General features: G+C 53.8%; 4 protein-coding genes across 4 annotated transcripts in view; 2 read left to right on the forward strand and 2 right to left on the reverse strand.

Annotated features, from left to right (window-relative positions):
* ANXA6 (annexin A6) overlaps positions 1–7820 on the reverse strand; it is a 20936-nt gene extending 13116 nt beyond the window's left edge. Inside the window, exons 1-2 of the mRNA XM_026659356.2 lie at positions 7704–7820; positions 1352–1410 (exon numbers count right to left, since the gene is read on the reverse strand). Of these exons, the coding sequence (XP_026515141.1) occupies positions 1352–1369 (18 nt within the window). The 5' untranslated portion in view covers positions 1370–1410; positions 7704–7820. The remainder of the gene's footprint in view (positions 1–1351; positions 1411–7703) is intronic.
* A 9743-nt stretch (positions 7821–17563) lies between these two features.
* Positions 17564–23581, forward strand: LOC112118639 (platelet-derived growth factor receptor-like protein). Its single transcript, XM_024217037.2, has 6 exons — positions 17564–17862; positions 19254–19599; positions 20729–20880; positions 21094–21387; positions 22143–22282; positions 23216–23581. The coding sequence occupies exons 1-6, from the start codon at positions 17808–17810 to the stop codon at positions 23435–23437; spliced, it is 1209 nt and encodes a 402-aa protein (XP_024072805.1). The 5' UTR covers positions 17564–17807; the 3' UTR covers positions 23438–23581.
* A 6811-nt stretch (positions 23582–30392) lies between these two features.
* On the reverse strand, positions 30393–53706 carry CCDC69 (coiled-coil domain containing 69). The gene is made up of 9 exons (XM_024217059.3): positions 53582–53706; positions 42084–42156; positions 38848–39008; positions 37699–37786; positions 36182–36255; positions 34866–34967; positions 34160–34279; positions 33567–33664; positions 30393–32606 (listed from the first exon to the last, which is right to left on the reverse strand). The coding sequence occupies exons 1-9, from the start codon at positions 53627–53629 to the stop codon at positions 32438–32440; spliced, it is 933 nt and encodes a 310-aa protein (XP_024072827.2). The 5' UTR covers positions 53630–53706; the 3' UTR covers positions 30393–32437.
* Positions 53707–65671: 11965 nt separating this feature from the next.
* The window catches only part of GM2A (GM2 ganglioside activator), a 10252-nt gene continuing 6416 nt past the window's right edge, over positions 65672–69507 (forward strand). Inside the window, exon 1 of the mRNA XM_024217072.3 lies at positions 65672–66138. Within this exon, the coding sequence (XP_024072840.1) occupies positions 66025–66138 (114 nt within the window). The 5' untranslated portion in view covers positions 65672–66024. The remainder of the gene's footprint in view (positions 66139–69507) is intronic.

Raw genomic sequence — 69507 nt, forward strand, 5'->3', positions numbered from 1 at the left:
TCCACCCCTCCGCCCCCCCGGAGCTCGGCAGCGCGTGGGTGTTTGCTAATGGAGCTGCCAGATGGCAGAGGGCGAAGGGACTTGCTCTCTTAGCAGAACGGAGTTGTTCTCCTTCAGGGGAGTTGCCAGATCGGTTTCCTCTAGGCATGATGAGAGGCCAGGCTGGGACGTAGTGGGATCGTTGAAGTGCCCACTAAGGACGGGGCCGAGCAGGCAGAAGGACCCTTCCCCCAATCCGATATAAGTGCAGGATTTGTAGCAAACAGCCCCCACCTGTGGCTGTTAAAGGTCACCCCCAGATGGCTGTCCCTGCTCCAGGCTAGAGGAGTGGTGGTGACCCTTCCCTTCGCTCACACTCGCCCCCCTCCTCCCCCTGTCTACACTACAACAAAAGGTTTGGCAACAAGCTCTGGATTAGAACTTCTCGAGCTTCCAGCGCCCGCCTGGCATCCAGCCACAACCGTCACCCCCGGCATTTTAAAAACATGGGTCGCACCACTTGCTTGGAAAACCAGGGAAGGGGGGCCAGGCTGTGATCCCCATTAGACCAGTGTGAATCAGGAGTCAGTCCTTCGGTTTCTGGGAAGTTGCTCCAGATTTACACTGGGGTGGCTGAGACCAGAATCTGGGCGGAAGGCCATGAACTGGTCTGATCTATAACCTCCCCGGGGTGAATGAGAAGTTTGTGCTACACGCCACTTCTTTTGTCCCCACAGAGGCTCCTGACTCCCTCGCCCCCCCCTTTTTCTTCTATTTCTACTTTCCTTTCTTTCTTTCTTTCTTTCTTTTCCTACTAGTTCTTTTTTTCCATCTGTGTTCCTCGCTGTCTTTCTTCCCAGCCCCACTCAGATCACAATCATTTGGATCTTCCGGTGCCTCTGCTTTGTGTTTACACAGAGTGCTAGCCGAAGGACGAAAGACCGTAAACAGTGTCTGCCAGCAAGATCTCAAGCCTCATGACTCGTGGATGAAAAGCAACGCCAGCTGCCAAACTTGTGGTTGCTTTCCTGCTTCTCAGCCTTACAAAGAAACTGCCCCCACCCTGAGCAGAAATGCTGAGTTACCCAGTACCACTATGACAAGAATTATGAACTGGGTTGGTAGATTGTACCAACCTGTTAGCTTCACTAACATGGCCCCCTGGCAAAATATGGGATGGATTCTTGGTAGCCAATCCTTTAAGCCAGGACTGGCTGCTTTACATTGCCAGAGAGGCACAAAACCACTGGAGTGAATCTGTCCCAAGGACAAAATGGTGCACGGGGGATCCCTGAGCCTCTCCATTTCTGCAGAGGAGTCGGCAGGAGGTAACCAGTGCTACGACATGCTACGACTAGAGCTAGTACTGTACCTTGCCTGTGGGCGCCATGGCTTCTGGGTCAGAATCAACGGGGCAGGAGGAAAAGGAAGCTGCAGAAGAAAAGAAAAACGTCAGGCAAAATGTCCTTTCACCCAACAGCTATTATGACTTTGGTGGGGGTTGTGCTCTCAGTCACAGCAATGTAAATTCGGAGTGACGCCACTGAAGTCAGGGGATCCACTCCAGATTTACACCGGCATAACCGAGGCCAGACGTTTGGTCCGTTATGTCCTTTATTGGCCCCTATCCGAGGCTTGGCCAAGCTCACACACACAATACAGTTGCTACAGGGCACGGGTGCCTCTGTCAGGCAGAGATGCTGTGCAGATTTGCTCTGCCCTTTATCCCCTCTCTTCCCTAGAGCCATTCTGCATGTATTGATAGACCTGGAGGGCAGAAATCCTGCTGCCATGCGCTGGCACATGGAGCATCGTTCCAAGAAATCAGCATTCACCAGTGAGAGCAGCAGATGCACAGGTTCCTCTTTATCTGCAGCCAGTTTTGCTTCGCTCTCGGTCCCTGGCGTTCTGCTCCGCGCCAGGCAGCCTGGCACAGACAGACACAGGAAGGGGATGGGAGGGAAGGAAGAAACACAAAGTAGGTTGCACTTGAGTCAGCAAGGAGTAGAGCGAGGTCCCTGGGGAACATTGCCATTGACAGCCCGCTCCCCAATGGAAAGCCTGCTAGAGCAACTGGCTTTTCAGCACAGAGCACTGAAGTCTTGCGCTGAATGGCCGGAGACCTGGTTACCTAGGAGACCTCCTCTCCCTCTCTGCATCCTGAGTGGTTGAGATGCTCTTGCTGTTGCTTCGTAGGGTTGAGCTCTCCATGGCTGGCAGGAGATGATCCCGCCCCAGAGCCCATGTTTGGGCAGCATCACACAATGGCCCATGGCTGCTTTGTCCCTGGCTGATCGCTTCGGGGTGTTCTGTCTCTTGTCGGACGCTCAGTCTCCATAGCTTTGCTGGCGACAAGTTATTGTCATGGCCCCGTTCAATTTTTAAGACCTCCTTCTGCTGGCACTAATTTACGTAGGTGATGGGCCCAACCCAAAGCCCATTGAAGTCAATGGAAAGTCTCCCACTGAATTCAATGGACTTTGGATCAGGCCCTGTGTGTTTTCATCTTGCTGTAATTAAACCTCGGCACTGCTATGGCAACAGGTGTTACAATAAAACAACCAGACCCCACAGGAGCACGTCAGGAAGATTCAGCTTTTGCCACGAATACAAAAGCTCCCCTATTCCTGCGCCAGTCACCTTGTATTCTCCTCTCCCTCTGCTTTCCCAGCTGTTCTCTCTTACCTACGTCATTTACTGGAGAACGCCTCTAGGGGAGGAACAAATTGCTCTGGACAGGTACAGAGCAGGCAGCGCTGAACAAGCGTCCCCTCCAGGATTCTGCCAACGCATCTCAGGCCTGGCCTGCGCCCCCCCCTGCTATTCCAGTGCTTGGCTTCTCCCAAGAAAGCCACCCAACATCCCAGCAGACAGGTTTTATGTGGAATCTAAGCCCCGTTCAAGCCCAGGATCATCAGGAGTGGAAACCGAAGGCCAGATCCTGGCATGCTCAGCCGTTTTTACAAAGTCCTTGAAGTCAACTGGAGTTTCCCTGAGCGTGGACCTCAGAATCGGGCTCGCTATGGACAGCACTTGATATTAGGAGCCAGCGGAACGCCAACCGTCTCAGAGACATTTTCCTCTGGGACAACGTCATGCCATCTTGGCTTGGCATCGCCCTGTGGTGAGCTCAGCTCGCGTATCCTCCTCCTTTGCACTGCGATAGTGTCCAGACAGCCCAGTCGGGGTTCGGGATCCTATTTTGCAAGGGGCTGCATCCCCACGAGGAGAGGATGCTGCGCTGGCCCCAAAGATATCGCAAGGCACTCAGACACATCTTACAAAATCTTGGGGCAACCCTGCCAGCCAGGAGAGCCACCCAGGGAGACAGGGGTGGCTGGGGGAGCAGGGCAGTGGCCCCAGTTCCAATGCTGGCCCTTTCAGAACACAAGAGAGTTGGGCTCAGCCTTGCCTGGTTTGGCACAGATGAGGCAAGTGAGTCCCGGGCGACAGCGTATAGGGGGCCCGTGTGAGAGAGAGAGCAGGCTGGAGAGGGCTCTCCAGAGCTCCCAGGCAGAAGTCCCGGCAAGCACAAGCCTGCAGGGGGCAGGAGCTGGAGAGGAGAGGTTAGGGGCGAGCAGGCCCATGGGGGGAAAGCCTCATCAGGGAGGGAGCGAAGAGCCCTACACCAAAGGTTGTGACGCACAGGAGGCTGGGCGGATGGCTTGTGTGTTGAACGCTGTTAATAAGCCAAACACCCAGCAGGGGAGGGTTGTTGTGACTACGCCTGCAGTGGGATGCTTACCAGGGGGAGAAGGGAAACTGAGGCAGCAGCAGAGGTCAATGCCTGACGGAGGAACCCCCAGCTACAAGTGACGACCTCACAACCCAGACCCCCTGCAGTGGGGTGTTGTGTTCAGAGACCCGGCAGGGCGGGATGGGGCTGCGCTGCGTTCTAGAGAGCGGCTGGTTCGCTCCCTGTTCACCATTTCATCCCGCAGGCCCTCGAGAGACAGAATCCCGCCTCAGCTTCAATCAGTCCCTTATTTCTCTGGGGAGCCCGGGGCTAGAACCAAGTGCCACATTTCGAGGTCTGCAGCGCGCTGTGCAGCTCCCTCTCACGGGCCCCTCACTCCATCTAGACTAGAAATCAAGCCGGATGCCAGAGACATACAGAGACCCGAACCTAGGAAATGCACCTTGGTTTCCATGGCAGCTCACCCTACTCCTACTTTAAGATAGATTTTACACCAACGGAAACAAGCCCTCACCGCTAAAGTCACTGCCGGTCACCAGGCAACGGACACCCCGTCCCCACAAGGGGGAGATTCACCAAAGAGGGGGAGCCATTTTCATTTTCCTCGGGACTAGAGAGAAGCAGAGGATGATGGAGGGAGAGAAGCAGCTGGATAACGGAGCCTGGAAATGAATGAGTCTATTGAGTGTTATCTGACACCCATCGGGTCTCGGGACAACTCGTATCCCCCCCCGCCCCCAAATTCCTGGCGCAAACGCGCCATGTTGCAGGAAAATTCAATAGTGGCAAAGCCCCAGAGCAGCAATTCGGGCTGGGAGCACTTTTCAAAAACATACGTTGAATACATTTCACTTTCCATCCCGTTCACTTCCACAACGCCTGTGTGCGAACGGCCAAAGCGAACTGCATTCAAACAGGAGGCTCTTCTCCCGCACAGCCCCAGAAGAGCCTGTGGAGAGGTCGTCCGGCTGGATTTCGGACACCACAATCATCTCCAGGGGCAGCACGAAGGGTGGGCTTGCCTCATTGTTCCTCATGAGGCGAGGAGTCAGAAGTCCTGGGTTCTCTTCTTGACCGACTGCCACCGACTTCCTGGGTGACCCCAGGCAAGTCACTTAACCTCCTCCGGGCCTCAGTTTCCCCCTTGCTAAAATGGAGATAACAGTATTGTCTCCGGAGAGCGTTGCGGTGCTCTCCAAACATGAATTAAGTGCGTTGAGATGCTACAGAAGCATCCGGCATCGTCACAGTTTTACTTGTGATTCTGAGAATTCCTTATGATTCTTATGCTCTGCTGAGAAACTCAGCGGCCTCTTCAGCCCCCTTTGCTTTCCTAGCCTCTTTCTGAAGGCACCCTCTTGGCTGCAGCTCTGCCCAGAGAGGGTGGGAGAGAAATGTCTGGCGGGGGTGGAGAGCGCACAGCTCAGATCTCCAATGAGAGAGCCCGGCTTGCAGGAAGAGGCCTGGCTGGCTCCTGGCTGACAGCCTGTCCCTGCATTGCAGTCTGGCTGCAGGGCAGGGATCCAAAAACCAGCCGGAGTCACCCCTCAGCCTCCAGCAGCACGCGCTGCGCTGTCTGACCACGAACTGGCCAAGAGGCACGGAACTCTGCAGTTTTGCTGGTCTGCACTGGCCAGGCCCAAGGGGGTGCTGACGTGGGCTTTCACTGAGGCTCATCGCCTGCCATATTTTCTCGGGGCCAGCTCCAAAACCCGGGCTTTTATCCACAAATGCTGAAGCCAGCAAGCCCAGAGAGTGAAATACCAGGAACGTGCAGGGCTCAGGGCCCAGAGCAGCTGAACTGACAGGCTTTGCAAAGGGTGGCCAGCACCTGCAACAGCTCCACGAGGGGTAGAGCTATGCTGAAAGGGAAAGGGGGTGGCGTTGTGCGAGGGTACTTGCATAGATGGGTGGGGGAGGGGGCTGCTTGTGAATACTGCAGCGAGGAAATGAAGAGACTTGTACCCTATGAAAGCTTCCTGCCTGACTTCCTCTGATACAGATCACCTACCCCGGGTCTGGCTCCCACCTCTGCATGCAGCCCCAGAGAAATGTGCAACAGACACAGCCAAATTCATCTCACTGGGGTCTGATAACTCCCGACAGCACCTGGATCCCCTCTGGGGCAACACCACCTCACTGGAACGAGCAGGGTTGCAGCTGGCCTTCCACATTATCCCCGTTCTTGGATGGGAGCAGGCCCATGCTGGAGTCACCACATGCTCCTGGTCCTCCTGGCCCTAGGGGAGGCGCCTCTCCCATGACAACTGCCTAGGCAAGGTCCAGCTATGCAAAGACCAACGGCAAGAGCCGATCCCCACTTGGGACACTCATTGGAAGACAAAGACAGGCCGATGGGGGATGAAATAGTCAGCGCCCCGTTGTGCCGCACAGCCTCGCGCCTGCAGCACGTGAGCTGACGAGGGGCAGACGGGACCCCTACTTGGGGGGCCGGCCCCACACGACCATTCGGGCTGCCGCCTCTCCTGGCAAGCGCAGCTCGTTCCCTGATTGCTGAACACCAGGAAGAGCGACCTAGACCAAGGGAATCAACGGAAAGCCCTGATGGCCGGGGGCGGGAGGGGGGGATCTGGGAGGCGGTGTCGGTGTGTCCATGTTTGCCGGCTCTTGGGCGGACAAAAGGATTCACTGCTCATTATGCTTTAGGAGAGCTTATAGGGATTTTCTCACAGCACCTAATAAATGATTTACCAGAGCGGAGAGCTCTCTGCTGTTGCATCCAGGGTCTCTGGGCACTCAGCAGCCCCTCCCCACAACCTTTAAATCCTCGGTACAGTGGCAGGATAATTGTCCTGAGCTCCCCTTCCCCAAAAGGGCCAGTGCAAGCCGTGGTGCACAGGCCAGCCCCAGCCCCTGTGTTTTACTGACGGATTCACGGCCCCGGCCAGCCTGGCCCGCCTTTGCACGGCTCCTCTAAGCTGCAGGGCTTTGGTTTTACATTCTTCCCCGCCCTGCAGGTTCATGCCAGGGTGCAGCATGGACAGAGAGACAAGAGGCCTAGGGGTCATTCTGAAAGCTTGCAGGCTGGCAGCGGTACTGTGAGAACACACCCTGCCAGCCTCAGGAGGGGTTTACTTCTGCTTTAGACAGGAGGGGGTTTTCAGAAAGTCATTCCCGGAGCAAAAGTGAAACCACAGGCTCTACCCATCCCCCTGGAATCGGGGCGTTGGCTCAAGGACCTCCTGCACCAGCCCTTTGGGGCTCCTCACGTTAAAAGACGTGCCTTGTAGGGCGGCAAATGAAACATTGGGAGGGTTAAAAAAAGATGCACGAGCCATCTCAGAAGACAGAGACATGGGACGCTACACATCCAATGCAGTCTGGTTTTTTTAAATTCAACCTTAAGCCTTAGGACAAGTGATCCCAGCTCCCCAAGAACTGTCCCAGAGCTCAAGCATCTCCCCGCCGGGTCATGAATCTTTTAAAAATATACATTATAAAATAACTATTGCACGGGACGTTTTATGAAACAGGAGGGCAAAATTCCCTGGGAATCCGCTTTCCCCAAACCAAGTTCACGGATTTCACCCATATCCCAAGGAGTATGTCACTGGGATTTTTGTCTTTTTCTGTCGTCTGCCCAAATACTGGGACAAGCAAAGCTAAGCAAGGCTTATCCTTGTGGCTGGGTTTTGCACACACTCAGACACCCCGGGGAAGGGGCCCGGAACACACCCACCAGCTCCCAGCCATCTCTGGTTACAGAAATGCTACCCAGTTCCCCAAAACTCCCAGCGAATTGGAATGGGGCTTGCTCTCCGTCTGGAGAGTGCCAGGTAGACTTATGGTGATTTTCATTAATAATAAATAATCATTAATTTACTCTAAAGAGCAAATAACCCTGAAACTCACCAGCACGCTAAACATTTTGCAATGCACACAGGAGGGGCTATTGATTTGCCTTTAGTCCAGTGGCTTGCCAGACCCCCTTCCCCGCAATCAGCCCTGGCACTCTCCAGCTTCCCCTCTCACTAAGGATCGACCCTTTTCCCGGGCTCAGACTTACATGTCCTGCCAAGGCCTCTTCCCCTGGAGCAGCCTTTCTCAGCCTGCAGCGAGACAGCCCAGGAGCTGTGCAGAGCCGCGCTCGGTATGGCAGTGTGCAGCCTGCCCTCGTTGCAATGCAGCTGTTTCCTCTCCTCCGGTGGAGCGACGTCACACGCTCCAGAGCCTTCCAATCCGGGCTAGCCCCTGGGTGTCACCCTGGCCTCCCAGGCAGGGGCAGGGGCCACCAGGAGAGCCACTGGTTCGCCCTCAGCGGCCCTCGCCCATGGCACTGGAGAAAGAACGTGCACCAGCAAACTGCCATCTGTCACGCTCACTGAGAAAAGGCACGGGGTCAGAGAAATAATCCAGCTCCTGCCTCACCGTCTCGCTGCACTAGTGGGAGCAGAGCTCCGTAGTGTATCTCATTATACGCACCAGGACAAGAGCAATGAGAGGGATAACTTGGGTGCCTCTCCAGGCTGCAGAGATAGAACTCCAGCCCCCCCCGTGTAGGGCACAGCATGGTGGGAAAGGCTAGCCCTGGTGGTTTTCACAGCAGCCATATGCCACCGCCCTCAGTCTCGTGATGTGCATTATGTGGCACGTACTGGAGATAACGCATATTTCAGTTTTATGGCATGAGTCTTATACCCCCTTAACACAAGAGCATTTAACACAATTAAGCTCTTCATATATAGATCAAAACTGCCTGTGCCACCACTAAGCTACCTCCACCAATGACTGTAACATGATGATCCCCTCTGCCCCATCGGCTCATCCCTGACCCTAATTCAGGGGAAATCGCAGGCAAGTTAACTAAGGAAGCCGGGCTCTGACCCACCATGGAGGGAAGCAAATTTCAGGGCTTCATGGAGAATGCCCTGCCCCGTTGACCTGTGGGGGCTCCCAGCTCAAGCACCTCTGGTGGTCACTCGCCATGTCAGTATCGCACCGCATGGGCGTGAATGAGAGGAGAGAGCAGGACAGTGGAGGGGCAGAGGGATGCATCCTCCGTATAAGTGAGGAGAGATCGAGCAAGAGCCAGACCATATATGGTGCCTTTCCCTTGTGCTCTCTGAAAAGATAAAAGGCCCAATTCCTTCTCCTCTGAGAAAGAAGCAGCCTCTCGGCTCAGGCACCAAGAAGGGTTTTCAGCCATTTGCAAGCACCTACAAATTGGGCTTGATAATGGAAATACTAAGAGTCTTAACTTGAATGTGGTCCTAGCGTAACCCATGGCTGCATGGTGACGTGCCAGGCCTGGGTTACAACAGCTCCGGGGTGTGCAGCTGGAACTCGGGGGCCTCCAATTTTCAGTGCTTTGCACCTCGTGACATTTCTAAGCCCCCTGCCTGTGCGCTGTTTGCAGCAGCCATTTCCGTCTCCGGGCTGCTGCAGCCACAGCGAGAGGAGATGTAGAAAGAAACAGCAGCAGGCAGTTTCCTTGCTCAGAAATCCCCCACTCTGCCGCTCCAGCAGGCCCAAGAAGCTCCATGTGGCTCTGCTTTCTGGCTCATGCTCACAGGTTGTTCTGCCTCCAACCAACTAGCCTGCAAAGGTTGCGAACCGATCGTCTACCCTAGACTCTGCACTTGCCTCTAGGGAAACCCCTATTAATCTACCTGGGTTGGCTCTGCTCAGGCCTAGCCATGCACTTTAGTGCCTCGGGCCCTAGCCTTGGGCTCTTGGGTTCTCCCAGAGAGAGACTCAAATGAGATGGCGAGCGCCCAGCCCTCAGCCGTTGCCAGAGCTAACGCAAACAGCTGAGAGAGGGTCCCAGGCACGAAGTCTGGCCAGGCTCCCGAGAAGGGCAGGAAAAGGATTCCCATTGAAATCGCTAGGGGCCTGATTCTCATTCACACGAAGGCCCTTTTACGCCACTCGAGCAGGGTAAAGAGGCCTGCCAGCTTTGAGGCCTCTCCACTGCCTTAGTGTCAATGAGAATCAGGCCCTATATTTCTTTCCAAGAAGTGTGTTCTGGGCCTGCTGCTCTCTATTGCAGATAGCCCCTATAGCGAGTCCATTTCTGAAGTGTTTTAAAAAGGGTCCGTTGTGCGACCTCCCCCTGGCTGTTTCTTTGGCACTTCCAGACTATTTGCTGGGGGTTTCTCCTCAGTGTAGAAAGCACAAGGGATGAAACAGACGACGGTGCAAACAGTCCCTGCGTTGCACGTGCAGGGAGACGGTTTGCATGTGCAGAAGGAGGTGCACGAGTTCATGCACAAGTCTTTTGCCTGCAGATCTGTGCCCCCATTAAAGCAAATATTTGCTCCATCCTGATCATGAACGGCCAGGAAATTGGTTCAGTCTCTTGTGAAATAGTGTGAACACACTGATCATAGATAGAGGGCTTGGGGCCATTCCTATATTTGAAACTAAAATGCATCAGTTACAATAAACTCCACGGCCCAGCTGTGCCGCAACAGCTGTTTTTCTGCATATAAAAGCCAGGGCTGGTGTTAAGGGGTAGCAAGCAGGGCAATTGCTTGGAGGTCCCCATGCCAGAGGGGGCCCTGCAAAGCTAAGTTGCTCAGGCTTCGGCTTCAGCCCTGGGTGGTGGGGCTCAGGGTCCCAGGCTGCAGTCCTTTGCAGTGGGGCTTTGGCTTTCTGCCCTGGGCCCTAGAGAGGCTAACACCGGCCATGCTTGGCGGCCCCCCTGAAACTTGCTCGTGCCCCCCCAGGGGCCTGGGACACCTGGTTGAGAACCATTGGTCTAGTGGATTGAGCAGTGGGCTGGGACTCAGGAAACGGTGGTTTTATTCGCAGCACTGCCACTGCATTGCTGGGTGACCTTGGGCGAGTCACGGCTCGCTCTGTGCCTCAGTTTCCCCACCTGCAAAATGGAGATAATGATACCGACCTCCTTTGTAAAGCACTTGGAGAGCTGGGACGATGCTGGTGATCACGACTGAAGGCAACGGCAGAACTCACGCTGACGTCAGTGGGGCCAGGGGTTCACCGTTAGTGATTAACAGGATGCGCTCAGGAGTCGAGGGGCAGATCTTGTTTGCAGAGGGAGCACCCTGCCTGCTGTCGCCAGCCAGGCCTGCAAGTGGAACGACACTGCCAGAAGGAATGGCCCCAAATCCAGCTCAGCGCCTCCTGCCCCTATTTTCAGTGAAAGAGCAGAGCAAGCGCCATCTACATATGGCGACAGGGCCTTTGGCAGGGGATGGGCCCTGTATTTGTTGGCAAAATGTCTCCTAGTTTTCCACTCTACTCTCAGGCATGGATTTAGGGTTCAAGCCGCCCAGCTGGGAAATTCACCAGGAAGTGCAGCGGTAGGGCCCTTGGAAACGGATTCTTAAAGGCTCCTCCCCCGGAGCCCTATGCTCCTCCCCTGCAGAATAGTAGTCAGAGGCGTAGCGAGCGCCCTCCGTACCCTCCGACCGGAGGGGGCCCCGCAAGGAAGGGGGCCCCTAAAAGTGGCAAAATAAATACCGCATTCCAGTTTCTGCATTGTAAGGGGCCCCGCCCGGACATATGTTCGGAGGGGGCCACGTTCGGAGGGGGCCACGTTCTTTGTTGCTACGGCCCTGATAGTAGTCAAGAGGGAATGAACAGAACAGGGCACTCTGGAGCGATCCATCCCTTGTCGTCAGTCCCAGCTTCTGGCAGTTGGAGGTTTAACGGTGCCCAGAGCATGGGGTTGCACGCCTGACCATCTTGATGGACTGATCCTCTGCGCAGAATACAAGTCAATGGGAGTGACTCAGCGTTGCCAACCCGAAGCGTTCAAAAATCACCAGTTAGGCTCCCCAAATTCAGAGATTTGCTTAAAACTCGTGAGATTTTTTCTCCCCAGAGCTTTCCTCTGCATCGACGGGGGCTTGAAAGTTACTTTGCTTTTTTTCCCCCAAAGGACAGTGGAGATTCTCCCGCAAGTTCCTGATTCCTGCAGCGGGGGCTTTAAGAGAAACACCAGAGATCACCAGAGTTGGCTGCACTGCATATTGGGGGATGGGGTGGGAGAAATAAGGCACCTGCTGAGGGGGCTAGACAAGCACCCCATTCCATCACGCTTTCAACCCAATGTGTGTCACTGAATTTTCTCTTCTGCAGCCTGTCCCTGTCCACAGCTTTCAGGTGCTAGCAGGTCTGACTAGGGTGCCCAGACGTCCCGATATTAGAGGCTTTGCTTATATGTGCAACTACACTCCCCACTCCCCCTTCCAAAAAAAAAGGGTGTCCTGATTTTTCACACTTGCTATCTGGTCCCTTGAGGTCTGACGGTGCCTGACACTAGCACGGAGGTGCCTGACCTTAGCTGCCAGAGACACAGACAATTCTCCCAATGGGAGCTTTACTGTCAACGTGCAAAGGAGTCTCCCTCTGCCTCCTGTGCTCCCCGGACCCCAGCCGGAAAACTGCCCCCCCAAGGCAGAACAGCCAGCCCTACGGTACGGCCTCTGGCCTGTGTGTCAGTCCACACTGCCACCTGCTGGCCCAGCAGCAACAGACGACATTAGCTCAGGGGTTCTCAAACTGGGGGTTGGGACCGCTCAGGGGGTCGCGAGGTTATTACATGGGGGGTCGCGAGCTGCCAGCCTCCACCCCAAACCCCGCTTTGCCTCCAGCATTTATAATGGTGTTAAATATATAAAAATGTGTTTTAATTTATAAGGGGGGGGGGTCACACACGGAGGCTTGCTGTGTGAAAGGAGTCCCCAGTACAAAGGTTTAAGGACCCCTCCATTAGCTCGATGTACCCCAGAGGCTCCCCTGCAGGGGGCTCCAAAGCAGTTCGGGGTCAGCAGAGGGCGCAGAGGATCACTGCAGATGGGTAGAGCCGCAGGAGCAGAGAGGAACACCCCGCTGCCAACTTCCTGCTGTTGGCAATTAGAGTGGCAGCCTGGCAATCAGCAGAACGGGCATCCTGGATATAACCCCGAGCCGCTTCCCTGAGCCCATTTCCCTCCTCTCACCAAGCCGGCGGGGCATGGTGAGAAAGAGGCAGAGAAGGGGGCAGGCCGGAGGGATGGCACAGCCTGAGGGAAAATGTCCAACTGCTGGGAAAGGGCAGGGCTTTCCCTAGTATAAAAAAACAAATTGAATCCCTCCTCATCCCCATCCCGCACCTAGGATCTAACGAGACACGTCCTAGTACTGACAGATTGGCATTGCTACCTCCCCGTGGTCAGGTCACTTAACTAGCATTGTCACCCAAGCCTGGTTTTCTGGGTGACACAATCCCATCTGCTTTGTATAACCCAGTTGGCTGGGGTGACAGTCACGCCTGTTGATGCGATTAGGTGCGTTAGGAGCAGTTGCTCCTTGGAGATGGTTGCCGGAGACAATAAAAGCGTTGTTAACAACTGTCAGGCTCTATGATGGAAAACAACATTTGTCTCCACTCCCTGCCCTTTTACCAGCTAGCACGCCACTCCAGCGCAGCTTGGCCACGACAATTTTGCCGGGCACGCCCTAAGCTGGTGAGCACGGCTTTTCACTACACAATCGAAATGGCACGCCGGAAGCCAGTGACTTACTCTGTCAACCAGCAATGCCTCGGACGTACAACTGTACCGCTGTGGTCTGCCCAGCTCTCGTTGGCTTGGGCCCGGGTATTGCCTGCGGCAGATTTTTCACCACTGTTGTATTTAGGCTGGGCAGAATTCCGTTTGTATTTTTGTAGACTTTCGCAAGATAACATCAATGTTTCTCTTCATGCATCTTTTTCTCTTTTCGCAGATTTACATTTTCACAGATGGGCAAAATTAGGGGGGAGGTCAACATCACACGTCAGCATATGCAAAGTCAATATCCTCCCATCAAACTCTAATACGTTCTCAAGCAGCATTTGTCTTGCATTGCCTATCTTTACGTTTTTATTATTATCGATGGAAACATTTTTTTGTTGGGGTGAGCGTGCGTACGGTGAAATCAACATTTACCGATAAAAATCTAATCCGTCCAAGCGAGGTGTAATGCACACACAAATATTATCGTGTGCATCAGGCAGCCTTCTCAGCCTCTTGACCTGCTTCTTCCTCTTCCCATAAAGCCCTCATTGATATGGTAGCTTCTGCAAGTAACGTAATGGTTTATGATGAGGGCATGTGTTAAAGAAATAGGACTTCCAGTTCAAAAGCTTGGAGGTGGACGCATGGTCTTGTTGGTACAACATAGACCTGGGAGACAGATGAACTGGATTTTGTTCCCTGCTCTACCACAGACTTGCTGTGACCTTGGGCAAATCATAGAAAGTTGGGCTAGAAGGGCCCTGAGAGGTCGTCTAATCCACCCATCCACCCACCCACCCACACACACGATGAGGCAGGCCCAAGTGAGCCTAAACTATCCCAGAGGCGAAAGCGGGACACCGACCGACAGAGGGCGCTCCGGAGGCTGGAAGCTAATTCCCCGAGATGACCAGCAGGAGGCGCTGCCGGGTGAGTCCCGTGCGGTTACAGTCCCCCACATCTCCAGTCCTACCTACCCTTTTCCTTCACTGCCCCCTTTCTGCCATTCTCCTGCAATGCTTCCCCTGCACTTGGCCCCCTTTCTGTTCTTGTCCTCCAAGCCCGCCCTCCATCCACCTACTTTTAGGAGCCCCCAACCAATAACCCGCCCCGTCCTGAACGCTGGTCCTGTCATAGTTCTCCACAGCTCTCTTTCTCGGGGCAAGGAACCTGTACAGCACGGTGTACATGTGCAGCACTGGAGACAACAGAACCCCCTTTAGTTAGGTCCATCTGGGGGCCCCAGGGAGGCCACAGCCCTGTTGGTCGGGGCGCCCCTCTTTATTTCCCAGCCAGCTCCAAACTGAAACTCCCTTCAGCCCCCTCCTTTCTGGCCTTTTCCCGGCTCCTCCCCCAGCCTTTGTGTCCTTTGTCCAGTTTCCCGGGCAGAGGTGTTACCTGGCCTCCAACTCCCCTCCTGGGTTCTCATGTTACATGCTCAGGTATCCTCCCTTCCCCAATGCAGGCAGTCCCAGGGAAACTCCCCTGCAACCTTCCCAGGTTAATACTCCCCACTCAGCATTCCCAGGTTAATACTCCCCACCCAGGTTAATACTCCCCATAACACATCAAGAACATTCCCACTTCGTCACAAGCTTTAAACAAGGGGCATTCCCTTATTGAATACAATTCACGCGAATGCTTTCATTCCTCTGACTCTGTCTATAAGATGCAGAATGTCCAGCCATACCCCAGGGGATGTGATGAACCTCCGGGTCTATATGGGGTTTGGATAGACTCAGTCGAAGGTTGCCACTACATCCTCAAATGGGCTGGGACCCATTTATCCAAAGGGTCTTATGCCCTATGCACACTGTTAGGATTGGCAGGGGGATTCCTGTGGCCAGACTCTAAGCATGCACCCGCCTTGTTAGGCAGCCAGTCGCTCTGTCTACCTAAGGGCCCCATCTGCCCCCGCATTGTGTCTGGGCACCTCACAACCCCCTGCACCCCTGTGAGGTAGGGAAGTACTATGGCTTCCATTGTACAGCTGGGGCACTGAGGCACAGAGAGACTAAGGGGGCGGCCGCGCTGGAGCTGGAGGGGTGATTTCCAGCTCTGGGAGACATACCCACGTCAGCTCTGTTCCAGCTAGCATGCTAACAAGAGCAGTGTAGTCGCTACAGCATGGCAGGCTAGACACCCTGAGTACCACCCTGTCTGAAACCCTACATGCATACTCCCGCGACGAGCCTGTCCCGTTGTTCGCACCGCTGCAGCGCCACTGCTGTTTTTAGCACGCTAGGTGGGGGGTGTCTACCTGAGCTGGAAATTACAGCTCCGCACAGACACATAACCATAAGTAATCTGCCCCGGGTCACAGGGGAAGCCTGGGGGATTGAACCCAGCTCTCTCCGAGGCTAGGCTAGCCCCCTGGACCATCCTTCCTCACCCCCCTCCCTTTTCTGGAACTCACTCCTCGGCGCAGCCTGTCAGAGACCAGTCCAGGGCATGAGGCCTGGGTTTCGTTTAGCATTCGGATGAGCTGGTTTTGCCTTCAGCCTTAGAAATGAGACAAATGCACTGAGGTGCTTGGACCAGGGGGTGCTTCCCATGCCTGTCAGAGCCCTACGGGCCCCGCTTTCTTCACATCCTCCACGCCCAACCCTCACCTCACAGGTTTCAGAGTAGCAGCCGTGTTAGTCTGTATCCGCATCTTAATTAATTAGCCTCTTCGAGTTGGTATGGCTACTCCCACCTTTTCATGTTCTGTATGTATATATAGCTTCTCACTATATGTTCCAGTCTATGCATCCGATGAAGTGGGCTGTAGCCCACGAAAGCTGATGCTCAAATAAATGTGTTAGTCTCTAAGGTGCCACAAGGACTCCTGTTCTCACCTCACAGTCGCTCTCCTGGCAGCTGAGAGAGTGGGGGCCAGCTCTTCCTCCAGTGAAACTCTCGCAATGACCCCCAGGGGTCGCTGCCCGCTGCCAAGAGCCGGGGGGTCTGGTTTGCAAAACAGGCGTGTCTGTGGCAGCCAAATACTTCTGCTTCTTTGACACCGTCAATAACCATCGCCTCTCTTGGGCGAATCAGGCAGTGAAGCTGAGGTCTGTAATGTGTTCTGTGGATCTTTGCCATGTGTGATGCAAACCAGCCACCCAAAGTGAGCATCTCAACACCCATTCGAAAGCGTCACCAATGCATGTCGGCCCCCCGCACGTTCCAGTCCAGGTTCTCTAGGTCCAGCCCAGCCCGTGTACCACAGTCCCGGACAGCTGCGGCTCTGCTATGGCGGTGCTACAGATTCTGCCATGGTGAGAGGTGAGATCACCCGTTCATTTTCACTTACGTGACATAGGGCCTCATCCAAAGCATGCTGAAGTCAATGGGAGCGTTTCCCTTAACTCAACAGGCTCTGAAGGAGCATCTGAACTCAGCTTTCCAGAGAGGAAAGGCTCGTGTGCTCCCCTGTACTTCGCTTGGGGTCTTTCAATGGTTCCTTTGGTAAAGACACACAGATCTCACATTCGGATCCCTTTCCATATGGAGGCACCTGGCCCTGATGTCCCCGTGCGGCCCCAAGGGGACTGACCGGCTGGGTGTGTTGCTCTTCCAGAGGTGCCGGGGCTCTGAACTGCCAGGCCCGGAGGTGCCAGGGCTCTGAACTGCCAGGCCCAGAGGTGCCGGGGCTCTGAACCGCCAAGCCCAGAGGTGCCGGGGCTCTGAACCGCCAGGCCCAGAGGTGCCGGGGCTCTGAACCGCCAAGCCCAGAGGTGCCGGGGCTCTGAACCGCCAGGCCCGGAGGTGCCAGGGCTCTGAACCGCCAAGCCCAGAGGTGCCGGGGCTCTGAACCGCCAGGCCCAGAGGTGCTGGGGCTCTGAACTGCCGGGCCTAGTCCTGCCACTGTCTCACTGAGTTTCCTTGGGCTAGTCAATTCATCTCCTAGTGCCTTGGCTTCCCCTGCTGTACAGTAGGGATGGTGCTTTGAGATCGGAGGATGAACAGTGCTGTGGAGGAGTAAGTATTCTATTATTCCAGGCCGCTGGCCTGCACCGTGTTGCACTCTGTGACATGACCTTGCGCTGCAACATTTACCCTTCAATAGTGTGTATCAAAGGCAATAGCTGAAGGGGAAGCAAACCGCAGGATTCCAACAAGAAGCTCCCCTTCACCCACACTGCGCTATCACCATCATCGGGGTAGTTAGTACCCAGTGTCTTCCCTCAGGATTGGCACCCCGTTGTGCTAGGAGTTTGTTCAGACACTGGGGTAGAGCTGGCCCCTTCCCCAGAGCGCTTTGCATCCAACCACTCCACCTGCCCCAAGCTCTCCACAGCGTAACTGGACCGGGCACCGCCTGGAAATGGAGGAGGTGGACCCTGTTTTCTTTTTAAGCCTGGAGTGTGACTGCTGGAGCCAGGCGTTGAATAGCTCCATTCACCACCTCCGAAGGAACCTGAATGCCTTCATAGCACGCGGGGGTGAAAGGAATTTTGTTTAACGAGGCGAAGAGTCAAGCCTTTGATTTGCTTTGAAATCTCTCCCCTTCATCTCCCGAGTTCCCCGGACTCTCCGTCCCCTCCGCGCCCCCTCCTCCCTCTCGGAGGGAACGGGAGAGTGTGGAATTGCTGCGGAGCTGTGAACAGTTGCAGCTGCTGCAGCGCAGCCCCACTTCAGCAGCGCAGCTCCCTGGTTTGTGTCCGGCTTGCCCCAGCATGAACTCCAAGGCCCTGGCTGTCCTGGGCTGCAGCCTTCTCCTCCTCATCTTGGGTAAGTCTTGCTTTTCCGACTCTTTCCCTTCCTCCTACTCATTTCCCAAGCCCATACGTTTCCCTCCCCCTCCCTAGCTTGGTGCTCCTTGCATTCCTCAGTGGCCTACACAAGGATGCCTTGTTGGAGGGCAGGGCAGCATGCTGGAAAGGCATGGCATGAAGACATTGCCTGCAACACCAGCAGGAACTCAGGGACTGTGGCTGTATAGGGACTTGCTTCTGCAGCTTTGGCCAGGCCGTGGTACTGGAACAACTTTGCCAATGGGCTGCAGCCCCAATTATTTTGGCTTGAGTGTAACCAAGGGAAAGATTCCAGGTTTTGCTGGCTTTGTGGGTCTGCATAAAAGGAAGCTGGATGATCTTCCCTTCAGACATGCATCAAGTACAGGAGCCATCTCTTCCCTGGCCAGAGAAGAAGGATACCTAGGAGGGTTGTGAGCCAGGCTGATGCTTGGCAGATTTGGGAGATCCACATCTAAGTTAGGATGCCTGATCTCTTGCTCTCTGCCAGGTGCATCCCAGATATCCTCGGCTTGGGTGCATGTGGGGATCACAGATAGGAGGCAAAAGCTACTTGCTACACAAATGCCTCCCAACAATCAATGAACAGAGAGCAGGCAAACCAGTGAGTGAACAGAGAGACCTCTTGTCTGCTCAGCTACAATACTTTCACAGCATCTTCCTGTGCCAATACCCAGAAGCAGCTTAGCGTAGGAAGACAAGTAACCCTACTAGGAAAAGCCTTGTCTTATATGGCACAGGGATCCTGCCAGTCATGTCCTTTGCACGGTGAGTAGGTAAGAATTTCCTTGGTAAATAATGTTACCCTACAAGTCTATGAGTCTATGAGTCTATGAGTCTAATTGCAGATTTCTGCCCCTTAGGGGATATGACATTTGGGACCCGATTTCCAGAACTGGTCTCTGGTTTTGAACCCGCTACTGATTATGGCCATTGTATCAGGCACACTCCCATTTTGAATAGGCAAACAGCCTTTTGTGGATGTGAATTCCGGGATCCAAGAACCCAGGGCCAGATGCTCAGCTGGTGAAACGACACTGATGAACATCAGCTGAGGCGCTGGTCCGCATCCCAGTCAATGTGTTGTGGTAAACTGGTGCCGCCCCTCATTTTGTGGGCTCAGCTGCACACACAGAAATGGGGCATCTCATAACCGGACCCTTAGTGTGTCCATGAAACCTGTGCTGTGGGTTAGGAGGGAGAATAAACATCCCTGCAGTGCCTGGGGCCTGACCTGGCCCTGTTGCTGAACAGCCTTTTGTAATTAAAGATCAGTGCAAGAACCTGCAAAGCCATGCTGCGCCCTCTGCCCCTGTGGGCCTGCGCCTGCTGCTGCTCTGCTATCAAACGCGTCTTCTCTGTCCTCAGCTGAATGTCAGGAGAAGGAAAAGCCCCCCAAAGCCACCGAGAAGAAGGTCACAAAAGAGCCCAAGCCGAACAAGGTCAAACCTCCCAAAGCAACAGGTGAAAAGCTCCATCAGGCAGCAGCCAAGCCCCCGAAGGGCAAAGCCGGAGTGAAACCCACGGCCCCTCCCAGCCAGGTGCACCAGCCTGCGTCCATCCTGACTCGGGTGGTGGCCAGGGGGCGGTTCCAGAAAGTGCCTGACTCCCTGACGCTGACGGCAGGCGACACCCTGGAGCTGCGCTGCAGAGGGCGGGCCGTCAGGTGGAGGTTCCCTGCGTACCTGGAGGACGAGGATGAGGGGCGGCTCAGGTGCGTGTCCGGGATGTGCGACGGGCTCTGGGAGGCTGTCCAGGCCCGGGGCCTGTCATGGATGAGGGGTGAGCAGGGCCTGTGTGGGGTCCATTCCCCCGAGATGCCAAAGGCATCAAATGGCTTCAGTAAATGACATGCAGGAGGCCTGGATTTGGGGATGCCGGGCAGACCCTTGTTCTGGAGGCCAAGCACGGGGGAGGGCATGCAGCAGACGCGTTACCCTGGCGTGGCCAATCGGAGCTCGTTTAACAGGCCCAAACACACAGACACCCCCTGCTCGCTCTGTGAGATCCACCAGGGAGCAAAGCTGGAAGGCGCTCAGGGATATAGAGCCCAAGCCTCACGTTCAGCTTGAGCCTGGCTGCGGCTTCCATTGCCCGTCCCACCTCTCACGCCCCATGGCCCTGGGCTGGGGGACAGTGTGAGCTACACAGCAGTTGGGAGCATGTTAAGGGAGGGGCTGTGCCAGGCACTATCCATCTCTCAGCATTTGGAGCACACTGGCCACGGCTCCCGTTATTAACCATCTCCGGACTTCACCCCGCTGGGTGGGCAGGTAGGTCAGAGCGGGGGAGCTTGACACTCAGTGCCCACTGGGAATTGTTAGCGTGACCCTGTCATGCACGGTCTATTCTTGGGCACAGGCAACGGGGGCACAGGAAGCCCTTCCCCGGCCCCAGGCCATCACCATGGGCGTGGAGATAAGTGGGTGTTTTCCTGCCTCACGCAGTGTACAGTCAACCTGTGGAACTCATTGCCAGGGGATGTTGTGAAGGCTAAAACTATAACAGGGTTCAAAACAGAATTAGATACATTCATAGAGGATCAGTCCATCAAGGGCTATTAGCCACGATGGCCAGGGATGCAACCCCATGCTCTGGGTGGCCCTAGCCTCTGACTGCCAGAAGCTGGGAGTGGACGACCGGGAATGGATCACTTGATAACTGCCTGGTTCTGTTCATTCCCTCTGAAGCACCTGGCTTTGGCCATTATCAGAGACAGGACACTGGGCGAGATGGACCATTGGTCTGACCCAGTCTGGCCGTTCTTATGTTCGACTGTTTGATGCAGAGGCCCAGGGTGACTCTCCTGGAGTCTGAGCGGGGCCCTCTCCCCTCTGTTTCAGAATCAAGCACTTTGAGAGGCACAGCCAGCTGCTGGTGGTGAACTCCAGGGCTGCTGACACGGGCGAGTACAGCTGCTGGTCCTTCCAGTGCCGGGACAGCGAGTGCCAGGACGGAGAGGACAGGACGGGCAAGGCTTTCATCTTCTTCACAGGTCAGGCTTCTGCACTTAGACCGGTTTGGGGCAGGCAGGGGACATGAGCCAGAGAGCATCAGCATCTGCTCTCGTTATCCAGCGGACAGGGAAGCCCCGGGTGAGACCTGCTGCGGGCTAGGGCGTGTTACACAGGAGGCCGGCGCAGGTGGAGAGCCGGGAAGTGTCTCCCTGCCTCCAGTATGTAATCCCACTGCCCTCCTCCCTCCCCAGACCCCCAGGAGCTGTTCGTGCCGACGGAGGATTACTACGAAGTGGTCCAGCTGCGCACGAACCACCCCACGCTCCTACCATGCCAGGTGACCAGCCCTCTGGCCAAGGTGACGCTGCACCGCGAATTCCCCCCCGAGGAGGTGGCTGTGGACGGGATCGACATCTCGTACGACGTGAAGAGGGGGTTCGTGATCCACCGCCCGCGGCCCTCGTATGCAGGGTCACTCTTCTGCATGGCCAGCCTGGACGGCATGCGGCAGATATCCACCAAGTACATGCTGATCTACATCAACTGTGAGTGACCGTTGCCTGGCAGGGATGGGAGATCCAGGTGGGAGAACACCTATGTGTTCCTTTGGTTTTGAGACCTCCACCTGCCTGCTTGCTGACATCCGCTGCCTTTACCCGAGCCAGCTCCACCACTGTCAGCTCAGGAACGGCGCTAACTAGCCAGAAACGCTCCACCACACTAGCAGTGGGGACAGGAATGGGGACACAGAATTCCACCTGCCTTCCTAAGACAGAGCAGGAGGAATTAGCCCACGAGGCTGTGTATCGTTGCCTTCTTCTCACTGTCACTAGGTTTTCTGGGCACTGCTGCGCTCATACAGACCTGCTTATGCAGAGCAGTCCCTTTGCCAGTGGAGCTATCCGGGCATGTTAACTGAGTGCCCCTGGTCACCTGCACCGGTCTGTGATTATCGAGGACCATACACACGCTGACGTACCATTCGTCAGCCCGCCAGATGAACACACGCCATCCAGCACGAGGAGATGGTAGGTTGCTACATTGACAGAGGTCTCTAAGCAGAAGCAGCGACCCCGTTAGCTGGAGATACTTGTTAGCAGGCCTGTCCCTCCCTTAACCCAGCCCTAAAGCCCAGAAGGGTTGGCAGGGAGGTGGTGAGCTGATGGACTCTCAGCGCTACGGCTCCCTGAACTGCCATTGGTTGACTAGCCCGTCTCCTATGAGCGGGAAGTGGCTAACCCATGGTACTTTGCCGCCCTTCCTAATCCTGCTTCTCACCACTTCCCTCTTGCCCTCGCAGACCCTTCCTCTGCTCCCAAACCCACCGTCAGCGCCTCAGCCGCCACTGTGCGGGCTGGAGAAAACTTCAACGTGACATGCACGGTTTTTGGAGAACCAGAAGTCGCGGTCGATTTCACCTGGGAGTATCCGGGGCAGCAGGTAGGGAAGCGAGGTGGCTGGGCGGGAAAGGGGGTTGTTAGCCTGATAATACCGAATGGCTCCAACCAAGATCAGGGTCCCATTGCGCCAGGCATTGTACCTACAAAGGGTAAGAGGCAGTCCCGGCCCCCCAGGGCTTACAGTCTAGACAGAGAAAGTGTGTGTGTGGGGGAAATAAAGGCCAGAGAGGGAGGATGAGTTGCCCCAGGTCACACAGCAGGTCAGAGCCAGAAACAGAACCGAGTTCTCCTGACTCCCAGACCATGGTGCCTCCCCAGCTAAAAGGGCACAGAGAGAAGAATGGGGCTTGGGCTGCACACAACTTTCCTTTCAGGGGCTTCTCCTCTGCAGCTGACCAGAGGCATTTTCCCCACAGGAAACAGCACAAAGGGCTGATGTGACCTTTGCAGAAGCACGGTTCACGCAGCACACCAGGGCCAACGAAACAGAACTGAACAGGGCATGGGCTGGGGCCTCCAGAATGATGGGCGGTTCCAGTGAAATCAATGACTGTGGGCGGGGGATGAGTGGGGGGAGGTGACGGAATGGGGGGGCGGAATTGGGCTTCGTCGGAAATGCACACGGCGCCCTTTACATGGAGTGGGAGGGGGGTAGTTGGCGGGGCCATGCAGACCAGGTGTGAAGCTGAGGTCCCTTCTGCCCATCTCTGGTGACACTTTAGGGGGGAGATACAAAGAGCCCGTGGTGCTCCGTGCATGGAACAGGGGATGTCCCAGGGGGTTGGCTAATATGCCCCCTCTTGCTACAGCAGATGCCAGTGACCAGGGCTAGGCGTGAGGGGCTGTTGAGCATCGGATGAGCCCTTCCTTTGCCTCCAGCCCTGCACTTACCAGCCCCTAGCTCTGCAGGTGCTGCAAGCGGCCTAGGAAGGGACAGGAGCTCTCCAACCCCCATTCCGCGCTTGCTTTTCAGATTGGCAGGCCCCCCTACAGCCGCGAACGCGCTGACCTGGCGCGCCGAGGCGGGCAGGTGCAGCAGGAGTCTGAGAGCATCCTCTATGTGGATGAGGCACGCGCCATAGACGAGGGGCTTTACACCTGCAGCGCCATGAACCTACAGGGCACCACCACCGTCTCCACCCGTGTCCGGGTACTTCCAGCCACCCCGGCCCCGAGGGGGACCCGGTCTGGATAGCCAGGCCGTGCTACAGACAGGGAGGTCAGCGATGGCAACGCATAGAAGTAATAAAAGGACCAGAGATCTCTTTGTGACACAGGGACCAAATTTGCTTCCATTCTTCCTCCTCCCCTTCATGTGATTTATTTACTCATTAAACTGACCAGCTTCTTCAAAGAGGAGAGACTTTGTTTTGTCCACAGGGTGCACTGATGGGAGGCGAGAGGCTGCCCCAGGTGAGTCTGGGTCAACCCTGAGCAAGCAGAGCATTTCACTAGGATCTGAGACGGGAAACCAGTCCCTCTGTGCCACAGAGCCTTGCTGCCAACGTGCCCAAGAGAGGCACATTGCTGGCTGGCAGGTTCTCTCACTGCTTCTGCTCTCTTGAGCTCTCAACACTACACCATGGGGAGTGGGGCCCAGGGTAGCAGAACCATGTCAGCTGGGTCACAGCTGCTGGGAAAGAAACTAGATCTGGGCAAAGCTCTCCGAGGGGAAGAGAGAGATGGAAGGTCGAAGCTGTTACGGTCCAATCCAGAGTGGGGTCTGAACTTCTGCCAGGTTTAGGCCCACTTGGGCCTGGGATTCTGCCCAGGGCTCATAACACATAGAGGGGTCAACAGCACTGTTCAGAACTGTGGGCCCCACCTATCCCACAGCTCAGGGCTGGTTGGATCCAGGATTTGGGGTCAGGCCCAGCTCTAGTTCAGGCTAGCAGATGGTCGTATCATTTTAGTCACTCGTGTGATCACATACGTGCGTGGGTGTGCAGTGTATGGGAGCCTGCAGGGGCATAGGCAGAGCTGTCCCTTGGGGATGCAAATTGGGGCAACCGCTTCGGGCCCCGCGCTTTGGGGGCCCCACACTTCAGAGTGTGTGTGTCATGCGGGGGGCGCTAGGCTGGCCCGGGGGTGGGGTTAGGGGTGCCTAGTATTTCTTTTTCTTCCTCGGCATTTCAGGGCTCGGGCTCAGTCTCTGGCAGCAGCAACCCCAGCCTGCCCCGCCAGCTCCCGGCATCGCCTGCCGCCACACCAGCCACCAGTGTCCAAGCGCCGCCAGAACACGCCAGCGCCAGGCTGACCCCATCCATTGCGCTTCCGCCCCGACCCCTCCCTTTTCCAGGACCCCCCAACCCCTAGCACAGGTGCCACCCTGTGACTCTCCATCATCCCTCACCCCCCAGCACTAGTGTCCCCTCCCCACACCAGATTTCACCTGTATAAAAAATGTTAAGGGGGGCCCCATAAAGGCTGATTTCTCCCAGGCCCCCACCCCCCTAGGGACGGCCCTGTGCATATGTGTATGCTTGTGGGAGCATGCAGAGTGTGCGTGCATGTCAGCCTATATAGCTGTACATGTGTTTGTGCATAGTTATGTATGCTCGCCTACACATCTGTATAGGCAAATGCCTGCGTGTGCATGAATATGTGTATGGCATGTATATGTGCAGTGCATGCGGGGTACTCACCATCCACACATGAGCACGCTTTCCCATGGGCAGCCCTGAACAGGGACCAACGTATGTATTTTCTAGCAGCCATGAACTTTAATTCTAACATGCCACCAGTCACGCTGCCCTCCCTCATGGAACCATTTCACGGGGAAAGCCCAAGGGGAGACAACCATGATATAGAAATACACCTGGTGGCCAGGAACGTCACCACCCTCTCTTATTGCCTACATCTGTGAGAACACGGGGTTCACAGCTCACTCAGTAGGGTCCCCGCCTGCAATTCTTACGCTAAGGATTGCACCTCTGGGAGGTGACAAATACCCCCTAATACAGCAGACCAGAGAAATGCATCATAGAATCATAGATTAGGGTTGGAAGGGACCTCAGGAGGTCATCTAGTCCAACCCCCCGCTCAAAGCAGGACCAACCCCAACTAAATCATCCCAGCCAGGGATTTGTCAAGCCTGACCTTAAAAACCTCAAAGGAAGGAGATTCCACCACCTCCCTAGGTAACCCATTCCAGTGCTTCACCACCCTCCTAGTGAAATAGTGTTTCCTAATATCCAACTGAGACCTCCCCCACTGCAACTTGAGACCATTGCTCCTTGTTCTGTCATCTGCAACCACTGAGAATGACTGATGGCTGGAGGCCTCATCTCCCCCGACTCCTTCCTGACCGAGCAGGCTGAAAAGATATTAGCAAAAGACCAATTTGGGAGAGAGCGAGCGAGCTGTGCAGTGCTCCCCGCAGCCTAATTGGTCCCAGGCATTGGGGAGAACTTGGGCATGACAGAACGGCTGGTCAGACTCCAGAGATCCTCTTGGGCAGAGACCAGCAGAGACAGCCTCCATGAAGGTTTGCAGCGTCTCTCCATGGCTGTGACAGCCGCAACAGCAGGACTCAAGCTGCCTTTCCGCCCCTGCCCATCCTTTCCTGTCTCCTGGCCCACAAGGAGCTGAGACTTCTCTCTGTGGCAGCTGGTTCCTTTCCAAATGAGTTTAGTGCCGGTGACAATTGCCTGATTGACAGCTCTGGGGAGCCACGTGCTCAGAGTCTCTGCAGAGGGGGGTAGGTCGTGTGGTTAGCACAGTGGCATAGGACTCAGGAGATCAGGATTCAGCTCCCAACTCTGCCACTGATGCCCTGGCTGCCCTTGGCAAAGTCACCGAGGGCCAGATTTTCCCAAGCGCTCAGCTCCCTATTCTGTCTCAGGGTTCGTTCTGCCCATCCCCATAGGCTCTCAGCTCCTTCCACGTACAATCAGTGGCAACAGAAAGGCTCTCGGGAGCCTCTTGGCGTCTCTGTCAACTTCTCCTTTTTCGGGAAAAACTCTGCTTGCAGGAGGGATTTTTTAAAAACAAGGGTTAATTTCTCTCTGTCGTGGGGTTTATTTAGGCTGCTTCATTTCAGGGTTTCTTTGATTGGGGAATAAGGGGTGTCTTTTAGGCAGGTGGATAAGGGGCAGAGTTTCTGAAGTGCCCAGCAGCCAGAAGCTCCCATTGCAAGACGGGTGGCCAGGTTTTCAAGAGTTCAGCACCCCATGGGCTCCCACCCCGCTGAGTTCTTTCGAACATCCTTCGCCTCAGTGCTGCAGTTCCCCAGCTGTAAAATGGGGATAACACCTTCGCTCCCCCCACCCACCTGGGATAATTTAACCAGTGCTCTTGAGGGGCTCACAGACTATAATGATGGGGGCCAGATCTGTAGCTCGAAAACAATTGGTGCAAACTTCCCCCCACCCCCAAGCTGCCTGTGTGTCTGTCCTGACAGGGAGGGGCAGGAGATGGGTAAGACGGTAGCTCAGTCAGTCCTTGGCTTCTCCACCGAGACCACTGACAAGGAAGGCAAATCGTGGGGGTGCTTCCTATGGAGATCTGTGCGCTAGCCCCAGACCTGAGAGTCAACAGCTCCTTTCCGCCGGGAGGTGACCCGCAGGGCCGTCCGAGCCCACCCAGCATGCTGACGTAGGGTGGGAATTTCCACAGCACTAAGTGCCTTAGGAACATGAGTCCACACTGACCTGTGGTCCAGGGAGCATCCCAGCCAGGAACCCTTCCCCTCCCATCTGAATGTGAGCTCCAGAAAAACTTCAGCCAGCTCCAATGGGATCTCTAGGGCAGCTGAGGAGAGAAACACGGGCCTGAAACACCCTCTGCTTCCAAAGGGCTCATGTTTGCCCTGCATCCGTTGTAGCGTAGGGCAAGGCATGTGTGACCCACAGCAGGACTCTGAGCTCTGTTCTCATACAGGAAAGGGCTTCTCACCGACCACACTTATACACAACACCGCAAAGGGACCCTTGCTGCCAGTCTCCACGTACCGTAAGGTCTTGGTAGCCGGCGTCTTTCCCTCTCTCCTAGTTGCAGGGAGGGTACAGTACCTGCAGCAGCGCCATTCCAGCTGGGTCCCATTCTGGGTTCTGCAGCTGCTCCTCTGTTCTGGGACGAGGGTTTAACGCCCTCCCTCCCAAACACAGGGCAGGTTCTCTGCCCCCCATCTGTGGTGGGCCGATAGTTACAACCTTCCCACCAGTCAAGAAAAGGCTAAAGAACTCCTGTGGTCAGCATCAGCCCCAACCGGCCGCACCTGTCAGCCCAGCTAGCGCTCCCAGGCCAGGGGAGGAGCACCGCCAACCTGAGGAGAGAAGATGGGCTGGTTTGTTTCTTTTGTTGAAAAACCGTGGCCACGCGAAGGGTGGGAACCAGCATTTCCTGCGGAGCCGGAGAGGCTGCTTCCCTCCTTTGTGTGCGGGAGGGGCCCGGCCCCTTCTGGGCCTTGGAATTACTTTTTTGGCTGGACTGTTTTATACCCCTGGAAAAGGGCGGACTGTAAGGGGTGCAGCCCGAGGGCTGTACCCTACCTCCGGGCCAGGCCACAGGACAGCTGCTGCCCAGGGAACGATCTATGAGGTAAGTAGCTGCCTGCCCTGACCCCAAGGGGGCGACCTCAAGACACAACCCTTGACACCGTCCATGAGCCACTGACGCAATGCGTGCCGCAAGCCAAAGAAACGCACACGCCGCCACGTGGAAAATACTGACATTTCATTCTTTGGGTATCTTCCCCTCCCAGAACTGTGTTGTTACAGCCTTTAGCACACAGGCGTTACACACACACACCGCTCCACACGCCTGGTGCAAAGCTTAAGGGCAGTCTGTGGCACCAGCTAACGCTCCACTTGGTCTCTCCCGACAGCATTCACACGCCCAGTGGAAAGTGCTTGCGTGCCTCCAATTAGCGCGTGTCAGCTCCCCAGCCATGCCGCTCTGGGCTGCCGTCTCCTCTCGCCCCGCTTTACCGGCCTGCGGGGAGCACCGTCAGTGCTCTGGGCACATTAGGGCACGGAGGAGGGGGGAAGGAAAGAGGAGACAGCCAGCGATGGGGCTGGCTTTACACATACCACTACAAACACAACGGGGACTTAGAAAGAAGCCACCCCGAGAGGAGTAACAGCTACCCCAAAGTTAGCAGCCTCTGTTCGGCTTCTGCAGGAGGAGCTGGTATCACTGTGGCAAAGGGACATCAGCCAGGTCTTCAGACGGATGCCAGGCCCTGTGATGACGGACAGAGCATCATCCCTAGCAGAGCACAGGCCCAGGGATTCTCGTCCCAGCCACTGTACCCTGAGCGAGTTGTAGGGTGGGACCCAAACATGGGTCAAATTCTAATTCAGCGGCGGGGGGGGGGGGGAATTAACTCACTGCCACCAGTGCAGGCTTTGCTAACGGATGGCTCCTCATCTCAGACGGGCCCCGGGAGAGTCTCAGGGCTCTGAGCCCTTGGCGAGGGAGCACACACTTCAGGAGGCCACGTTGCCGTGACGCCTCCTATGACCGTCGCGCTTCTCAGAGCCAAGATTGATAGACTTTAAGGCCAGAAGGGACCCCTGGGGTGGCCTAGTCTGAGCTCTTAGACAGGTGCATGTCTACCTAGTTCTTGAGCCTGCGTCAGCGCGCCCTTAGGCTGGTGTAACGCTGAGGCAGTTGCTCCTGTCACGTCAGTGTAAGCGAAAGGAGAATGGAGCCCACCAGAGCTGCCCCGCCTGCTGCCATGCACAGTCTCTCTCTATGCCAGTCCTGGGTTCCGTAAGAAATGGGGCCGCAAGGAAAGGTACAAGATGGGGCAGCCGGGGAGCCGTAATTAGTCAGTATTGAGTGAGCAATGACTTCTCCATTGTTCTCGAGAGCCCCGCCAAGTTCCCCTCACTCAGGCCCCAGGGCTTATGGGGGTTCTAGAAAGACAGGCAAAGGTCTGAGACATCGTCAGGGGATCTGGTCTATCCCTCTCACAGACGGAGCTACGCAGAGCAGAACAGGCTGGTTTCCCCCCAGCCCCCATTGTGCCAATACTCGGCTCTCAGCGAGGATTGACCCTGTAGCAGTTCACATTCTAGACACAGCTTCCTCCCGTCCCCCCGCCCCATTTGTTCTCAAACATGGTCGAAGAGAACTGCTTGTTAGTTGCGGTATCAGTGATCTAGAGCATTTTTGTGCAATGTCTAAAAGTCCCTCCTGGGGCCTGGGGTTTACAAAGGAAAGAGGCACAGAAGAGAACGAGAAAATGAAAAGATGAGGAGGAAGAGAAGGGACAGGGAAGGAGGGGGAAGATCTTGAATTCCCCCCCCCCCCCCCCCCCCCGTGGAAACAGGCAGCTCCCAGACACAGAAAAGCCTCATTTCACTGTGAAAATGGTGACCCTTCTTTGGGAAAATGGCCAATTTTCACCTGAAGCAAATTCCCAAATTGCCCAGGTCTCTTAGTGGGCTGAACGGAATCGTGTGACTCTCCAAGCCCTGCCGGCTAGCACAGAAATGACGACAAAATTTCCGCGTGGGCCAAACTCTCACCAAAGAAACAGCCATTCTCCCAGGTGAATCTCGGCCAGGCCCACAGGGGTGGGTCTGCCCAGCCTGGCCGTCAGGTTGCGTGAGAACAAACTGGGAACAAACTCTTCCCACTTGACAAACAGGACAATGGGAGCTGGAGGCATCGGGGCTCACTGGTTGAGAATTTTCAGAGTTTGGTGGTGTATGGGCCCCGAGTGGACAAGGTGCCCGGTGGCCGTGACTCCGGTGTGAAGTGAGCGTGGGGTTTTCGGCGTGCACAGCCGCTTGTTCGCAGCCATCGTGAGTTCTTCCAGGATCACCGTCATTTCCACAGCGACGGTGGGGAGAATTAAAAGGTTCACATGGGGAGTAAACAGCAGGAGCAGGTGAGCTCGCAAGGAACCAAGATTCTTTTCCAGGAGGTGTCCTGGAGCTACGAGGGGGGGGGGGTGAGTGTAGAGTGCAGCGGACAATACTTTGCGAACGACCGGGAGGCATCAGGGGCTCTTTGTACAGAGCGAATCCGATATGACGTCAAGGGGCCAGAGTCGTATTTACAAAAAGGCTCCTTGACACCACACGGGCAAGTGGAAAGGGGTCTTAAAGGGGGAATAAATTACATTTGTGACTTCTTTCCGGCCCTTTTACCCTGCCAGAGTGGTGTCAAGGAGCCCAAGCGTAAGAGGAGATGGGGTATAAACCTCCAGCTTGGTTAACCCAGCCTGAGTCCTGTTAGGCCACTGGGTGGCACCTGGAGGGGTGTTAGATGTAACTGGAGCTTGGGCCTTCATAAGGGAAGGAGCAGAGCAGAAAGAAAGGCCAGGGTGGAGACCCAGGAGAGAGGGAGACCTAGGACTGTCCTCTCTTGGGCTAAGGGCAGAGAGGAGGCTAGAGCCAGAACTAGAAGGTGCTGGCCCAGGAGGAAGCCTGGGGCAACAGGACGGTTGTCCTGAGCCAGGAGGAAGCAAAGTCTACGGGGGATTTGGACTGAAGCTTGGAGGACTGTGAAGAGGAGCTGCAGAAGGGGACAGGCACCTGTGGCAGTCCCTGGAGGAGGGGAGATTCCAAGGAGGGAAGCCCTGGGAGGCAGTGCTCTGAAACAAGAGCAAAAGAAAACTCAGCAGGCCGTGGGCTGAACTCTGGCAAGAAGCCAACAGGAAGGAGGACGTGGGACCTGGAAGAGAAGCCGAGGCTGTCAGGGAAGGCCACCGGGGCCACGGACAATCAAAAGGCGAAGGCTACAGGAGATGGTGATTCTCACTGCAGCGGCCCCAAGGAAGGTTCACTATGGAGCTGGGAGCCAGAAAGGACCAGCACGGCAGGAGATATGGGGTCTCGCCAGGGTGAGCCCAGCACAGGGTTCAGCAAAGTCCTGGGAACGGAGCAGGACGAGACAAGCAGCCCCATTCACAGGAGCAAACTCCCCCGTCACCCTCCATGGGCCCATGTAACCTAGTCGTTGGGCACCAGGAGCTCTAGGCCAGTCCCTGTACATGTGCCCCCCATCTCCTCCCCAAAGGCGCTACTGGACCACATGATCCATCCGCAGGCAGGGCTGGGATTTCTGAGACGGGGGCATGTTTGCTACAATCCATCTTCCCCTCTGCTGCTCCCCAAACTCCTGCTGAAGGCGCTCACTGGTCCAGCTCTGGTTGCCACTGCCATGCGGTTTCCAGGGACAGGGGGTCCATGGGCAACCCTATGGAGCTGGAACCATCTGCTCCCAGAAAGCCTGGGCAGTGAGCGCACCAGGGAGAGACCAGCTCTGTCCACCTCTCGCCCACTTTCCCCATCCTCACACGGCCCAGCAGACATTCCCCCTCTTTGCTGCCTCGGGCACCACTTTGGGTGCCTGCTACAGGCCATCGGAGCCGTTTCTCCAGCTGGGAATGGCAGGCTTGCTGCTTCTTCCGAAGCCGGTGTTGCTTCTTGGCCAGCAGAGGGCACCATCTTCTGCCAGTGACAGCCCTGAGCCTGGGTCACACAGAGCAGCGCGTTCCAGCTCCGAGACTCTCAAACTTTCCTTGCGGGGTTGTTCTTGAAGAATCCCAGAGAGAGACGCCCAGGGGTCGCCTGACCCGCTGCTTGCCTGTGTACACCACAAAGCCGCCCCGCGGGGGCTGATGCTGGACTCAGCTAGGTGCTGTGTTAAACAGCTCCATCTGAGACGAGCATCCTTCTCTTCGGTTCTGGTTAGAGATGGACCCGAGCGGCGAACTTCAGCCCCGGAGCCTGATCCAAAACTTCCCCAAAAGCTGAGGCTGTTCAGATGCAGGGCTCCGGTTCAGATTCCCCTGGGCAAACCAGTGCGGGAAACAGACCTCTTCTTCCCCACCCCGAATGCACCGGAGAGCCCTTTGGCTCCCCTTGGGTCCCCTTGTAACCACCGCTACTGACTGAGATGTGAAGCCAGGGGCAGCCAGGACACCTCGCGCCGCACGTGTCTAGGTTCTGGGGTGTCTCGTAAGCTCCCCCATGTTCAGAGTCAGACAGGGGGACACACAGGAGGGGTAAAAGCCCATTGAAAAGGTCCCAAGAAATACTGCACTGTCCACTTAGAGGGAGGCCGTCCCAAGGTTGGAAGTCTGAGCAGCTCCCCTTCTACCGGACAGAGTCCCCATGACTGCAGCTCTGGACCTGTGCAATAAAGGAAGGGCTAAAACGAGGGGTGGAAGAGTCTCTGGTGCCCCTCGCTTGCTTCCTCATCCCAGCAGCCTCCGTCGCCGCTTCCCAGAGCGCTACGTGGCGATGAGCGGCACCTCGCTGGGGGGGATGGGGAAGGTGGGGGAGGAGTCACCGTTCAGGACCCTGTACAGCAGCTCTTCCTTCTCCCGGTGCGCCTGCTCCCGCAGCTGGGACTCCTTGTCCAGGGCCTCCCGAACCACCAGGAGCTTGTCAGACAGTTGCCTGCAAAGAAACAGCGGGTGATGAAGCTGAGGTGGTAAGAACCCCGGAGTGAGATAAAGACGGGGATCAGGGCCCCGCCAGCCGTTCTGATCACTGCCAAAAGAGGCCAGGGCAGGGGGGGGGGCATGGAATGGTCTTGAAAAGGGGTGGGGTGGATTATAGGCACTCCCAAAAGCCAGTTAGGTACTGTGCCAGGTCACGGTCTTCCTCACACATACACACTCTCACCAGAGCCAGACTGGTGCTGTGGAAGGTCATGGTCCCTCTCCCTCTCTCTCACACACACCAGTGCTGTGCAAAGTCACACACCCACAGGGGGCCTGGCTAGTGCACCTCAGCCCTATCATGCAGCACCCCTACTATCATAGCTCTACTTAGGCCTGGTCTACACTACGACTTTAATTTGGATTTAGCTGCGTTAATCCGAATTAACCCTTCACCCGTCCACACTACAGAGCCAGTTAATTCGAATTAAAGGGCACTTAAAATCGATTTCTGTACTCCACCTCGACGAGCGGAGTAGCGCCAAAATCGATTTTGTTAATTCGAATTAGGGGTAGTGTGGCCGCACACCACCGAATTAATGTGGTTAAATTAATGGGGTAGTGTGGCCGCACACCACCGAATTAATGTGGTTAAAAACCGAATTAATGTGCTTAGTGTGGCCGCGCACAAATCGAATTTATACAACCTGTTTCCCAAATTCGAATTATCTAAATTCGGATTAATCCCGTAGTGTAGACATACCCTTAGCTATCGCCCTCTGACCTGCAGCTTCTGTGCTAGCTTTGATGCCATGATCACACCTGCCCTTTGGGTCCTGTCCCAGCATCTAGTTATCAGCCTACAATTCAGGAAACAGCCTCTCCGGAGTGCAAGTCAAACCTAGCCCAGAGCTCAGCCCGTGAGCTCCGACGATGGCCGCAGGTAGCTTGTTCTGCGCTAGGCTGCGGACGTTACCTTGTCATTGTCAAGTGGTTCTGTGTCTGAACGTGCAGATCCTCATTCTCCTGCTGAAGGGTTTTCACTTTCTCCTCCAGAAGCAGGTTCCTCTCCATCTGTGACATCCCAGAAGGGTTTGGGAAGGGAGGATTCAAAGGAGAGGTCAAGGGTCAGAAGTGACATGGATTTGGCAACAGACGATCCCCTACGCTGGCTAACGAGGTCCTGCCTAAGCGCCAACGTCAAAACGTTGATGGTTACTGACAACGAGTTTATGCCTCTATGCGAGTTTAGTGATGCATAGCAGCAACCTGCCGTGTATGCCAGCCAGCACCCAGCACTGCAGCAGCCTGGTCCAATTAGTGCAGTCCTCCATCTGCCGGCTTCCCCCACTGGGTCTGCGCCCGACACGTTAGCTCGGCTGAGAGGCCAGCCAGGACATAAAGCTGCCCCTAGGCAGCAGGTGAGCCAGAGGGGGAATGCGCCTGGAGAACGCGGTTTGCATTCAGGTAGGTGGAACGCTCTCCTGCGGGCTGTGCTTTTCCATCTCCGCTATTGCTGCCCCTGGAAAGGGGTCCATGCACTTTTTGGTAGAACCACATCAAACCCACCACTGTTTCCAAGTTCAGCAGCTTCTTGTCCAGGTCATGGATGCGTTCGTTCTTCATCTCTATGACAAAATGCAGACTCTCCAGTTCTTGCTCCCAGAAGTGGCTGGGGCTCCCATAATCCTAGAAGGGGAGAAAGAAAACGCATGAGTCCCCCACTGACTGGAGAGGTTGGAGGGGCGAATGCATGGTTCTGGTTTGGTTCTTTATTCCTGAACGGAGATGAGCCAAAGAGGACGACCATTAGTAGTCATAATTGTCCAGTGTTCTCAGTCCTGGATTGATAGGATTCTTACCCCATAAAATGTGCTTACTAGTGTTCATCCATACCCTACAGCTTTACGGCATTTGCATTAGGCACCTGAGTGCAAGGAGCTTGAACTACCTGCATAATGCACATAATATGTACCCTTAATTTTCTCATGATCTACTTCCTATCCCTTTGCTTACTTCAACCATACTACAGGTTTACCAGGCACTACGAACACTGCCCTCTCCAGATCCAGTGATGGGGAGTCTTCCAGGGAGGCCTCTATTTAGCTTTTAGTTTGGTGACAAAGCATTTATAGCATACAGATGCTTCTATGACTAAGTTTGAGGTGACCATTGCCACTACTGCGAATCCAGCAGGCTTGCTCGGAGACCCCAGCAAATGACGGGTTAAAGCAATACCTTCCCAAGAGGCCACAGTTTGTTTGTTTTCCTGCACCTGAATATGTTTCTTATAGTCTCTGCTCAAGATCGATTCCTCCACCCGTTTCATTTTCTCCTGGAAGGATTTCAGCTGGGAATTTAACCTGTCAATCGTCTCCTAGGGCAGAAGAGAAAGGAAGAGGGATGTGATTATGAGTCCTGTTTTATGACCTCCCCTCCAGCAGGGGCACTGTTCATAAAAGGGAAGAAAATGACCAATTGCGTTGTACAGAGGTGGCAGGAGTCAAACTGCAAGACATTTCACAATGAATAACAAAGTCCCATGTAGCAGTTCCCTAATACAGTATTTAATGGCAGCAGGGAGCAATTCCCACTATAATGCCTTCTGCCATCCTGGCTTCCTTGGTTACAATGGGTCAGTCGGTAACCATGGGAGAGATCTCTTTATAATTAGCACTTCCTGGGTTGCTTGCATAAGAACAGACTCCCGGACTCTGCCAAGTCTGCTCTGAGCCACAGTATGGCAGTTCGGCGGCTTGTTCGCACCAGTTTCACTTCTGGAGTGTTCAGGTTACAGACTTGCCTGCCAGTAGAGATGTGCCCCAACCAAAACCTAAGCTCTGAGCACCATTAACAACATGGAGACATTCCAAACACAACCCGCCTGTCCCCTATGTCAATAGTGGTGTGATGGGGTGTCTGCCCCATACCAGCATGCAAGGGGTTAATAGAGCTCTAGGGAGGCTACCCAGGAAGCAGCCAATAGGAGAGGGACTGGAAGCAGCAGACAGTCAGGCTGCAGGCCAGAGCAGGGTCAGTGACTCCCTGGAACTCAAGGAGGGAGGCCTGGGTGCCTTGCAGGTGGAGGGAAGCTAGCACCCTGGACAGAGCAGGGCAGGAACAGGGGAGCCAGAGGGAGCGCCTGGCTGGCCGCTAGGACTGGCATGCTGTGCCGAGGGTGAAGAAGGTGCTGGGGCTGCGGGGAACGCTGCACTTTTTTGATTGAGCCAGTGAAGGACTGTTTTATGTTTTGGAATTTAAAGCCCAGGTGGCCATTTTGATTTAAATATCTATTTGCCTGCTGCAAAATTAAGGCAAGATCACTTTGTGAGAGGCCCCTCTGGGCTCATTCCCACAAACAGCCAGCCTGGGTTACTCCAAGGGTGGTGGGCTCCGGGCAGCTCGAACAACCTTGGTTTTCTCAATCTGGCTCTTGTGAAAGTGAGGGGCAGATAGTGCTGTTTTACCCCAGGGATAGTTCAGGCAGGTCCCTTGCAAGCTTCTCCCAGCACCCTCAGACCTGTGCGCTGAATCTAAAGAGCTCTGCTCCACAGGGAATTGCTCAGCAAGCCAAAGCAAGGGGGCCAGCACCTGTAAGGAAGACTGGGACGTTTGGTAGGATTCCTTTAAGAGCAGCATCTCCTGGTCATGGGCCCTCTGGACTTCTGCAGGGAAAACATAAAATCAGTGTCAGAATCAGGGGACAGGAAAGCAAGCCCTGCCCAAGCCCCTTACCCGCATAGAATGGCAGTAGATGGCACTGCCATAAGGGGGGACCAGAGTTACTCTGGGCTAAGAGTCAGCAGAGGCTTGGGACTGTAAGCAGAGGAAATGCCGTTTCCTGGAGCAGCCTTGCAGTTGGGAGCTCCCTGGAGGACTCGCTCAGCTAAAGTCAGAGGGCTACTAGCTGAGTGATTGCTACGCTAAGGAGAGAGGCAATATGCCGCCCGTAGCGAAAGGAGAAAGAGAGGGAATGACCCCATCACCATTCATGGCCTTATTGCTGAGACTGGGTGACCACATCTCGCATTGTTGGCTGCAGTGTAAACGCTACCAGCTCCCTGAGAAGCATCCTGCTCCGATGGAAGGAGTCTCCTTTTTGAAGAATTTTAGGTTTATTTCAGAGGCACTGGCACTGCAAGCGTAATACCCCAGTGGGGTCAATTTTCCAGACGTTGGGTTGGGTTTCTACAAACGCTCCATGCTAGTTAATGAAATACAGAGTAATATCTCCTGCCAGCATGTCTCCATGCCCTTCCCAGGGTACCCTCCCTCATGGCTTGGAGAGGTGCAGACAACATGACAGTAAGGGAGCACCATGGCAGCCCTGAGAGCATGACAGGTGACAGTATGGTAATCCAGAGGGCATGGGAGGTGCTTGCCAATGGGGCCAGTCAAAGAGCGGGCAGATCTCTTGGCAGGGCCGTCCCTAGCTATTCTGGGGCCCTACGCAGCCCCCTCGCGGGGGTGGGTGGGGCCCCAGGCCTCCGTGGGAGGGGGGAGGCTGGTCCCAGGCCTCTGTGGGGGGGTGGCGGGGTTGGCTGGAACCACCCCCCAGCGGCACGGCTGGGGCCGGGTCGCTGCACTTCCTGCCGCTGGTGAGTGCAGGCCCAGCCCTGCTGCAGTCCTCAGGGGAATGGGGGCAGAGCAGGGGCGGGAAGAGGCAGGGCTGGGGCGGGGCAGGGGCGGGGCAGGGTTGGGGTGGAACAGGGGTGGGAAGAGGCAGGGCAGCGGTGGGAAGAGGCGGGGCTGGGGTGGGGCAGGGTTGGGGTGGAACAGGGGTGGGAAGAGGCAGGGCTGGGGCGGAGCAGGGGCTGGAGCAGCTCCCAACTGCGCAGGGCACCAGGAAATGTGGTGCCCCAAATTCCCTGGTGCCCTACGCAGCTGCGTACTTTGCGTCTGGGTAAGGACGGCCCTGTCTCTTGGACACACAACATCTAATGAAAATGCTGAATATTCATTACAGGAGCCATCGGCCTCTGCTCAAGAGAGCCAAGGAGGTTGGAGAGGAGAAGAGATGCAAGAGCAGCCCTGTGAGAAGTTTAAACCCTAGCGGTGGGGGCGTAGAGGGAAGCCAGCGCCCAGCAAAGGAGAGACTGGGGCCTTACCTCGGAGGTTCTCTTCATGCTCTCTGTTCAGTGTGTCGAACTGCTCGGAGAGCTGCTTGTTAAGCTCTAAATCTCTTTCCTTTTCCACCTAGAAACAGAGTGAGCAACAAGCCCTAAGTATCCGGGGATCTCCGAGAAATAAGTGTACCTGCCTGTGCAGTCTCTTATTTATCTCCTGGGCGGCAGATCCAGTTTCCTGTTCCTATGTTTATGAATGAATTTAACTGTGGTACTTATGACAGTGAGGGGTTAATATCACTGGCAACCATATACATTGGGGGAAGGGGAAAGAGCATCACACACAGCTCTGCTAGGACAGCTGACCTGCGACAGCCTGGACTTTTCCAGGATTTCCTGGACAACTGCCCTTTTTGCTGAGCTCTGCGAGATCAGTAAAAGGGGGACAAGGAGTGACCCACGGAGCTCAGTTTCGCTCACGGCGAAGGCTATGATTTTGGCATGTAAATTTCACAACAGAGCGCAGTGGAAAAAACAAGTCAGAGAAGGGGGAGAGCTCACCTTGCAGCAGCAGCTCTGGTGTCGTGGGCCTAGGCACAGCTTCCTGCTCTGGGCATTGCGAGCCGGGGAATGGGTCACAGCACCTCTCAGGTTGGGTCTGTCCGCCCCTCCGTAGGTGGAGCCGGAGGGGCCAAACCTGAATAGCGCTGCGACCCCGGTGCACCAGGTCACGTGTTTTTACAGCCATTTCTGAGATTTCACGGACTTTATTCAAATTCACGATTTCCGTGAACTCCATGAGAAAACTGTAGCCTTACTCATGGCCTTAGGTGTCGAGAGGTGGAAATCTGAGGACACTAACCTACCATACTGAGTCTGCTAACCCTGGGGAAGGCAGATCGGTGTCTATAACTGGGGGAGCAGGCCAGCTGGCTCTGAATGCGAGATCAGGGCCGGAAGGGGAACGTCAAAGCCTGCTAGCTGACCACCCAAAGGATCTCACGCTGTCTGGTGGCTTTGGAGACTATCAGGTCATCAAGGTCCTGCTATATACTACTCCCTAGCTCTGAACCTGTGGTAGTGGTGCAGTGTGAAGGTCAGGAAGCAGAAGCATGAATGCCCAGGACTGGGGTGACTGTGCTGGGACACTAGACAGACACTCTTGGGGTGGGGAAGCCACTTTGATCCAACCTGGATTTTAACGTCCTGGGTCAGTCTCTGGGTTTCTGCCTGGTGGGCTTCCTTCAGCCTCTCCGTTTCCTCCTGATGTCCTTGTAGCAGCCTCGCAATCTCCCTCTTCTGCTCCTCCAGCAGCAGGGCCTTCGTCGTCTCCACATCCTCGTGCAAGGGAGCTGCGATGATTGCAAATTAAACATAAATGGCTAGACTGTGGCTGGCTGGTTTTGCTGACAGGATTCCGGGGCTGTTCTCCACTCGGTCACCAGTTCGAATCCAGGGCTGGTCAAGCTCATTATCGCTTGGGGGCGGTTTGGTGGCCCGCATAAAATATGATCTCAGTCTAGTTCCTATTGGACAATTACCCACACTACTCCTGGCACTAATTAGCACCAATGGGCATCGTGTTGGCAGTCTGCACAATGGGGACAAGTATCGAACAGAAACAGGCGACTCCCTTGGCCTCCCAGTCCTGGGACTGACCCTCCAGCTCAGGGCTGAGGGGTGTGGCTAGCTATTTCTCCCTGCACCACAAACATGTCTCATTTAGGTCTTTGTTTCCTGTCAATGGTTCCCAGTTTCTGTGAGTGCATTCATTGCTCAACGACTAGTTGGAGCGAATCATTTCCAGCCACCAAGTGCCTTGCAAACAGTCGGCTACCGCTGACTGCTAGTCACAGTTTGTTGTGTGGGAGTGGTCACGTGGTATAGTGTCCACTTCCTGATTGGGTGACTGAAGCTATTTAAATGGGACTTTAGCGAATGACAAATACTGCCTGCTGAATAACTCAGCTGGTAGAGAGCACTTATCTCTGAGCTTGTCTGTAGTTCTCTGCCTGAGCCAGCCATTCACATAAGGGCTAGAAGATGTGGTTGCATCCGAAGAAGTGAGGTTTTTACTCACGAAAGCTTATGCCCAAATAAATCTGTTAGTCTTTAAGGTGCCACCGGACTCCTTGTTGTTTTTATAAGGGCTAGAGCGTGTCAACTCCGAACAGGGCAACAATACACATACCCATAAGGCAGTGTTTCTCAAACTGGGGTCACCACTTGTGTAGGGGAAGCCCCTGGCGGGCCGGGCCGGTTTGTTTACCTGCCCCGCCCGCGGCTCCCACTGGCCGCGGTTCGCTACTGCAGGCCAATGGGGGCTGCTGGAAGCGGCGGCCAGTACGTCCCTCAGCCCGCGCCGCTTCCAGCAGCTCCCACTGACCTGGAGCAGCGAACTGCGGCCAGTGGGAGCCGCGATCGGCCGGACCTGCGGACGGGGCAGGTAAACAAACTGGCCTGGCACAAGCGGCGACCCCAGTTTGAGAAACACTGCCATAAGGTAATTCGTCCTACTAGCATACAGACACCATCCTCTCCAGCAAATATCCTCCTCACTACTGCGCCGACTGCTTCCTTAGGGGCGGGATTGTTTGTTTGGTGGGACGTTTTGGCCAGCTAGTGCAGTTTTTGAGCTGGCCATTTGTGGTGTTCGCCTGGTCATACATATTACTAGACTTCAGTCATCGATTTCTCGGTCCATGAACAAACACTAAGGCAGCTTCCCAGAGTTCTACCTACCCACTTCCCTTGGGCAAGCAGCTTGGTTTTTTTAACTTGCTTCCCTTATGAATTCGTGACATTTTCCGAACTTGCTCAGATTTTTCACGACCAGTGTTGTCACCCAGGCATTCGAGAGTGACTAATAAGATCAGCTCATGAACAGCAGCATGGGGAATTTGCTGTTCAGCTTGGAAACTGTTTGTGAATCTCTTTGAGTCTCATTCCTGGGCAGCACAGGGAAAACTTACACGGATGCCCTGCCAATACCGAGCCTGCTCCATCGGTAGAGGGGCTTCTGTGGTGGCAGCATGACCCGGGATGGAGTTTCAGCATAGATCCCCGGCTGGTGTAAATCAGCGTCACTCCATTGAGTCAATGAAGATGGGCTAATTTATGCCAGATGAGGATACAGATCTTTATTTCTAGCCTGGCTCTGCACTGTGCAGTTTGTCTCGTACAAGTTTGCAATATTTCCACTAGAACAAGGATGCATTTCCAGGAACGCATGCCAAATACTCTGTCGATTTCTAAGGAACCATCTGTGATGAAGTGGGAATCTCCTGTAATATTTTATGATTCCCATGAGTGCCTCAGTTTCTCTTTCTACTTTGCACTGCTCCCCAGGCGGTGCAAAAGGGTTAAATCTGCTCATGGGGCAGAGAAAGAGACACGGGCTGTTGTGTCAGGTATCTGTATGGGGTGAAATAAATGGGCCAGTCAAGAACTGGCTGAAACCGACCCATAGCAATGGAGGGTCCGCAAAGACAACGGAAGCCCCAAAGACAGAGCAACTGACATTTATCCATGGGACTCTCCTGCAGGCGGAGCGTGTGAACTCAGCACGGGTCTGCAGGAAGTAGACAATGGACCAAAAGGTGTCAGGTGGCTGGGATAAGAGCTGGCTTTTGGAAGGTCTCAGCAGCTCTCACCTGGGAGTGGCACAGGGACATGGAGAGCCAGAGCCAGAAGAGGACACTAGATGGAAGGCTGGTGTGGCCAGAAGAGATGGTGTTTTAACCTTTATTCCTCTATGCTAATCTCAGGCCTTCCCAGTGCTGGGTTCCGTCTGCCTCTGTTCTGAAAAGGCTGCCTGGTGTCTGTGCCAATACTTGCTGAGACGCACTGAGCCCTGAAGTGTGTCCAAGACTCTGACCAGCGCTCTATCTCAGTGAGACGTGTGTCTCAGGAGTGCTGAAGCCCGGAGGCTCAGTTTTGGAGGCACTGAGGCTGCCTTAAGGAAGAGTGGGACCCCTTGAGGGTCTGCCACACAGAAGGGGATCCTCCAAGCGGCTGTTTAAAAGCTGGCGTGTAGCACCAATACTGTGGCTCTGTGACGCCATCTCGGGTGGGACTAATGCCAAGACCCCCAGGGAAACTGGAGTGAGAGAATCCACTCTGATTTAACTTGAGTCAGTAAAGCCCTTTTACCCCAGTGATCCTCAGACACATCGCCTCCCCGTCCGGAGGAGCTTTCTGAGCAAACACAGATGAGATGGCCTTAGTATGGACCAGAACGGAAGACTCACTAGTCACAGTGCCACTTTGGCTGCATCAGAGCTCACAGTGCTGCCTGTCTTAGCAGGTACAGGTGCATCTGTGCATGGAACACATTGGCCCATCTGTTTGGACCCGGTCTTAGCTTAATGCTTTTAAAGGGGTAGGTGCATTGAAACGCCGTGTGAGGAAAAAGATGTACATCTCACCATGATTCTCTGTCTTCACGGCCGTCAGCTCCCGGGAAGCCTGCCCCTTTGGCTGCCGAGCTCTTAGTCGTTTCTGTGGGGAAAATAAGAAGACTGAAATCATGAAATGCAGGGAGGAAAATGGAAAAAAAACCACGCTGGTTTGTGGCAGAGCTGAGACCTGAAGGGAATTGTGTCATGGATGAACACCCTGAAATTAGTCCCCCATCATGGGGACCCTGAAATGGGTCCCCATGATGCGGCGTTATTTAGCAGTCCCTCTAAATGAAAGAGCTGCCGCAACATTCAGATCCCAGCAGCTCAGCTAGGACCTGTCCAACCCAGAGCGCTGCTCTCAATTGCCAGAGTGCTGCTGAAATGTACCCAGCACGTTGTATTTATCCCTGGGTAGTTCAACCTGCCGCCCCAGCCAGCGACCCCAAGCCTCTGTCACACTCCATCCTGTTTAGCCAGCTCTGAATCTGTGCCAGTTCTCCTCCTAGCGCTATTTCCACCTTTGGCCTCCGGTTTTAGGCTGCTCCATCTCCACTTAGCCCACTGTGCCCTTCTGCCATCCCTCTCTCCTTTGGGTATGACGGAAAGTGACGCGTGGCTAACATGGTACCGCACACGAGGGGGAACGTGTAACCTGGGAGCGCCCATGCGGAGGGGCCCTGCCCCCATCATAGGGGAGATATCCTGTGGCATATAAAGGGCTATTCCGGTGAGAGATCCCAGCAGAGGGACGCGAGAGTGGATCACACATGCCCGTTCGTTTTCTCTCCCTCCTCACTCCTGGTTACTCACGTTCCCACTTGGCCCTGGATTTCTGTTTGCAGAAGTGCTCCGTAGAGAAGGCACGTACCAGCGAAGGGAGGAGGCACCCGCACGCCTCCCTTCACACTCCCTACCACACACAAATTCACCCCCCCCACACACACACACGCTCATCCTACGCAACCGCCCAGCCACACGGACAGGCTAGAAGATTTCTTGTCCTTCCACCTTTTTGGGGGGGGCCTGCCAGTCTCACCAGCAGGCCGGTCTGCTTACTAGGACCCTCCTGGCTCAAGGTACAAATCTCCACTTTGCCTTAGTATCGTTATCAGCCCCACACTCCCACAAAGGCCTTCTGGGATGGGGGCTCTGGACAATGTACAAATCTGTCCAGCAACCAGTCAGCGTGAGATGGGGTTAGCACCAAAACTCTTGGAGCTAGAGGGCTGGAAACATTTGCTGTTCCCCTCCCTTAACCCCCTCTTCACGCCACCTATGCATGCCCGGGACCCCGGACTACACGAGCCAGGCAGAGCTCAGGATCAGACAGTGGGTGCAGATCTGTTAGCAACGCCCACAAACCTGTAGCTCGGCGGATGCTTTTTATAGCCAGGCTCAGAGCCTAGAAATAGCTTGGGCTAGAGCACAGAGCCTGTGCAGGAATGAGAGATGAAAAACAACACTAAATCAAAGGCAATTACAGGGATAAAGCCCAGTTCTAACAACGCCTCAGAATATCTGGCACCAGCAAAGCTCTCGCTTGCTCTCCAGTTCAAACAATTACATCATCATCAGAGGAATGCTTTGTTAGAGCATCAGCTCCTGCTACCAGCCCCCCCCGTTGAGTGAGTGCTAAGGTCCTGTCACAGTTTCCATCCTAGCCTCCCTGTTTAACGGGGTTTATAGAACTCAGATTTAGGAGCTTGCTTAGGCGATACAGTTGCAGCAGGCCAGCTTCCAGCCCCGGAGCAGTTTAGTTGCATTAACAACACTGGAAGAAAAGACAAAATTATTTTTAGCTATTGTCCAACTGCCAAAGAGCAGCCCTGCTCTCTCCCCAACCCAAAACCCTTTGTGGATCTGATTGGTGTAAATCAGGAACGGCTCCACTGACACCAGTGGCGTTACACCCGTGTGGAATGGAATGAAGAGAACTGACCTCTGTGCTCTGGGGCTGTCTTCACTTGAAACGCTGCAGCGACACTCGCTGCAGTGACAGGCGGTGTTCTCCCGTTGCTGTCATTATTCCACCTCCCCAGGAAGCGGTAGCTAGGACAACGGGAGAATTCTTCCACTGACCTGGCGCTGTCTCCACCCGGGGCTAGGCGGGCTTCCTCATGTCGCTCAAAGGTGCGGATTGTCACACCCTGTTGCGATGAAGCAAGATCAGCCTAACTCTGTAGCGCAGACCTGGCGTCAAGGAACGGGAAGGAATCCAACTGGTGTCACTTACGCTTTCTTCCACCAGCTCCGCCGCACTCAGCCTCAGTCAGACTCCTGAAAATTCACACCCACTGCCCAACGTGTATCTCACCACCTCCGACCTGGGCCCACGGAGCCTGGCTGAATGGAGGGCAGCATGCGGGCAAGGCTGTGTAACTTAGTGTACATGCCGAAGGGGATCGAAAGAGGCGCAAGTCACACCAGGGGAGGCCCTGTCCACATCCAGGAAATTCGTCCCAGTGTAACCACACTGATGGAGTTATGCCAGTGCACGTTGCCTTATTATAGACAACACCTTAGACTGGCTTGTTCTGCTTTCCTGTCCCAGTCTCTAATAGAGCAGAGGAATGGGAATCCAGCCATCTGGGTTCTGTTCCTGACTGACACCAATTTGCTGTGTGAGTTAAGCAAAGCCCTGGCTCAATGTCTCTGCCTCAGCATCCCTCTCTGAAAAGTGGAGATAGGAACCAGGGGTGGTTTTGTAAAGTGCTTTGGGAGTCCTACTATTGCTTGCAGGGAGGCTGTGTCCGGGGCATCACTTGTAGACCGGGACCCTGCTGTGCTAGGAGCTGTATATACGCAGAACAGAAATAGAGTCAGTCCCTGCCCCAGCTGAAAGGCAATAGATACGTGCCTAGCATTTTTATTATGTTATGTCCCAGTAGCTTCAGACTGACTCCATTTAGAGCAAGGGCAATAACAATTTAAATCAGAAAAGCTATAAGGAAGTAATCTGTTGAACGGTGTGTAATTCACCTATAATTGTTTTAAAAGCTGCGAGTGCAGTAAAACCTCAGTTATCTGGACCTTGTGTATAACAAACCAACCAACAACCACCCGCCCTCTTATTTAAAGTGAGAGCAGATCACCCTATGGGCAGCATCTGCATTAAAATTCCGTGGCTTATCTACACCTCTTGCATGGTGGAGATGCACATCTGGAAATGAAGGATTCCCAGGGAAGTAGCATGTGCAAAATCAGGAATGAAATATTCCCGACCTGGCGCACCTGCTGCTATGGGCAGGAAACAGTTCCCAGAACAGAGCAGGTGTAGACGTGTGTAATGCATGCAGATCCCCTCCCACCACAACAGAACATTCGGTTCATGGAAGTCTGAAGAGGGCTTATACCAGAGATTTCAAGGCCAGAAAGGACCATGGTGATCATCTAGCCTGACTTCATAACTGGTCAGAGAATTCCACCCAGGGGTCCCTGCATTGTAAGCTGCCTTCCATCATAAATTTGGCATTCACGGACTCCTACTCGGATTAGTGGTGGCGCATGGGGTTCTCTGCTACGGGTCCCTCTCTGCATCCCTTGTTTTGACCTTGTGCCCTGCACCCGTCCCTGTTTTTTCATTCTTGGTTCCGGGTATTTAGTGGATTTGCTGGGATCTGTGGCCCCCTCCCCTCACTCAAGAGGACCTGTCGTTGCCCTAGCGGGCTCTGCCCTGGAAATCAAATAGGCTGTGGTGAACTGAACACAAACTGGCTGCCTGCCTTTCCCTGCAGACAGGAGGGTCCCTACAGATTGAAAGGTGCAGTACACAGAAAACAAAGGCACATAGGTAAAGACACCTCAGGGGTGATCTGTGCCCAGCTCCTCCGATGCAGATAGAGGCATGCAGACACCACTTACTGAATGGAAACTGGTAGCTACTCAGGACCCAGCCCTGGGCAAGACAGGGGCCTTTAACTGACACAGGAACCTGAGAGCCAAGAAAACAAAGCCCTGACAATTATCCGAATTGTACGGACAGTGACTCCATGCCAGAATGGGAGGGAGAAGAGATGGGTTGAAGAGTAGAAGACCTGGAAATGGGTCAAGAGTTGTCACAGTCCCCTATGTTTTAGGAGATCCCTCCTGCTCTAGCGACCCTTGCTAGGAGGATTTTGGCCCCAGGCTCTCCGTGTTTAAGTGCTGGAAGCACATGGCTCGTTCACTTGGGCCAGCAGGCTCCATGCCACCAAAACATACAGAATGCGAGAAGGAGCCAAGTTTCATCTGAAGCAGCAGCACAAAACTAATAAAGCCTGTCCAAAGCCCAAGCTGGTGCCTGCATCCTCCCCAGAACATCCCTAGAAGGACTTTGCAGCAAGCACTTATCTCACAGCAACAACCACGGAAAGAGAGAGGAGACAAGGAGAGTCGTTTGCTGCCCACTGCCACGGGTCTCCTGGAGGGTGCTTGTAGCGGATGGATTAGAGAGGATGCAGGCTGGAAAAGAGACTGAAAACTTAATGGGGGCGGGGGGGGGGGGAGGGGGGAAAAGAGGAGAAAATATCCAGTGCTGCAAAACAGATTAGGCCAGTGCTGCCTTTCCTAAAAACTGCAGGACCTCCCTGAATTCTGAACACTGGGCTGGAATGCTGTCCGGACCTCCAAGCCACAGCATGTGCAAGAGAGATTGAGAGGGGTCCGGAAATATCAAACAACTGCCGGGGCTGCTACTTTACAACCTGTGAAGTGTGACAGCCACATTTAGAGAGCAGTAAAAGGACAGCGGGGTTTTGGGCACGATTTCCCAGGACAGGGGAAGATCAAAGAGGTTGCTGTCATTGCATCACAGAGTCCCTGGGGGTGGGGAATGAGTGACAGACAAGGAGACAGCCAGGAGCCTGAAACCCTGAAATAAACTGGGGAGTCCACCTCTTCTCCGAGCAGTAAATTACCCCGAAAGGAGTGATTCTCTTAGGCACAGGGACTGCTTTTTACAGCAGCATCATATGCTTCTGCCATGTCTGGAACAATAAAAGATCACCTAAAGCTCTGGCCTGAGGACCACAATGGACAGCTCTGCTCCTCAAGGACAATGGAACCTCGACCATCAGAGTCAAGTTTGTCCATGCAGGAGGCAGAGCCGTTTCAGGAGCCGCTTGGAACAAAGGCCCATCACAAATCTTCCCACCTTCCCACCCAAGCGCCGAGGCACATTTCGTCAACTGGACTCCTCTAAAATAAACACAAAGCTGCACGTACACTTAAAAAAAAACCTCTCTGACAAAACCCTCCCCTGCACATGCGTCTCTTCCTGCATGGAGCACGCCACAGAGAACGGACCACACGTGGCAGATGTTAGCATCATCACTTAATGCGCTACTGGAAGCTGCTCAGATACTGTGGTGATGTGGGGGAGGGGGCACACGAACCTGTACAGAATTCTTTCAGAGGCAAACCGGGGTGCTCTTATGTCTGTGTGCCGCAGGGGCGGGCAGGAGGGAGTGGTACCTCCAGCTCAGTGAGAGGCATTACAATGTCAGATCAAGGGGAGGGGCGTGTAATTGCTGCCTGGGCCCCAGGTACGTTTGGGAGGCAAGTCATCCCATTTGTTGATTGGTATCCGCTGCATGCTGTAAAAGCCGGGGTGTTCCCAAGTGCCCAGCAGCGATTTGTGAAGCTGCGTGAAAGTTTTGCTGAATTAATCACAGACTGGAAAGCACACAGAGGCCAACACGCGGGAATCCTGAACCCATGGCAGAGCACCTCAAGGTTCCCTCTGGCACCTCTGGCCAGGCTGGCCGCCTCTTGCCACCACAGCGTCCCCTTATGGCTGGCACTGGAGCTGCAAAGAGAGGACTCGGGAGCTGTAACAAATCATGGGCAAACCTTAAATCGGGCCCCTGACTCCAGGCAAACTTCCCTGATCACAGCTGGGAGCCAGAAGTGCCACAAGCGGTTCCCAGCCCACACCCCAAAGGAGCAGTCAGGGGAGCGATCCTCTCCCAGCCTAGTCCCCGGGCAGCTGGGTGGCAGGTTCCGATCAGAAAGTGGCACCTGTGGAAACCGCAGCAGGGGATGGACCCTTTTCTGTCTAGCTGCCTGCCTTCTGCAGGGGCTGGCGGCAGCCCGCACCTTCCCAGGAACACACCTCACCTTAAGGCATGGGGAAACAGTGCATCCCCTTGGGGAGCGGGTGCGTATGTGTGTGTGGGCGTGTATGTGTGTGGCACAGACAGGGAGGGATCTGACCAGGTCCCTCAGTCCCTACCTAGCCCTGGAACGAGCTGACGTCCTGTAAGGATGGGAGCCCATCAGGTCATATCAGCCCCCGGGGAAAGGAGGTGGCAGCTCAGCTCCCAGGACTACCCCGCTCTCCCCAAAGGTACCTGCTCTTGGTGGCTTTGCATTAGGCTCCCCTCAATCCCAGGTGCCCTCTTCCCAGCCTCATAGAGATGGCTCCCGGGGGCCCACTTCTGCCCTCAGGCAACAGCAGCTTCCAGGGCTCCTGCCTAAGGGAGACCGAGTGGTCAGGCGCTGCAGAAGCCTGGTGGAGGGGGCATTTGCATGAGCTCCCGGTGCCCTTTTGGGCTTGCGAGGGTCCTGACCACAGAGCAGCGATCTCCTCTCCTCAGCATTGGTCAGGCCAACATGGCCCCTCGCCCCCGCCTAGAAGCAGGACGGGGCCTGCACAGGCTGCAGAGCGTGTGGGTAAACAGGGCCTCCTCCTCACACAGAACAGCCGCTCTCCCTGGCACCACGCCTGCCAGCTGCTGCTCCCGATCCTGGTGGCATAATAGGCTGTTCCAGTCTGGGATACCCGGAGAGAGTCTCTCTTATCCCTGTGCACTTTGATAGTCCAGAGGATGGTCGGGCCCATTGGCTAGAGCTGGGCAATGATAGGCAGGCCCCAAAGGCCTTTCCCCTGGGGCAAACCTAATGCAGAGACTGATGCCCTATTGCCACTTGGATTCCCCGCCCTGGCGAAAGGAAATGGGAACCTGGGAAATGCAAGAAATGCTGGCTTGATTTGTTCTTCTTTTCAGCTCTTTCTGGCCTGGTGCATTTGTGTCCATCACGTCTAGATCTGATCCCTCTCTCTGACATGACGCTATACACAAGTGATGGGGGTCTGTTCTCCCCACAGGAGAGGAATAACTTCCATGGAATGCAATGGGTATTGTTTAGAGCGGACTGCGCCTTTGACAGTCCCAGGCGTGGCACCCCCCAGGAGGTGCAAGTGGCTGAATCTATGCAGGGCAATCTTTGAGCAAGCTGCAGTAAAGGGCCGTTTGTTGGAAGCTCCTGGATTGTGCCTGTCCCTGTGTCCAATACCAAACCAGGGACTTTACACGACTCATGCCCTGCAAGGGGAGTATAGGGCCTAAGGCTTACAATGGGAAGCAAAGTAGGAGTATTCCACATGTGCTAACGATCTCTCTCCGTTTCCGTGATAGTCTCTCTAGGACTATCCCACAGAGACATTAACCGCTTCCCAGGTGCCAGAATGAGCACATGTCCCTGGCTGCAGTTTCTGCTGGAAAGACGGTCCAAATAAATAGCACAGCAGGATGTCCAGCAGTGCAGGAAAGCTGTGTTTCAAGAGCCCACTGCTCCGGCAGTGTAAAGGGGCCTTAAAGTGGGTGTCTGTCCCCAGGTGAATTATTCTGCAGCTTGGTCCAAATCCCTTTCACTATTTTTGGATGATGAATGTGAGCAGAAGAAAATCAAACCATTTTTCCCAATGTCAAAAATTACAGTCATGGTCCCCACCCCCTAGAGATAACTGCAAACTGTCTGAAGTTTGGAAACTTGATTCTTAGGTGTCCATTCAACCTATCTGGGGAGAAGGCTCATAACCAAGCATCAAAACAAAACCTGGCTGAAAATTAAGAACGTTTTGGATGTGCCAACGGAGCACTGGCACGTTTGCAGAGGTACTTGGAGCATGTGCACTGTTCAGTGTGTATTTGCTGTGTCCCTTTGTTACTCTACTCTACTCCTCAGGAACTGAGGCCCCAGTCGGCCTTTGGCTGAATGACCCCTGCAGTCCTGCAATTGACTACGTGTGTGTGCTGCCCTGTGGAGTCAGTGAGTCTGGGCGTGGGTAGAGAGATGCACCCAGGAGCAGTCAATGGTGCAGGATCCGGGCCTTAGATTTTAGAGCACGATTTTTTTCTAAAATTGCATTTTTAATGCATAATGCAACATTCATGTCGCAGAATAAAATCACCAAAAAACAAGGGATGTGTGTTTAAATCCTGACGCTGTCCCCCCTAAAGCCACCAGGAGCTTTGCTCTGTGACTGCTATTGACATCAGTGGGAGGAAGGTTAGGCCAATAACTTCAATGGAAGCAGGTGCTCAATGCTTCAAGAGCAGTGTTTACAGAGGTGTGGTCCACTTATATACCATTGTCTATTCACGGCTTTTAACATACTACCATTCATGCAATGAAATCTGCACCATAAACATATAGACTGAGCTTTGTAGCTGAGTTAACCGTCTTGTTAGCAACTTAATTTCTGACCCTTTCCGATTTTAAGTAAATAAAGTAGAACCTCAGACTCACAAACACCTTGAGAATGGAGGTTGTATGTGAATGGAGGTTGTTTGTAACTGAAATGTTCCTAACTCTGAACAAAACGTTATAGTTGTTCTTTCAAGTTTGCAACTGAACATTGACTTAATCCAGCTTTGAAACTGTACTATGCAGAAGAAAAATGCTGCTTTAAACCATCTTAATTTAAATGAAACAAGCACAGAAACAGTTTCCTTACCTTGTCAAATCTTTTTTTCAATTTTTCCCCTTTTTTTTAGTAGTTTACATTGAACACAATATTGTACTGTATTTGCTTTTCTTTTTCTTTTTCTCTGCTGCTGCCTGATTGTGTATTTCTGGTTCCAAATGAGGTCTGTGATTGACCAGTCAGTTCGTAACTCGTATTCCTAACTGTGAAGTTCTACTGTGTGTGTGTGTGTAGCATTTAATTATAATGTATATAACCCACTGCTGGAATGATGCCAGGCCTGAGCCCTGATCTTTCAAGAAGACCTCTCAGCACCTCTCATGGTTGGATGTCAGATGAAATGCAGATTGTGTCCTGCTACTGCAAGCAGGTGAGTTACAGAGCTGATCACATTCCAGAGGTCTTATAGCTACAAGATCCCGGCTGGGTTCTTGCACTCGGCACCTGCACAATCACTTTCTTATCTTTATGCTCTTCTAAAAGACAGAAATAGATGACATGAAGGACTGAGGCGTGCCAATGCCCTCTCCCCTGCACTCAGAAGATGTGATACTCCCACTTGATCTGAACAGATGATCTCTGGTTCAAGAAAGGTGACGACTCCCCAAGGTCATTTACAACATGGGTCCTGGGAAAAAATTCCTTCCCATCCCCAGTTCTGGCAATCAGGTTTAATCCCGTGCAATGGTGAAATAATCACAGCAGTTAAAATATCCACTCCCATTTAAAACATAAGAACCACTGGTGTCCAAGAGACTTTTTCCAGCCTGAGAAGTCACTAAACGTGAATGGAACCAGGCCTGTAGCGTCTGACTGTTCATTTTTCTCAAATCCTAGCATTGAGGATTCATCTTCTACTTCCTTGTGACTCTCTGAATTTCCCCCACCTTCAATCCCTTTTACACGCCCCATTTCAGTCTTTCTGATCTATCCTTGTGCCAGAGGTTTTAAACCACAAGGGACCACTGTGAGCATTTAGTCTCACCTACTGCTTAACAGAAGCCGTAGCATTTCACCCTGTGCTTTCTGCATCAAGCCCATAAATTCTGGCTGCGCTAGGACATACCCTTTAGAAAGGCACCCAGTCTTGATTTAAAGATGTGGCCAGCAAGGGCTGTATCCTCTTCCTTGCCCCAGCTAAGTTTATGTATTAACTGGACATATCAGAATCAAGGGAAGTGTCTCCAAATGACTCCATCTCACGTCAATGAAATGCCTTAGTCTCAATTCCTGGGGCCTTTTGTATGCAGCATTTCTCACCCAGTGTCTCTTTTGTACAGGGAGCCCTCAGAGGCATGGACTGGCCTAGAAGTGTTTGACCTTGTGCATAAGAGATTCATACATTTCTTTAATATACAGCTATTCGTGTGCATTGGGCTGAAAAAAAATATTCACAGACCTCTGTCTGCAACTCCCCTGTGAGTTCTCTTGGACAGTAGGTGTGTCCCTTTGTTTCCGTTTTCCCTGAGTATCTGTACAAGTGGGTTTTTTCTGGCTCAGTGTTCCTGGAAGTCTCAGAACTACTCCCGCATGCAAATATTAATTTGTGCAAAGCTGTGTGCAGCCATCTTGCAATCTCTGTGATTTCCCTCCTCCTTTTAAAATCATCCATGCAGGGTGCACTGCCTGGCTAAGGTGACCAATCACAGGCCCCGAATAACAAATAGCGAATAACTGTAAGCACAAGGGAAACCAATAGTTCACAAACAACCCAGAAACTGACAATGGACACATGAAGTTTCAATCAAATAATGAACACGCTTGTAAAGATCAGTCTGTTTGAGGATAATCCCAGAACTGGGGACAGGCTAAATCCGTAGAATAAATAGTTCACTGAGCGTACTTTGCTCAAATGTAGCTAGCACCTGAGAAAACCAGCTATTGCACTTCTTGCTTAGCAGCTCAGGTAGCAAAGAAAGACAAGGAAGAATCTAACCATCAGATGCTTGAGGGTGAGGTTTGCAGACATCCTGCCCTGGTGCTGCTTCAACGTTCTAGGCTCACGTTATTATCTCAGATGCCTTCTCCCCTGCCGCCACCCTCCCTGCTGGAGAACAGTTAGTTTCCTTCAATCTTAAAAGCATCTTTTCCCCCCCATCCCCAGAACCAGTGATGGGCTGGAGGCGGATGGCGGGAACGCTCTTGTTTAAACTGAAAGGAGAATTGGCCCGATTTTGCTGCCTCTGGTGGAATTCACCCCTTCTCTGGGTTCTGCTGCTAACCCTTCCCTGGCGGAGAGAGGTTTTGCTGTCTGAGGCTCAGGGAGACACTTTTTTTGCTGTGCCTTTGGGATTCACCAGAGACTTCCCATGTTGTGAATAAATATATATACCCAGTACAGTGGAAGGAACCCCTAGACCCTCTCAAGGACCCCCCCCCACATTACTGGGGAAGGAACTCCTAGACCCTCTCCACCCCACACACACACACAACTAGGGAAGGAACCCCCTCGACCCTCTCCACCACACACACACACACACACACACACACACACACACACACACACACACCTCTACAATCAACACAGGCGCTGCAGTTTTCAGGAACAACGTGTCACCCCTTTCCAGCCTGTCTCCCCAGCCGTCGGCCAGCCCCTGTTCTCCTGCTCATGGTTTTGGGGAAGGGGCTTTGTTTAAAGCGGGGGAGGGGGGGACAGACGCCCAGCCCCCCACCCCGGTAAGCTCTGTGCCGGGCTGGAGCAGCGGGGCGCTGGCAGGGGGGGGCCCAGCAGGGACAGGCTCTAGGGGGCTGCCACCCTTCCCCAGCGCTGGAACCGCTGTCAAAGCGGAACCCACCCCAAACCCAGCTGGGGGAGGGGGTCGCTCGCCGTTACCTTGCTCCTGGCTGGGCAGCGGCCGGTCGTGCTGCATGTGCAGCCCATGGCCGGGCGGGTGGGACTCGCTCCGCGCCCCGTGCCCGGCGCTGCAGCTGCGAGCCCGGGAGCGAACCGCGAGCAGTCTGCTTGAACTTCTGCTGGGACCGCCGCGCGCCGTAAATACCCGAGCAGAAGCCCCCCTGCAAAAAACCACCTCCCCAGCTGGCAGGGCTGAGCCGAGCGGCATACCAGGCGCCTGTTTGATAACACGTGTTGGCATGGCCGGGGGAGGCTGGAGCCCGCTCCGGAGCCCAGCGCCGCAGGGAACCTGCACTTCCAAACAGCCCCCCCGTCTGAGCCCCCAAGGCACAGCTAGTCCCCTGGTGCTGGGCTGGGCAGCTCTGGGGTCTCAACTCCTCTGTCTTGGGGCCGCACGGGCTCCCCCACTTTTCCTGATCAAACGCGGGGCCACCTGCCCTCTGTCCCTGCGCTGCGGGAGGGAGAAAGCGGTTACTAGCTTTTAAGGCCAGAGGGGACCATTATGGCCATCCAGTCTGTCCTCCCCCAGGCCAGAGGACACCCTCCCAGCCAGTGATCCCTGCACCAAGCCCATAACTGCTCGGGGAGCTTTTCGGAAGTCACCAAACAAAATACTTGCATGTTGCCCTGCAAATGCCCCCCCCCCCCCGGATTTGCTAACTTCATGTGTGAAGGAACAGATGGGGAAAGAGCAGAGGGCAGCCCCAGCTGTTCTCTTAGGTCAGGTCTAGGCCAGAAACTTTTGCCAATCTTTGTTGTGGCCAGTGATGTTTTTGCAACATTTTTATACCAGCAAAAGTCTTGGTCTATCCTTTATTTCACGCAGGGAACCCGTCTGAGCTACACTGGCAAACACTTTTGCCACTATACGCTGTGTCTTGGGCTGTGGGGGCCTGGAATTTCTGTTTTGCAGGAAATTCCATTTTTTAAAAAAAAATGTGTTTTGTTCCGAATCGGACTGGAAAGCAAACGTTTCCCGCAACATGAAATTTTCAGGAAAAAAAAATCATTTTGTGTCAAGGGAAACATTTCGTTTTGATTTCAACATTTTTAATGTTTTCAATATAACATAAAAGAAATGTCTAAACAAAAACTTGTGGTGATAAGAAAAATCAAAATGTTCCACTCTGAAAATGTCAGAACAGAATGTTTCAACCTTATTGAAATGCTTTATTCCCCCCCGCCACAACATTTCATCAAAATGAGCATGTTTCCATATAAATCAGGGGTGGCCAAACTTTCTGACCCTCTGAGCCGCATACGACAATCTTCTGAAGTTTGAGAGACGGAGTGTGCCTGCAGGGGCTTCAGCCCTGCTCGTGCTGAAGCCCCGTGCCCCAGCATGCGTGCCCAGTGGGGCTGAGGCCTCGACTGCAGTCTCCCCTCCCCATGGGGCAGAAGCCCCTAGGCCCACCACTGCCGCAGGGCAGGAACCCCAACCTCCCCCCAGTCTGTTAGGTGGAGAATGGTGGGTGGTGTGGGGGGGGGGCTCTGTGGCCACCCCGATATAAATGAAACAGCATTTTCTAATGGAAAAACATTCCATAGGAATATTTTCAACCAGCATTAGCTCCATAACACTACGAGGGTTTACTGGTATGGCCAGCTCTACTGGCAAACCTTTTCTAGTGTAGACGAGGCCTTTGGGAAGGCACCAGACTCATTTTTCCCTGGTCCTGGTGTGAATGGAGAGACCCAAGAAGTTCCCCTAGTAAGGACAGCATGGCTTGTGGGTGCTTTTCCTGGCTGACGCATGCCAGAGTTCGCTTTGTCACAACCACAGGAGGAAAAAGCCCAGAGAATTGTGAAACGTTGGTTTGAGAACAGGGTAGTCTGGGGGTGGACACACACTGCAGCAAGCAGGTCAATCTGCAGCTCCGTACATCAGAGAAGTTTTCTTGGGACTGGTAGAGCCAGCTTTGCCTATTCTCTTTTGAGTCAGATGCTGCATAATCTTTACCTTCGGCTGCAAATTAGCTCTGAGCTCAGCTTTGTGAGTCACTTTTGCCTCCCAGCATTCAGTTGTCACCAGCTTCTCCTTTGCAAAGGTGATGTGGGAGCCACAGATAGGGCCAGTGTACTTAACTCTTCCATGGCTGCCATAAGGGAAGCATGTCCTGGCAGCGCTTTCCTTGGGAACATTAAATATACTGGGCAAGCCTGGGTCATCAGCTGAGGATATTTGCTGGATGTGCCTAATATACCATTTGGTGGGCAAAGCGTCAATCAGCACAAGGAACTGGACTCAATGGTGACTAAGGATTAATTAAAAATACTGGCCCAGGTTTTCAAAATTTAAGACATGCAAAACGGAAATGCAAAAATACATGCACGTTTCGGTGTCTAATTTGCATGCAAGGTTGCTGTGATTGCGCACAGAAGCATGGGAATTAATTGCATGTGCAACTGACCAGTTATGCGTCTAATTGGTCACTTGCACTTGAAATTATGCCAATGGCATGTGCATTATTGGTAATTGTGTGTGCAAACGGAGTGCCCAAATCTGCACACAATTTTGGGCATGTACATTTTTTGAGATGCCGATTCTCAGACGGTCAGGGTAAGATACAGCGGCATCTTTAACGTATATATTAAAAAAAGGAGAAGAAATCCCAGGTACTGTTCTCGTCTTACTGCTTTTTAAATATAACGTGAAAATATAAAATATAACGTGATAGCAGAGTGGACATTACCTGCAAGGAGGCCCCCAGAAGGACCAGATCTGATGGGCCAGATTTTCAAAAGTGCTCCGCACCCAACAACTCCCATCATTCTTCATGGGAGCTGCTGAAGATCTGTCCAATGTTCCTAAATGCAACCCGAGTTCTTTTGGAAATCTGGCGCAATAGTTCTTTAGACATCATAAAAAGGCACAGACACAATCCCACGCCCCTTCGCTCATGGAAAATCCTACAGAACTTAATTATTAGGAAATGAGAACTCTTCTATCGGTTTTTTTTTTTTTTTGGACTGAAATAGAAAATAACTTCCGGCTGCTAGATCATTCTGTAAGACATTTTTAAAAATCCCATAGCTTCGGTAGCTTTTTAGCGTGATTTCTCTAGAACCTTATTAAATTCTATAGGGCTTTGCCAGTCACCTTTTAAATAAGTGATCATGTGCCGTGTGATGTCAATGGTTGTGCAGGGTGACGGGTATTTGAGACACTGCTGGGGACTCATTCCATAAATGCCTCTGATTTTAGCAGAGTGGGGCAGGGGGCTGGTAGTCTGTACTAGACATAAGTCTAAACCACACAGTTTAGATCCAGATCAAACTTCCCCCAAATTCAGGCATGTCTGGATTCAAGGACCCGGCTGCAAAATGGAAGTCCGGATGTAGGCTGTTTGGATTATGGGACGAGGAGGGATGATGTGTTGCAGGAACTGTTGGGGGGATGGGAGGGGGTGCAGTAGGGCATTAGAGGACAGAGTGGAGGTCGGGCAGGGTGGTTGGTCACAGGAGGAGAAGGAGGCCCTGCTGTTCTCATGAACTCAGCCATACAAAAGTGGTCTTTGGAACTGACTGTCTCATGCAAGGTCAATATCTGGGCATTGATCTGTACTGTCGGGAACACCTTGACCTTGGCAAGGAAGTGCACTAAATGACCAGCTCTAACAACCCTGACTCAATTAAGGCTCCACCCTGCTTGCCCGCAGAATCGTTGGGTACTGTGCGCAGATGCCATCTGCACCTTAGCGCCGATCCCGGGTCAGTTCCCATCCTCCCAGCGTTCCTGTTCCCACCTCTCGGCTTGTGGAGCTGGAGGGCTGGTCTCACCCCGTCTGTCAGGATCAATGGCAACCCGGCGAGGGTTTTGCGGTGAATGCGGGCTTGGATCCATGTTTGGCTCTCATGCTCTGGGCTGCTGCTCGGAGGGAGCTACTAGTTGTAATACGATAACTATGTCGGATGTGCTGATAGGCCAGGCTTCCTGTGCGGGGCAGCCGCATGGCAGGGAGTGTTATGGTTACTGAGTGCAGTTACAACACATGTTTGTTTTTAAAATACTGCCATTTAAATCAGGGGCCTTGGGCCAGATGAGGTGGTTACATCCCCGAAGGCCCCTCCCCTCAGCAAGGCGGTTGGCTCTGCACTGGTGCCTGGTGGAGATCTGGTTCACTGTGTAACTTGGCTGCACCAAAGATCTCTGCATTTCACTGGCAGTAAATCATGATGAAACCTCTCCTGTGCGGGCTACACAGGATGTGCCCTCACTGGCAAGATTTCGCTTTTCAGGCCTGTTTCCTATGTTGCTTCCCCTGCCCCAGTGCACTGGGAGTTTACTCCTTCCTCGGACAGCCATGTAAAGGGGATTCAGTGTCTTTCTGTGCATGCATTTTGGTGCAGGGAAACAGTCACTTTAGGAACATAGGAACTGCCAGATGAGTCAGATCCAAGATTCATCCAGTCCCATATCCTGTCTCTGACGCTGGCCAAGACCAGATGCTGCAGGGGAAGGCGTAAGAACCCTACAGTAGCAGATGTGGGATAATCTCCCCCCACCCCCCACATTAGGCCTCATCCCGGTCTCTAATAGTTGGAGATGAACAGAAGCCCTGAAGCACAAAGCACCTTCCTATCCTGGCTCACCCCAGGATAGAGCTACAGAGAGCGCCCCCTGTCATGGGCCCATGGGACTGTTTCTTGGAGACGGAACACCCACCTTTCTGGGAGGTGGGAGATCTGTGAGCAGAGGGGTCTCTCCCCAGGCAGATCCCAAGGGCACAATCTGGCACTCACTTATTTTGATTGTTGCTATCTGATAAATGGCTGAATTTCACAACGGGCTGATTCACGAGCCATGGCCGGGGAGTCACAAGACTCTCTCATTGCCTAAAAGTGGCAATTCTTCAACAACAAAACTTCAAAAACAGACTCCAGCGTGAAACTGCAGAACTGGAATTAATTTGCAAATTGGACACCATCAGATTAGGCCTGAATAAAGACTGGGAGTGGTTGGGTCATTACAAAACCTAAACCTAATTTCCCCAATACTAATTTCCCCCTACTGTTACTCACACCTTCTTGTCAACTGTCAGAAATGGGCCACTCTCATTACCACTTCGAAAGTTATTTTTCCTCCCTTGGGATCCTGCTGTCAATTGAATTGTCTCGTTAGACTGACCTCACACTTGGTAAGGTATTTATACCCGCTCCTGTATTTTCCACTCCGTGCATCTGATGAAGTGGGTTCTAGCCCACAAAAGCTTATGCCCAAATAAATTTGTTAGTCTCTAAGGTGCCACAAGGACTCCTTGTTGTTTTTGCTGATACAGACTAACACGGCTACCACTCTAAGACTCGTCAGATTCACTCCCGGTAGGAACATGGGGAGATTGGTTTGTTTTTTCCATGTTTCTGTCATTCAAAATGGGCTGGAGAGATTTGCACAGAGCAAAGGGACCTAAAAGTGGCTGGAGATGGCCCCTGGAGGACACCCCGCTCCCTGCACAAAGGGCTTTCCAGAGTGGGCACAGGGGTTCTGTACCAGCCCTGCTCTCAGCTCCCAGCACTGGGGGCATGGCATCGTGCATGGCACTATGGGCATGGGTATACTGCAGTCACAGGGGGTGATTGCCACTGGAGCTGACATACCCGAGGAGCTAGTTCAGGTCCTTTCAGCGTGGGCTGTGCAAACATGCCTGGAACCCTGCGTAGTTACTCGCACGGCTACAACTTTACTGTGCTGGGCCCTGAACTGAAAGACAATGGGAGGGAGGGTGAGGAGACCCACAGCAGGGGTCCATGGGCATGTGGACTGGCTAAAGGCAAAATTTGCCAGGGTGAGGCCTTTTTTTGGATAGGCTATAAATAAACGCGATATTAACGCTGTCACTGATCTCTGCTGGCTACTTACCTAGCCTGCGTATGTTTATGGGTTTTGTCCAACCAGCTGAGATGCTGCAACTTTGACTGAGCATGGCTGTGAGTTTTCAGAAGGTCAGTCAACCTGAGGAAGAGCTCAGGCCCACTGGACCTACAGGAAATAGGCACACAGATTCCTTCAGATGGAAACCGTGGAGTCTTCTAAGGCTTCATAGCAAATGTGGCTCTGGTTTTGAGCTGGGGTGGTGATTTCAGAGCATTCCTGTCATTCTGGAGGAATAATCTGTGTTTTTGCCAAAAGTGGGGAGAGGAGAAAGCCAAAGGCAGTCAACTGTGCTCCTTTTCTGGACTCTCTTTTTAACAGCAAAAAGGAAAAAAATAATTATGTAAAAAAAAAAAAGAAGACAGAGAGGATGAAATTCACTTTGCCTACAAAGAGCAATAAGCTAGGCTTGCAGACAGGTGAAATGCACAAGGCTTAGGGCAAAATCCAGTCCCACCCCTGAACCTGGGGACAGGGATCTAGTTTCAAATGTTGGCCTAGGTCATGAGTGTAATGAGTGTGGTGTTCTCAGCCTAGTCACCAGTACAGAATTGGGCACTCTCCATCTTGGCTCAAGAGGGGCCTAGAATGCGAGGAACGCGGGCTCTGTGCATCAGGATTGGGGGCACTGGCCGAGCCGCGTGGAGGCTCAGGCCTGGAATCGGACAGGTATGGCAGGCCAGGTGTGAGGTGCGCTGGCAGAGCTGTGTGGGGATGCTGCTGCGACACTGAAGTGTCAGACTAACCAGTACCGGGTTGGCTTCTGTCTCGGTCTAACGACAGGTCGGTTGCTGGGTGTGACCGTCCTATGCACAGGGCCGCTTCCCAGGTGAGTTCTCTGCACGCTAAGGGGCTTCCCTGGTCGCTCTCGGGCCCTGAGAGTGAAAACCTATCCATGGTGGGTAACTTACACTTTCTCGCCCCTCCTGCCAAGGGCATGGGAAGATCACGGCTGCCTCAAGGGGTGGGTGGGAGGAAGAGGTCCCTGGGCCTGCTGCTATTTATTCCTCCGCCCTAAGCCACTGTAGGATGATAAGTGAAGCAGTTGTCGTTGCCTGGCTGGTGTGAGGCGAGGTAATACGTTCCAGGCACCCCTCCCCGGTCTCCCCCCTCCCCGCCCCCCCCCGCGCTCCCGCACGCACACGCTTGCTCGGCTGATGACTAAATAAGGACGAGCTGCAAACACCGGGCTGCTAAAAATAGAGCTCCGCCAAGAGCTCTGCTGACCTTCGGGACCCTTCCCCTACCGGAGTCAGCGACTGGGCGTGTAAGCTGGGGCCCATCGGAACATCGCTCCCCTCCCCACGGCTCCACATGCATTTCCACAGCCAGAGCAGGGCAGCCGCTCACGCTGGATCTGATCTGCCAGGGAGGCACCTAGGGAAAACTGCATCTCCCCTCCAGTCTCCAGGCCCACCCTCCCTCTTCAGAGAGTGGAGAGTGCAGCGCTGGCTGCACCTGCATCTCCAACAGCTCCTGGGGGGGTTTCTCTGACTCGTGGGGATTAATTCTGATGTTCAAAGCGCTTGCAGATCTGCCGACACCGGCAGAAGCGCGGAGCACATTTGTCACGGATCGCGATCGGCTGAATGTCACTTACATTGATTTCTTTCTTCGCTGCATCATTCTGCATCTTGTGGGCGGGGCATCTATTGAGCAAATAAACGTAAAGTCCCAAAGTGCCGTTTCTTACCCCCATTCTGAGCTGCCCGCCCCAATGATGCTCCATTCCCTGGTGGGAAAGCTGCTAGGACAGTTAAAGGAGAGGATGGGTGTGTGGGTGCTGGGAGCAGGAGGTCCAAGGAGTTCCCCTAAGTGTGAGAAATAAACCCCTCCATTAGTTGGGCTGGAGCACAATGGACTTGCATCAGAGACACCTGGGAAAAAGTCAGAGCCTCTGCATAGGTGCGTGCACGTCCCATTCTTGTGAGGTTCATCATTCCAGACCTTCAACTCCGAACCTCCCACTGTCCAACACAGGCAGATTATCTGAAGCCTAGACATGCACAGCAGATCCCAGATGGGGTAGGTGCCACAAACAGAGCAGAAGGTGAGAAGGAGGCAGAGACGGGCATTCAGGGAACAGCCTTTTCTCCATCAGGAACTCATGTAAGCAACTGCAAGGAGCGAGGGACTTAACCTGGTCTGGCAACCAGCCGATTCCCCTGCTAGTACTCACTCCTATTATCCATTTACAATGCTGCAGACTGTGTGATCGTGAGAGCGTCCTTTGCATTCGCTGTGAGCATCTCCATGTGCCCTTCTAATATCCGCAGTCTCGGAATGGGTAAGAACGGGACTGGGTTTCAGCTCAGACGTCTACGTGGCCATTCCAGTGAGGAAGGACTATTTGGGTAAGCATTTGCAGGATGAGGTGTACAAGCAGCCCCCTGATGCTTGGGTGAAATACCCGTCTAAAGTATTTATTTATACCAGGCCTTTGCTTTGCATGGCGCTTCATAGAAATGTAGGAAAACGGGGTCCCTGCCCCAAAGAACTTATAATGCAAATGAACAAATGTGGATTATGTTGTTTTCATTGCTGAATTTTCTCTTTTCTTCCTGTAAACTTTCTACTCCTTCAGCTGGGTCTCTCTCTCTCTCTCTGAAAGTCTTTGTAATATTTGTGATAGACACGTGAACTAAACATGGGCTTATTGGCTCAAAGTCACATTCCAGGTTTACTTTGTTATTTGCACAGCTCGGTGTTTTCCCCGGATATAATTTTGCTCTTCAGGATTCCGCTGGAGTTTTTTTCTTTTTCTTTTCTTTTTGTGTGTGACGTTGTTATTTGTCCTATGAAATGTTGTGCTGATAGAGATAGACCCAATTCCCAACCCCAGACCCAAGCACCCTGAAATTCAGGGATGTTCGAGATCTGCCTCCATATGTGGTCGCTGGAGCCATTTAAAAGGTAAAGCATGGCAGAAAGAGTCACTTTCTTTAGAACTTTCTTTAGACTGCAGACACTGAACCACTGGATACACACAAGCGCTAACCCAGAACCTTAAAACACCTTCAGAAATCTTGCATTTCAGTTGCAGGATGTCATTATACATTGTGTCAGCTGGGGAACTGCGCCTGTCAGGAACCTTCCTGTACTCATCAAGCATCCCCAGGATACAGGACTGTGAGGGGCTTGGTGATGGTAAAGCATGGAGTCGTATGCAGCAGGGTGCCGGTGACTGGTCACTGCCGAGTATGACTTATGCTGCACAGAGACATGGGCAGTAGTTGCATCCACCGGTGGCATTACATAAGGTGAGCCAACACAGCTGTCCTGCTAGGCCTCATTCTGTACAGGCCATGCTGGGCTCGCTGTGTTGGCTGTGACATGCAGTGGTGGAGCTAATGGGGGTGACCTTTAGGTGTCTGTGTGGTACTTTTTCAAGCACATTATGCAATTGAGAAAGAAGGTGTACCAGGGGCTGCAGAGTGAGCCCACCCTGCATGCACTCATCGGCAGCGGCTCAGGTCCCGCGGGGCTGGGCCCAGCTCCCTGCTCCAGGCCTTGTGACATGGTGCCCAGGGCCGCGTGGCACTGTCTCCCCGTGCGCCGTGTCGCAGCGCCACTATTCGGCCTGGCTGCCTCTCTGTCACGACAGGGGGTGGCCGAGCCAAACCTGAACGGCGCTGTGACCCCAGGGGCCAGGTCACAAAGCCTGGAGTGGGGAGCTGGGCCAAGCCCCATGGGACGGGAGACATTGCTGCTGGGTGAGTGCAGGGTGGGCTCACTCTCCAGCCCACTACCAATGACCCATTTCCCCCCCGCCCCATTCGCCAAACCTGGTTCCGCGGCTGGAGACATGATGCTGCGGTAGCTGTAGTGCCAATCATGCACACCGCGTGGAACGCCCAGGCCTCAGCGCTGTCTCTACACATTTCGTCTAGCTGGAGGCCAGTCCGCACTGCAGGGTGACAAAGTCGGTGCGTTGTCTCCAGAGGAACCGGGCAGAGGCCATGGAGAGAGGGTAACAACCGCCTTAGCACGGAGAGACTGATTCGACTGCGTGAGCAGGCGCCAGAACGAGGGTGTTCCCCACATCTGAGAGAGACGCAGCTCAGCTGGTTCTGCAGAGCCCTCCACCCACCCATCCCAACGCCAGTAAGGATGTTACGTTATCAGCACTGCAGCAAACGCATCGGCTAAACATACCCTCAGGGAAGACATCGCAACCACTTCCCAGACGTGACTAAGCCTTTAATAGGTGCCCTGTGTGTGTCACAATCTATGCTCAATAAGACTCTCTCATCCCTTCCACCCATTCCCTAGGCAGTTGCATCGCAGCTACCCCACCGGTTTGTTGCAAGGAAAGATGTTCCATCCCACAGAGCACTTTCTTCTTGCTTTTATGGTAAGGCGAAGGGCCCGAGCCACAAAACGTGGGTCTGGATCATGAAACCCCCCAAAGTTGGAGGCTGTTTGGATCCCAGGGTTTTGGTTTGGCCTGATATAAAGACAAAGGCAATGGTGTTTGGGTTAAATAACTTTGTGGGTGTTCAGATTCCGGCCCACCTCTCGGCTACATCTACACTACCCGCCTGAATCGGCAGGTAGAATTCGATCTCTCGGGGATCGAATTATCGCTCTCGTCGGGACGCGACAATCGATCCCTGAATCGACGCTTGTACTCCACCAGTGCAGGTAGGAGTAAGCGCCGTCGACGGGGGAGCTGCAGAGGTCGATTTGCCGCCGTCCTCACAGCGGGGTAAGTCGGCTCGGATACGTTGAATTCAGCTACGCTATTCGCATAGCTGAATTTGCGTATCTTAAATCGACCCCGCCCCCCGTAGTGAGGACGTAGCCTTGACATAAGGCCATGGAGGTGCAGCTAGTCGGAGCCTGTGCCGATTGCCTGATATTCACCAATTTTACCATATTCACCATATTGCCTTATGCTGCCAATTTTATCCTCCTCGCTGCTGGGCGCTGCTGGACCCCCACTCAGAATGAGATAGCCTTGGAGTGCCTGCCTTGGCACCACAATGGTGATGGGCCTGCTGGAATTCTGGACATGCATTTTGCAGTATGTACCTCAAGCACTGAGAAGTTAAAAAAAATAAAAGCTCCAAACTCTTCAGCACAGAACTGGACTGTCCCCTTCCTTCTGTTCACACAGATTCTAGGAAACTTGGATCCTCACCACCTGCCCCTCCCTTTCCTCCACATCTTCCCTAACTGGTATATTGCTGCCCAGACACGTTGCCTCTGTTTGCCTGGAACAAACCCACACAGCTGGGAAAAGTTCTGTGGCACTTTTGGACTGATCTGGAGGGGTTGGCTAAGGGTTCTAAGCCTCAGGTTTGGAGGTACCAACACTCCTCAGGTAGATAAACTGATTACTTCCTTACACAACACGCTGGTAACCTGTGGAACTCACTGCCAAGCTATATCATTGACACCAAGAGTTTAGCAGGATTTAAAACAGGATTAGACATTTATATGACTAATAACATCCATAGTGACCTTATATAGGATAAAGCAACCATTTGACAGGGGCTCGGGAAAAAACATCGCATGGGCAGGCTACATGGTGCATGTTCCTCTGGAGCATCTGGTACTGGTCCCTGTTAGAGACAGGATACTGGGTTAGACGGGCCATCGGTCTCGCTCAGTAGGACTATTCGGATAGTCCTGTGTCATCGGGTGGCTGCATGTCAGCAGTGCCATTGGCAGGGGCGCTTGGGGAATCAGTGCGCCGAGATCACTGCCAGCATTGTGGCACCGTTTCCCTGTGCTACCCCGGTGTGTCGGTCGGTACCCACCGGTGGGCTCTTGTCTTCTACTGAGGCTAGGTCTACACTACCCGCCTGAATCGGCGGGTAGAAATCGACCTCTCGGGGATAGAATTATCGCGTCTCGTCGGGACGCGAGAATCGATCCCCGAATCGACGCTCTTACTCCACCAGCAGAGGTGGGAGTAAGCGCCGTCGACGGGAAGCCGCGGAGGTCGATTTTGCCACCGTCCTTACAGCGGGGTAAGTCGGCTGCGATACGTCGAATTCAGCTAGGCTATTCGCGTAGCTGAATTTGCGTATCTTAAATCGACCCCCCCCTGTAGTGAAGATGAGATCTCGAACCCTTTGGGGCAGGGCCTGTCTTGTCCTGTGTCTGCACAGCGCCTGGCCGTGGCTGGGGCTGCTGGAAATAAGCAGTGGGGCTCCGAGGGAGCTGATGGCAAGGGAGGCAGGGCAGATCAAGGCAGCTGCTTCAGCTCAGCCCTTCCTTGCCGGCAGAGGGCAGGGCCCCTTTCCCTGCATCCCCGTCCCGGCTCCCTGCACCTCCAGCCGGGGGGTTAACCAGACCCACGCGAAAGAGGAAGAGAGAAGCGGCCGAGCAGCCAGGAGGAGGGAGCGGAGGCTGGGGAGAGGGGGCGAGCGAGCGAGCCCAGAGGCGGAACTGCCGAGCCAGCCGCCGCCGCCGCCTTACCCTGCCCGGCTCGCTCCGGCACAGAGACCCGGCTGCCCCGGCGTCCTGAGCCGAGCCTCCCCGACCGCGCTCCGCCTCCAGCCCCGGCAGCGGCTCCCGCGGCCCCGCAGCAGAGGCAGCGATGCAGGCGCTGGCCCTGGCCCTCTGTGCCCTGCAGCTGTGCCCAGCGGTGCTGGGCGGCCGGTGGGGGCAGCCCTTCCTGGTGGAGAGGCCTCAGTCCCGGCGGCTGAGCAAGGTAAGGGGTCTGCACCCCACCCGGGGACGGGGCAGGGGCTGTGGAGTGGGGCAGACGCAGGTTCCTAAGGGCCCATGGGCTCTAGCCCACACGTGCCAAGTGTCGGAGCCTGCTAAGTATCAGAGGGGGAGCCGTGTTAGTCTGGATCTGTAAAAAGCAACAGAGAGTCCTGTGGCACCTTTAAGACTAGTGTCCTGACTGCCTGGGGCGGGCTGGCCTGTGTGGACGGTGAGCCGGTGCGGGGGAACGAGGTCCCAGCCCTGGGCAGCAGCCGGAGCGGGAGAGCTGGGTGGGAAATGGTTTTCCTGCCTGGCCGGAATTTTCCAGGTCTCCCAAATTGGTCCCCTCCTGCTCGGCTGACCAGATAGCAAGTGTCAAAAATCGGGACAGGAGCTGGTGGGGGGGAGTAATAGGTGCCTATGTGAGAAAAAGACCCCAAAATCAGGACTGTCCCTATAAAATCGGGACATCTGGTCAACCTACCTCCTGCATCGGGACCAGGATCCGAAATTGCCAATGGCGATTTCGCACACTGACAGTGGGAGAAGAATTCCCGTCGGGTCAGTCGAGACATCGTGTTTCGATCGTTTCGACACGTTTCGATTTTGACCTTTTTTTTTTTTTTTTTTTTTTTTCCTTTTTTTTTTTTTTTTTTTGTAAAACCTTTTTTGGGGTATAAATTAACAAACCGTTTGGAAGGAAAAGTCAAGTGTGGCTTTAATGAAAAGCCCTTTCTAAGAGCCGGCTCTGTATCATTATGATTTCTGAAGGCTGAAGGGGAGCAGGGACTCTTAGCGTGAGGAGCAGGACTGCATACCCACCTGTCACCCTTGGCAGCACGGGGCTATACGCCCACTTCTGTCCCCAGGAGAGGAGTGGTGAGCGCTGGCCTGGATTCCTACGGGCGTAGCACCCTGCTTGCTTGTGTGGGAGCAGGGCTGCTTGCCAGCCTGTAACCCGGTGCTGCTCACAATGATCTCGAATCCCTGCGGCCCTGCACCTTGTGGAGTTGTTTACACCTGTGCCAAGCAGGTGTGAATTGCTGCCGTCCTGATGGGGCAGTGTGCCGAGCTCCTGTTCTGTGGGTACAAATGATGGCATCAGGTGGAGAATCAGACCCCACAGGCTTTGCCCTTCTGTGCGCTGGCACTGCCTGTGTCCATGGCCAGAGAGGGTCTCCGTAGTGGTGGTTTGGTGACATGGATGCTTGTCCACCAGGAGCTGGACCAAGGTCCCTCAGCCATCCCCGCATACTATGGATAACTGCGGCCTGAGCTGTTCCTAATGGCTGTCCCGTTCCTTACCTGCCTCCTGGAGTCCTTGCCATTGGGACCATAACTCAGACATGAACTAGATTGCATTGTTATTGAATCTGTGCAATAACAGCCCTGTGACCTCAGGAGAGCCAGCACAGAGACCAGGCACAGGAGCTGCCTTATCTGGGCCGTGCTCAACTTTCAGTTCTCATTTTGTTCTTTTAAATCTCAGTTCTGCTTTTGCAGCAACCACCTCACCAGCCAAAGTCGTGAGAGGCTGGAGAGAGTTCTGGGGGGGTGAGAGATCTCCCCAGAGCCAGAGGCTCTGTCCGAAAACTCGCGGCTAGGCAGAGAAGCATGTAACTCTTTGCACAGAGGCTGCAGAACGGACATGGAGGCATGGAGACATGAGGGGTGCAGCTTGGGAAGGGAGGTGCAGAGATGTCTGTAACCCCCCTTTATGCTCTCCTGATATGGGGCTGTGCTTTGGATTTGTCTCAGCCTGAAATTCGGCAGCTTTAGGCCTGTTCTAAATGACGCCGGTTGCCAGTGACCCCCAAGGAGCCCAGAAAGGAGCAGGGGTGTCTGGGGCTGGCTTGCAGGGCGGAGCGATTGTGTGGAAGAGCTGCTCCGCTGGCATTACACCTCATTGATGTGACCCCCCCTCAGGTGGCTATGCCAGGGATAGAGCCACTCCGTGCTGCCAGGCCGGGGTTTCAGTGTGTGCCAGACCATTATACAAGCGTATCTAGTCAAAAGCAAACATTGAATCGATACTGAGGGCCTGATTCACTTTTATACTGAGGCCACTTTATACCGCTGTGGCAGTGAAAAGGTGCCTCCAATTACCCATTACCTGGGCTATAACTCTGGTGGAAGCAGCATTTCCCTACTTTCCCCTATAGCCCCCACCTGTCAGAACAATTACTGCGTGCTTCTTCTGAGCTCACATTGGTCAGTTCACTCGTGTCCCCTCCCAGGGAGCTGGGCTTATTTTAGTTATCCAAGAGGACAAAACCTTGTCTCTTGCTTGTTCAGACTCATGTTTGCACTCTAACTAAGTCAATGGCTTTAGTGATAAAGCTTCAAACTTAACCTGGACTTTTGTCCCTTTGATGTGGCTGGAGAAATGTTATTTAGAAGGAGCAGAGTTATCCATGACTCAGACTGAGGCACTCTGAGTAGGCAGCACAAGATGTTCCATGGAAATCCTAAGCAGCCCATGATCTGGGTGGCCCGAAACCTCTGACTGCCAGAAGCTGGGCCTGGATGACAGGAGATGGACCACTTAATAATTGCCCCATTCTGTTCATTCCCTCTGACGCATCTGGCACCATCCACGGTCAGAAGACAGGATGCTGGCCTAGATGGACCATTGGTTTGACCCACTGTGGCCATTCTTATGTTCTTATATTGAAGGTGTGAATCTATAGAGATACACTCACTCCAGCAGAACGCTACATGCTGAAATTTTCTAGGACTAGACAGAGGTGGGCTACTGGGACAAGTTCTCCTCTTGGTGACATGTTGGCAATCCCACTGACATCAGTGGGATGGAACCGACTGTAAATCAGAGGGGTTGCCCCCGCAGAACCAGTCTGTCCCAATACGGGAGCAAGGTATGCTGATGAGTCCATGTGAGGGGATGTCCAATGAAACTATGGTTGCTTCTGCTGTACCTGTCCTGTGGATAAATAGACTTTGGTTTCGAATGATTTGTCTACACACAGAAGTTGCACTGGTTTGAATGAAATTGGTTTTAATTTGATTTAGCCCCAGTCGTGCACACGAAGTTGTGTTGGTTTGAACTGGAGGTGTGACTTTATACCAGTTCAGTTAAACCAGTGCAGCTTTGTGCATGGATGCTCTTATACCAGCTTAAATCTGGTTTATATTGGTGTAATTTGTGTTGGTAAATTTACAGGTACAAGCTGAACTGACCAAAACAGTTTTAAACTAATATAAGAGTTTGTGCACAAAAGTTGGTGCATTGGTGTAACAAAACTGATTTAAGTGAAACTAGTACAACTTCTGGGTGTAGATAAGCCCGTACGGCAAACCACTGTAGATACTCTTCTGGTGGTTTAGCTTGCACCTGTTAATTTACCAACAC

The sequence above is a fragment of the Terrapene carolina genome, unplaced genomic scaffold, assembly GCF_002925995.2.
Source record: "Terrapene carolina triunguis isolate 2854851 unplaced genomic scaffold, T_m_triunguis-2.0 Scaffold629, whole genome shotgun sequence".
Classification (NCBI taxonomy): Eukaryota; Metazoa; Chordata; order Testudines; family Emydidae; genus Terrapene; species Terrapene triunguis.

Coding starts and splice junctions, on each gene's coding strand:
- LOC112118639 (XM_024217037.2), top strand. CDS start 17,808: ATGAACTCCAAGGCCCTGGCTGTCCTGGGCTGCAGCCTTCTCCTCCTC. Junction 17,863..19,253: donor CCTTCTCCTCCTCATCTTGG/GTAAGTCTTGCT, acceptor CTCTGTCCTCAG/CTGAATGTCAGGAGAAGGAA. Junction 20,881..21,093: donor GGCTTTCATCTTCTTCACAG/GTCAGGCTTCTG, acceptor CTCCCTCCCCAG/ACCCCCAGGAGCTGTTCGTG.
- CCDC69 (XM_024217059.3), bottom strand. CDS start 53,629: ATGGGCTGCACATGCAGCACGACCGGCCGCTGCCCAGCCAGGAGCAAG. Junction 39,009..42,083: donor CGTGAAGACAGAGAATCATG/GTGAGATGTACA, acceptor CAATCATCGCAG/CTCCCTTGCACGAGGATGTG. Junction 33,665..34,159: donor TGCTGAACTTGGAAACAGTG/GTGGGTTTGATG, acceptor GGGATGTCACAG/ATGGAGAGGAACCTGCTTCT.